Consider the following 72089-nt stretch of genomic DNA (forward strand, 5'->3'; position numbering starts at 1 on the left):
ACTAGACCTCCTCCCTGCGAGATTTCTGATTGCGGTCAGTCGCAGGAAGTCGTTTGCATTGAGAAATCTGCCATTCGCACAGCATAGAGGAAACTGCTGCATGAATAGAATGTAGAAAGTAGAAAGCGCTTAGAGACCCCTGAGTGATAACGCGCATCATAAATCTAGTCAAGTCAAGTCAAGTCAAAACCACTTTATTCGATTAATTAAAATCATAAAAGTATACTAAAACAATGTTAGGTACATAATTAAAAACAGAATAAAATCAAATGAATACAATTAAATTCATGAAAAAAGTTTTAAAAAACGATTTTCTCTCCATTTTCCTCCTCCTAAGAGGACAACTACAGCAGTGTTCCCATTCCTCACTGAGAATCACCAACATTAATCCATATACAAAGTACAGATTAAAAAGGATATTTTTACAGTATTAAAAATCCAATCTTTTTTTCCTGATTCTTACGGCAACTGTTAAAAAACTAGCTATACAATACATAATGAAAGGGGTTTCCAACATTAATAAAAATAACAGTGCAGGTTTATATTGGGTAAAACTCATCTCTTTCAGCAAAGACTTAACATAGCGCTTTCTAGGTTCGCTATACCATGGGCAAAAGAATAAGAAATGCGCAGTGTCCTGAACAGACTTATCATCGCATTTGCACGGGGTAGAATCCTCTATCTTGCACCAATTTTTCATGTCCCATAAGGCCGTATGAATTTGGTTGAAGCGGAACTTTGACAGTAGCCATCTATGAAAGAAATTTGTTACCACTGACAGATAAGGCGCCATTTCTGAAGTAGTGGTTATCATTATATGACTCCTCACTGAAGGTTTACATAATTCCTCAGCCTCTCGTTCCGCATCACAGAGCTTGATGAAATTAGTTTTCACCCATACTAGATCTTCTTTACATAGGGATTCTGGGCTTCCGAAAATCTCAGGGCGTCCTAGCTTTTTAGCCACATTCTCAACATAAGACAGCCACTGAATGTCCCTCACATGATCTAGTTTCATACAGTCTTTGATAATTTTATGATTCAGAGTAAGGTGCTGATTTAGCCAAAGTTTTATCCATAGCACAATGGGTGCTAATTTTAACAAGTCAGTAATAAAACCCACCCCTAATTCCAGGTGTACGGGATAAGATGCTGTTTGCTGGGGCAAACCAAGCAGTGATTTTAAGAATTTGTTTTCTTCCACTTGGATGCGGTCAGTTTTTAAATATCCCCAGATAGCTGCCCCGTAACATGCTATTGCAACTGATTTGGCTTTATAAATGGCCAGAATAGCCTCTATTGGTTTCCCCCCTAACCTTCTTGCGAACCCCAGTACTGCAGATGCAGAGCTTCTGACTGCATTTGCCTTGGTGGTTAGCTGCGGTACCCATGTTCCCCTTTGATCAAACACTACCCCTAGATAAGTAAAAGCCTTTACTCCGGAGATAACTTCACTGCCACAAAAAAATGTTTTTTCTTTACTTTTTGGACAACCCACTGACATTGTGTGCGACTTGGCACTATTAATAACCAAATCCAAATTGGACATAAAAGATCCAAAAGAATCAAGGAGTTTTTGTAGGGCAATCGGGGTCCTGGCTATCAGGACCGCATCATCGGCATAGAGGAGGACCGGAATTGGCCTCCCCCCCATGCACGGGATGTCCTGAGTTGCTGCTGTTAGATTGGTCTCCAATGAATTCACATACAATGTGAACAGCATCATTAATCTAAATAAATAAATGTCTACTTGAGTGACAGAAAGCAGAAGCATTGCAGAGTTCTGCAGAGTAAAACTCTGCAAACTCCACTCAGGCCTACTCATGAACATCGTCCAAGGGAGCAACAGGTCCGATCCCAGTCATTGCCTTATCCAAACCATACTGGAGCCACAGAGAAACTTCTGAACCCCCGCCGGTATGCCACAATAAATATAGATCTACAAGAGACCTTATGAAGGTGCCCACTGATGTGTAGGAAGCAGCCCAAAAGTAGCCTTGAAACAAAACTTTCAGAAAAAGGTCAGAGTCAAAACATCCAACTCCATTATAGAAAACTTCATTGCACACCATGTGCTGTGACCAGCTGGGCATACATGAGTCCTCAGGACACATGACAATTACCCATGACTCCCAAAAATAGAACATGACCCCTTCCTTTCACAGCGCATCATGGATGTGTTGGTCAAAAGCTAACATCTGCATCGATAAAACTGCACACAATACATGCACATGTTAGGGAAAGTACGATATTAGATGGCGGACAATGCCTGTAAACTGAGAGGTAGGTAAAAAGAGTCATCCACACACCCACGAATATCACCCTGCTAAAATACCCACCTCTATTATAGTGAGCGGGTAGGGGCAAAGGACCAACAAAATGAAACTCAGGTGACCTTTGACCAAAACTCACTGATTCCTAAAATGAGGCTCACACTGGGGCAACCCATCCTGTATCTCCCAGAAATGCCCTAAAAGGAAAGGCACATGAATTCCTGAGACTGAAGGATGACATATGCTTTCTCTAAGCTAACCTATAAACCATGGCCCTTATTAAACAAGTCTGCAATTGAGCCCAGAGTGCACCACCTTTACAGTGGCCTACAACCTCTACGGCCACAACTCCCAAAAACTGTATTAAAACAAACTTGTTACACAGTGCCTGCAAAGACACCCCCTGATGCCAAAATGATGCCGATAACCCCTCAAGACACCATCCCAAGATGTGCAATGTTCCAAAATGTATATACTATTGCTCCTTTGTACATCATCTGCTTGGAATGGATTGGGACGCATTCATCCATAGAAATGAATCTTATGGAGCCTACCTCGACAATTCTAAAACGCTTGCACTCGGACCTCTCCCACCTCAGTTACACTTACACTAAACCAAACATTAGTATTCCCAATGCACTACACCGAGTACTCTTGCACACCCATGGTGCCATAACATGACCACCGTGGGTGCCCAGACATTGGCTAGGTCGTACTCTCTGCTCACTGATGTGACACACCATGGGCACAGTCAGACTTTACTTATCCCAAGAAATAGCCCTAGAAAAAGAAAAATGTCTCATCTACCTGAAACTATGTAGGATTAGGGCCAAGATACAACCCAGTAGAGTAGATCCCAATAGAGTAGTGGTAAACATCACCCAGTATGAAACCAATCCCAGAGCAGTATATCTTTTATCTAAGCCTAGTGACATTCAAAGTGAGCTAGACAGGATATATAGGAAATGCACTATAGGGGAGGACACTGTCTGGCCCTGAGATTTTCCTGAGAAGAGGTTCTTGGAGGTAGCAAGGTGACCGCACCAGTGTAAAACATGTCCGCTCCCGCCTCTGTCTATGGTCCCAGGGTAATCCTTAGCGTATCTGGGGCAGTATTCTTTATATACAAATGGGCCCAGTCATGGAGTTCAATCAATCAATCAGACATTTGTAGAGTGTGCTTCTCATCCAATGAGGGTCTCAAGGTGCTGGGGGGAGGGGTTGGCAGCTACTGATTGAACAGCCAGGTCTTGAGGAGTCTTCTGAAGGTCAGCAGGTCCTTGGGTCTATCAAAGGTGGATGGGGAGGGTGTTCGATGTCTTGGTGGTGAGTTTGGAAAAGGATATGCCACCAGAGGTAGTTCAGTGGATGTGTGGGGCGGTGGTGAGGGTGAGGTCAGTGGAGCAGAACTGGTTGTTTGGGGTATAGAAGTTGAGTCACCTGTTGAGGTATGCTGGTCAGACGTTGTGGAGTGCTTTGTGAGCGTGTGTGAGGAGCTTGAAGGTGATCCTTTTCTTGACTGGGAGCCAGTGCAGGTTTTTCAGGTGGGCGGTGATGTGGCTGTAGATGTCAATTATGAGGTGTGCAGAGGTGTTTTGTGTGCGTTGGAGTCCCTTCTGGAGTTTGGCCGTGGTTCCCGCATAGAGGGCATAGCCATAGTTCAGCCTGACTTGGCTTGGGTAACCGTCCTTCTGGTTTTGGTGGGGATCCACCTGTAGATCTTGCGAAGCATACAGAGGGTGTTGAAGCAAGAGGAGGAGATGGTGTTGACTAGTTGGGTCATTGAGAGAGAGGAGTCCAGAATGAATCCCTGTTTGCGTGCATGGTCGGTGGGTGTCTGCACCATTCACAGCGAGGATGGCCACCATGAGTCGTCCTAGGCAGGGGGGATGGAGCCAAGGATGAGGACCTCAGTCTTGTCCGAGTTCAGTTTCAGGCAATTGCTCTTCAGCCACTCAGCGACGGCCTTCATCCCTGCGTGGAAGTTGGTTTTGGTGGTGGCGGGGTCTTTGGTAAGGGAGAGGATCAGCTGTGTGTTTTTGGCGTAGGAGACTATGTTGAGGTCGTGCAAGTGGACGATGAGGGATGATCCTTGGGGTATGCCTCAGTTGATCTTGGTGGCTTCGGATCGGAATGGAGGGAGGCGGACTCTCTGGGTTCTGTCAGTGAGGAAGGAGGTGATCCAGTCCAGGGCTTTGTCACAGATCCCTGCGTGGTAGAGGCGTGTGTTTAGGGTGCAGTGGCAGATGGTGTTGAAGGCGGCCGAGAGGTCCAGGAGGATGAGGGCCACGGTTTTGCTATTGTCCAGCAGGGCCATGATGTCGTCGGTGGTGGTGATGAAGGTGGTTTCAGTGCTGTAGTTGCTGCAGAATCCGGATTGGAACGAGTCCAGGGTTTGGTTCTCTTCGAGGAATTGGGTCAGTTGTCTGTTGACGATCTTCTCAATGACTTTTGCTGGGAACGGGAGTAGGGAGATATGCCAGACGTTCTTGAGGACTTTTGGGTCAGCCTTGGGTTTCTTGAGCTGTGCATTGATCTCTGCATGGTTCCAGCTTTCCCAGAAGGTGGCGGTCTCAAATGAGAATGTAGATCTTACGAATTTATGGTGCGATGATGGAGCTGGCTTTGTTGAAGATGTCATGGGGGTAGGGGTCTGATTGTGAGCCAGAGTGGATGGTGTTCATGGTCTTAATGGTGTCTTCATCGTTGACGTGGTTCCAGGAAATCAAGCAACCAGTGTGACTGGGGGTGGTGAGTCTGCGGTATCGGCGGCTGTCAGAGGTGTCTGGGTGAAGCTGTTGTGGATGTCTGTGATCTTGCAGTGGAAGAAGGTTGCTAGAGAGTCGAAGAGGTCTTGTGATGGTGGGATGTCGTTGGAACTGGAGCTGGGGCTGGGGAATTCCTTCACAATGTTGAAGAGCTGTTTGCTAATGGTTGCGCTGTTGTCAATGCGTTCCTTGAAGGAGGTCCTTTTGGCTGTTCGAATGAGTTGGTGGTGTCTGCAGCTAGCGTTCTTGAGGGCTGCATGGTTGTCTGTAGTTCGCTTGCGGCGCCATATCTTCTCTAGTATCCAGCAGGCCTGCTTGGATGTCTGAAGGTCGGTGGTGAACCAGATGGCTCTTCGGTGTTTGTGTCTGTTTGTGGGGTTCTTGATCAGGGCGAGAGTGTTGATGCAGTCATCAGTCCATTTCTTGAAGTTGAGGGTGGCTGTGTCGGTGTTGTTGTGGTGGATCGGTGGGTTTCGGGCGAGGGTGGTGATTAGCTGGTCTTCGGTGACCTGTTCCAGCTGTGGTTGGGGATTCTTGGTTTTCTTGAAGGAGAAGTGGATGCAGCGGTTGACGGTCCAGTAGAGTTCGGTGGTGTGGCTGATGGAGATGTGGCTACTGGCGTAGAAGATGGGGTCGAGCGTGTGTCCGGTGGAGTCGGTGGGTGTCATAAAGAGCTGTTTGAGGCTGAGGTTGGCAAGGTTGTCCAGTAGAGTGGTGGAGTTGCTGTTTTTGGTGTTCTCGAGGTGGAAGTTCAGATGTAGTCTGTGGAGGCCAGGGCGTGTGCGCTGATTGTGTCTGTGATGGAGTCGATGAATTGTGGCAGGGGTTCTGGAGGTCTTTACACAAGGGGTTCTCTGAGGGTGGTGTTGGGATTGATGTGGATCTGGAAGTGCAGGTGTTCTGCGGTGCTGAGGGTGTCATTGGTATTGGTCGAGATTCAGAGGGTATTTATGTCAATGATGGCTATTCCTTCTTCCGGTCTGTTGGTGCGGTCCCTGTGGGTGATCTTGTAGCCATCCGGGATGGCTATGGCAACATCAGGTGCCGATGAGGAGTTCATTCAGGTCTCCGTCAAGACGGCGACGTCTGGGGAGTTTGAGTGAAGTAGGTCCCAGAGTTCAACAGCGTGCCTGTGGACGTAGCGTGTGATGAGAATTATGCATTTGAGGTGGTTGTGGTCCTGTTTGGTGGGGGTTACAGGACGTGCCAGGGGGTGCTGGTAGGTGTAGCTGCAGTTACGACAGGTGAAGGGTCTGTGGCTTTGGGGTGGCCTGAAAGCAGGTGGAGATCTGCCAGCATTGAGTGCACAGAGGGTGTTGGAGTCATACCGGTATCTGGTGCCTTGGATTTCACGGGGTCTGGCACTGGGTACGGTCCAGGCACAGACGGTCACAGGCGGGCTTGTCTTAGGTGCACTTTTGGCGTGCCAGCGGCGCGACCACGCACCGGTTAGCATATAGCATATGTAGGGGTGAGGCGGGAGCAGCGGAAGGGAGGCAGGAGCGGGCTCGGTCAGGGGTGGGGCTGTGAGGCAGCTCAAGCGGGAAAAGGAGAGAGTAGGTAGAAGCAATCAGGGGGCACGGGGTATAAGCGGCACAACACAAATAACACTGGGGAATAAAATAGGCAACACAAAAGTGCAGGCAGGGCCATTCATCTCGATGATACAAGGGGAAATTAGTCTAGAAGGAAAGGGTTGAATTCCAGCATAGATACCCCATTTCAGGAAATCTGGGACATGGAGATATTTAGGTAAATACGCCTGGAAGGGAAGGGACAACCCTTAATTGTATAGACACTTACAATGTATTCTGCCTGGAACAAATGAGAATTGAAAAGCAATATTGCACATACCAGATATGCATTGGAGTACCTCTATGCTGCTGGTTACCTACTGGCAATGTGAGACGTTTGCCTACACCCAGCTCGTCACGGGAATGGCAGGACCTCTGCACCCTTATAACTCAACATACCTTGACACCGATCATCCCTGGAGAAGAACTGTCCAAGTTATTCTTGACATTAAGAGTATGGAGACGCGCGCGCAGCACCTAAATGAATTACTTCTGCATATTTGAGATATTGCTGGGTCGCATTTGTGATTTAAACACATGTTGTACTCGCCGATTTTTAAAAACAAAACCCTGTGAGATTGCTGTGTCGCATTTGTTATTTTAATACTTATGTTGCACTCGCCGTATTTGTAAACCAAACTCACCCTCTCACCGTCACTTCCCTGGTCCACCGCTGACTCGGTCAGTTTGTTGTAGAGGGAAGCTGTACACAGGAGCACACCGGAAGTGATTAGACTTCCGCTGTGCATCCTGCTCCAGTTAGACGGTCCTTGGGTCATTTAAACCCGATGTCCACCCAGACGTGCAGCGGACGCGCGCAGCGGGCGCATGAAGGGAGCACCGAAGACGCGCCAAAGACAAGCCCGTCTGCGCCTGTCCGCGCCAGTACGTCGCCTCTCTCCAGGGATCCTGGTAGTTTAATGGGGAATGTGCTCACGTACTCTAGGGAACATCTTCTATACCTTAGTAGCTCGAACACCTCATGCGCCAGGACTGCACCTCAACAGCTGCGAGGTAAATTAAAATGCACGTTTGGATATATCCTTCCGAAACCCACTATTCTCCCGTCCCTCGTGTCGGCTCACCCCCAACAACATATTCTGGTAGCAGAGCTGAATGTAAGATCTTTAGCTAGGCACCATACAGAAATACATGACCTGATCACAGATTACTCTCTCGACATCCTGTTCCTCACAGAGACGTGGATGCAAGAGGATATGAATTCTATAGCCAACCTGGCTACCCCTGCTGGCTACTCTATCCACCTATTAAACAGACATACCAGGGGAGGAGGCATTGCGGTAATGACCAAATCTCATTATGCTTGCCTGTTTACTAAACTAAACATTGAGGGAAGAGAATGTGCTTGTTACACTATTAAGATAAACCCCCATTTCTCGCTATCTGTACTTCTGATCTATAGACCCCCAGGGCCGAACAGTAGCTTTGTTATAGCGCTCTTGGTGACAGTTTGCTCCTTGGTAGTAGGGACCGCCAATTTTAACATCATCGGGGATCTCAATATTCACTTTGACCTGATTACAGACAATAAGATCAGCGGCCTGCTCGCCGACCTAGCCGCTTTCCAACTCTGCCAGCTAGTACAAGGCCCGACACATAAAGGGGGACACCTTCTAGACCCCATCTTTATCAACTTAGAGGAAGCAACGGAAAAAGTGCCAATACCGATGACCTGGACTGACCATATGCTGGTGATCATGTCCCTACCCACCAGGAAACACTTAACCCGAGTCTAGGACAAAGGGTGCGTAAACGTCCCTGGAGGAAACTACGACTCGAAGATTTCTACACCCTACTCAAAACCAACCCCCCCACGGACAGTGAAAACACCAACCAGGGCTATGAAAACTTCTGCAACTGGCTAAACCAAGCTCTGGACACGCTTATCCCAGTGGACTGGATTAGAGCTCGCTCCCAGGAGTCCAGCCCGTGGTTTATTGAGGAGCTCTCTGCTCTTAAAAAAGAATGTAAAATCGCCGAGCGCAACTGGAGGAAAGACTATGCCCCAGAGTTGAAAACCCAATATGTCCACATCCAAAAAAACTACCATAGACAGATTTGCAGAACTCGAGCGGCATATTACGCCAGCGAGATTAACAATAGTCAGAATCCCGCTATGGTCATTTTTAAAATTCTCAAGGAGTTGAGTGCAAAAAAAGTGGCGGTGAACACAACTACCTCCTACACTCTTTGCGAGAATCTGGCCTCCTTTTTTTTAGACAAAGTTAGTAAGATCTATAACTCATTCCCAGCCTTACCCACTCTCACCCCTTCCAACAATAAGATTACTCATAAACTTATGTTCATACCCAAACTGGACCATGAGGAATTTCTCAGACTCTGCCGAAAAATTAAATCTGGCTCCCCAGCAGACCCCCTAAAACCTGCACAATTCAGAGAAGCAGACACTTTGGTTCTTAACCCACTAAGAAATATCATCAACTCTTCATTTGCCACATCCATAATACCCACTAGATGGAAGCAGACGTGGGTGCCCCCATCATCAAAAAGCCTACTCTGGGTCCCACCAAGCCGGAGAGCTTAAGAACAATTTCCCTTCTACCCTGGCCAGCGAAGGTGGCAGAGTCTCACGTCAATATAATTCTGAATAAGTATCTCTGCTCTAGCAATATCCTGGATGCCTCCCAGCACGGATTTCATGCTGGCCACAGCACTGAAACCGCACTCCTTAGTGTGACTGAACATCTCCGGGCCATCCTGGACTCCTGCCAGACGGCAGCACTGATTCTGTTAGACCTCAGTGCTGCCTTCGATAAGGTATCACATGAGGTCTTGCTACACCGACTGGAGATGGCAGGGGTTGTAGGGCAAGCCCTGGCATGGTTTAAAGCATTTCTGACCGGCAGATCCTTCCGGGTCTCCACCCCTCCGTTCCTGTCCAAAGAGCGAGTCATAGAGCAGGGTGTGCACCAGGGCTCCGCGCTCAGCCCTACTCTTTTCAATCTGTACGTTCTACCACTAGCTGAGGTCGGCAAACAATGGGACCTATCTATAGTCTCATACGCGGACGAGACTCAGCTAGTGGTGTTGCTGACTGACGATAGAGGGGCAAATGCGCACAACTTCAAACAGGGCCTCACTGCAGTAACTACATGGATGACAGCTAATTTCCTTCAGCTTAATACTGATAAGACGGAGGTGCTGTTAGTAGGCAAGGAAACCTCAGCCTGGGGGGACGAATGGTGGCTGGATACTCTCGGCAATCCCCCAGAGCCCAAAAAGCAAAGTTAAAAACCTTGGAGTCTGGTTTGACTCTTCGCTGAGCTTTGTCACGCATATGAAGAAAGTTGCCGCTACGTGCTTCGGAATTTAGCGGAATCTTAAGCCAGTACTGAAATTCTTTGACCCCCCTACGCGCCAACTCGTGGTGCAGTCCGCCATTCTTTCGCACTAGACTACGCAAACTCTCTGTTCCTGGGGGCCAACCGGACGGAGAAGGGGCGTCTGCAACGTGTTCAAAATGCAGCTGCGCCGGCACTGACCGGGCTTCCCTGGTTTAAATCAGTGACCAGCACCCTCATAAAGCTCCATTGGCTCCCTGTGGAGAAGAGAATTAATTTCAAGAGTTTGTGTTTTGCTTTTAAGATTTTGGAAAATACCTCACCGCCCATGCTATGCCCCCTAATGACTTTGTACACTCCCCGGAGATCCCTTAGATCAGAAGGTCAGAATGTAGCTACGGTTCCTCGAATAAAGCGCGCCTGGATGGGAGGACGCTCCTTCCGGTATTTGGCCGCAAAACTCTGGAATGCCTTACCATCGAAGATACTCGGCTTAAATGACCTCCTGGCCTTCAGAAAGGCAATCAAGACTCATTTCTTCTGTTAGGGCGGATCGTGGTACTCACTCTTGTTCATCGGCCACGCCTGCCTCTTTTCTTCTCTTGATTAGCGCCTGGACGCCCCTTTGCTGGGGCAGCCGTGCGCTATATAAAAAGCTATAACATAACATAACATATTCCAAGATCAGCTACACAAAAATACAACTCTATTGCATCAGGCTTGAGAAACAAAGAGCTGCTGATTATTTTGCCTGGGCTCAGTTCAAATGTAAATGTAAATGTGTCTGTATTTATATGGCGCACTTCTACCCTGAGGTCTCGTAGCACTGTATTCATACCGCTCTGGAACCCTTCCTGGCTTTCCTGTGAAATGTCCACTCATGGGCACCCTCAAGGTGAAGCCAGGCATCCAAGCGCTGCTGGGGCCATTGTAGAGATTAAGCAAGCTATTGCCCAGAGTCACAGAGTGGGACCCATGATTAGACTAGGCACGGAGGGGAGAATTATTAGGTCTTGGGAGATTGAGTCCAAGAGCCGCCGAGGCAGGAATTGAACCCTGGTCCCGGGCTAGACCTCTGCATCAGGGTCTGCCACTCTAACCATTGAGCCACGCTTCACCAGTTCAAGGACATTTCAGAAGAATTCAGACTGTTTTCTGACACTCTTGTAAATGGGGAGGATCCATACCTTTCTTCACATTGTAAACAAAGATGAACCTCCACTGCTTACAAATAACCCGATGGGAAATGCTGAAGATGATCAACGATATTGAACTCGGCCTAAACGCTATAAAGGAAGAACTCATCCTTCTTATGGTGATGAAACATAGTTATGTGTTGGACTTGATTACCACGATGAAGGGTGGTGTGTGTGCCAAAATCAGTGCACCCTACTGTACTTTCATCCCTGGAAACAAGCAGACTTTAGTCTGGCTGGGGCCCTGCTATCCATGACCCCAGCCTAGCTGCTTCCTCTCTAACTTGATTGCATGCTACTGCAGCCTCGGTAAGGTTTTGCATTCACCTCTTACTAAGAATTAGGCACATAGAAACCTGGCAGTCACCCCTATGGCAGGCCTTATCAATCCTGAAGGCGTTGTGCTTGGTTTCATGTGAGATGGTTGCCCATGCATGAGCAGGACCCCTCTTCAACTTTCGGAATCTATTCTCTGAGGCTGTTCTATGATGCAGCCAGACCATATACTCTTAAGTGTATTATAACCTCGCAGTAAATGCTAGCTTTGGAATGGCTGCATGGAAACATGTTGTGTTTGGAGTCAAACACTTTGGAATCGTACCCCCACCTGTTCTGGTGGCGGGGGTAGAATGCCATGCTTCTAGAGGGAGATACATGTAAACACTGGTCTACCCGGTAATAGTTTAAATGAGCCCTGGCATCACAAAATGGATGCTACAGCCACAGACATAAGTCTGGCCTCCTACTGCTGGATTAAACGTTGGCAGGGGAGGGCTGGACAGTAGGTTTCCTGTCACAGGAAGGTATAACCACCTCCCAGACAGGTTTTAGTGTATTGGGGCTGGTGGGTGCACTCTGATAATGCCAGAAAGTCTGCACTCGGGGTACATTTGGTGTCCCTGTGCATAGCCCAGTTCAAACCAGTTGCAGGGGCAAAACTGGACAAAGGAAATGAGTGTAGCCACCCCTCCTTCCAGACCCTCCTATAGGTGGGTCCCAAGAGTATGTCCAACCCCTTTCTTTAGTATAAGTAAGGAACCCCTGGCAACAGAACTTTAGATTACACGTGGAGGAGACTCTGAAATGGAATCCTGGAACTTCTGCGCTCTACTAAAGACTAGAGGACTGCTTTTAGGGAGGCCATGGCCAGCATGGGAATTGGGTTGCGGTATTCTTGTCCGTCATACCCCGGAAGGGAATAGTGTGGTAGAAAGAAAAAACCGTGACATAAAGCAATCTATAACAGCGAAGGTATTAGGTTCAGGCGCTGGGTGTGTCAAACATTTAATAAGTGTCCAGACTAGTCTTAACAACATGCCAAGAAATTCTCTAAAAGGTTTCAGCCCATACGAACTATTGTTCGGAATTAGAATGCGAGTTCAGGACCTCGATAGTCAGATGTCAGTGGTACAAGAAGAAACCACGCACTTTGATGTGAAAGATCGTTTGGCTGTTTTATAGGAACTGAATGAAACAAGAAAATCATTAAGCAACACAAAGTTAAAGCAACAGCCAAGTACCACTGACGAGGCACCACCCGCAACAGCCCCAGCAAGGCCTGTCTGGATTCCAAAGATTGGGGATCTAGTCAGAGAAAAGATCGCGGTTAAGAAGGAATTTGGGCCTTCTTACAGAAAAGGAGAACAGAGTTGTGTCTATCGATCTGGTAAAACCACAAGCATGTGGCCTATAATCAACAGTAGGCCCAGTGGACTCCCAAGAAACAACAGAATACCCAAACTTGCAACAATCGAAGAGGTTCAAACTGAAAGACTAATCACATTCGATCAGCCTGCAGTGCACAATGAAGGACTATGCAATAATGCCATGGAACTCGTGCCTCTTGAAACACAGATTGAAACAGTTCGTCAAGAAACAACACCAGTCTACAATGATGTGGCATCAGAAAGTGCTACCGATAGACAGATTGAAAGAACAATCCCATCAATTGACAGAACTGCCTCTGGTTATTTCATCAACTTCGACGACTTCTCTGAAGATCAAAACGATCCCGAAGTGATGCCAGAAACTAAAAAGTATTCTAAAGAAAATACAACAGGACTCCTTCAACAAATCAAAGAACTATATATGGATTCACCGTTGTTGAGCATTGGATTATCTCAGGGGTATTCATACTCCTACTATGCCTAATTTTAGTTTTAATTTTAGGGAAGTTTATTACAATTGAATGGACACAGCAAGTCAGAACATCAACCTAGTCCTGAAACCACACAGATCATCCCACGTGAAGAAAAGAGAACTGTCAACAGTAAATGTCACAGCAATTCCAATACCTGGTGGGGTAGTATGGGAGAAAACAGACTATGAGATCTATGGTCCGGTCGAAATCCTGAAGTATCCTCATCAACTAAAGGTTTCCTTAAGTGACTTTGTGACACCTAGTACATTCTCTGATGATTGGGACTTTAACAGTATTAATGACATGATGTCTGATTTAGTATTGTCAGCTAGATTCACAGATCATGATTATTTACAAGGTTCATCTAGTTATGAGCAGTTATTCTGTTACACCCACTATGGGGATCATTACTTGCATAAATCTGCACAGCCTAGAAATGTTTTTATGTATAATCAATGGGAACATTGTTCTACACCACCAAAAAGCAGTTCTAAAGCATTTTTTGAGAAATTCAAATACTTTACAGGGTTTAACACCAGTGATGCAGAAACGTTTTATTACAAACTGTTAGATAAAACAGGAATGAAAACAATGCTGACAAATTCTAAACTGATATATTTAGAAGCATTTTATGACAAAATGATGACATTTGGTTTTGATTATTGGAAAAATAATATTGAAACGAAAACAATTTGGGGTACAAAAGATTGGCAGGTGCAAGGCATTGAAGCACTATTTAGAACCTGCATGATACCAGAACAAATGTTATTTTTAAATGACACAATACACCAAACATCTTGTCTTGGCCTAGCTAAGATCAAAGACCTTAAAACACCGTCTATACCGAAGCCAATACCTGAGAATGCAACCACAGATATTGAGTTAGACGTGTCACAAATTTTACATTTCAACAGAACAAATCCTGATTGGAAAAAGTGGTTAATCTGGCCTACAGACACAAATAGCTGTCAAGATAGATTCCTGAATAAAACACAGGGGTTAAAAATGACCAGATTAGACCCTAGATACTCCCAGAGACAACATCCAGGGATTATAACAACATACAGTGTAGGGAAACTCTGCCTTGAATGGCTAAAAACATCCACACTGGCTGAAATTAAGCAACACTTGTCTTTACTAAAAGATGGTGCTGATTTGCGCGATTTCATTCTTGGACCACACAAACAGCGTCAAAAGCGTTTCATAGCGACCAGTATCTATGCTGCTTACAACGAGGCTTGGAAAGTAAAGCAAATTGAAACTGCTGAAAAAATACGAGAAATTGATCGTATTAATTTGGAGAAATCACTTTCTGTAGTAGACAATGGGTTAACGACTCTGTCTTCCAGAATATATTCGTTGGACAATATTGTATCCTCTGCCTTTGATGTGATAGACAGAGATTTGCTAATGTTACAACATGGCCAGTCTCAATTACGCTCTATTATAGAATTAGGCTGGACGCTGCAAAATCTTCGTTCAGGCTATGTGCCTTGGCGTTTAATCAACACAACGTCATTATTTTCCAGTTTTAACCTTACTGATAAACAGATCAGTTTGGCACAGAAAGGAGCAGACTATACAATCCTGAGCATCGAAAAACTCGAGAGATTATCATTGACAATGTCAGAGAGTCCTGTCATTGAATGGATAATACACGGAATTATCACTATTCCGATAACAACTTTCCGATTTAAAAAGTGCCTTGAGTACATACCTGCTGGCCAGTATGAACAATTGGGTAAAGGATATGTAAAATCCGAATGGAAATTACCATACACTCATTCTTGCTATAGTGACAGTGACAAAAATGTATTTCTTAGTGGTGAAAATTGTAAACATTCACTAAGCGGTATACTTTTGTGTCAGGGTATCAATTTACACGGAGCATGTGATGGAAATTCAAACAACCTTTCATGCCACCAGCTAGTCACACCTGCAACTCAGATAGAGCCCTTCTTTATGCAACTTTCGAACGGGAGTTACATTCTTAGAACGGATCACAGATGTTGTGGCCTCGTGCCAGGGAAAAGTTATCTAGTAGAAGTAACATCCATGGTCAAATGCTGTATGCAAGCATTGTTTCCGAGTGGCCCTCCAGACATAGTGACTCCCATCTGGCCTCGTCTGAATCTCTATTCTATACGAATTGATACATTAAGCAAAATGAAATCTGTACTTTTACAGACAACAGTGCCTATAACGTCATCTAAAGAGACGTATGATCTTCTAGTTGCAAGGACAGCTACTGAAGTTCATGACCTTTTATCGACAAATTGCCCCGTGCATTTCGTAGAAATGTTCAGCCAACTCCTTAACATGTCTAGTGCAACAAGCATCCCAGGCATATTTAAGACAGTCTTTACGGGACTGCTAACACCCTTCCAGGCAATTTTGGGAATCTTTCCTAATTTTGTGCACTCCATTTTTGGCGGCATACCATTATTTTTGGGACTCGTCGCAGGGATTCTATTTTTGACCCTCCTGCTTCGTTATGGCAAGCCTCGGCTCAGACATAGCTCCCATGGGAATGGAAGAGACAATCCTAGCAATGCGCTACCGGGACAGGATAACTAACGTCCTTGGATTGGCCAGGCTGAGAGATCTAAACATGACTTGGTTCCTTTCATTCAGACCGATATGGCAAAATTGCATTTTACCTGTGCTACGGTGTATGCTTTGCGGCGATGAATGCGTGTTGGACATCTGTCTTTCACTTCCATCAGCAGTACCAATGGACGTCGATACTTTGCTCAGTCCAATAACGGCTCACGCATTGTGTTGTCCCCAGCGGCTACCAATCCTGATGACGGCATTCGTGGAGACTCCTGTGCTACAACCAAGTGGTAACAGTGGAGCGAGTAACAAAAGCAACATCATCCAGGTACAACGTTCTGTGAGCATTGCTGGTCCTGCCTTCGTTGACAGCAATCATTCTCACACCTGCCAAGTTACAACGCTATCTAATTTGGTTGAACTATCACCTGAATTTGTAGACCAATTCTTTGAGAGCCTGTCTGATACGATGTTCTCACCCGTACAGAAACAATAACTTTTGAGAAGCTTTCCGACACACAGCGTTCCCATGAACTCTGAATTCGGCCTTCAGTTTTGATCAACAAAAACTGCCAAGAGCTTTGGAAATCTATTTTCTTTGAATTGGACAATTTTTTTCAAATATTGACCCATTTTTTGGCACGAACAATTCTTTGCTTAACGTAAAAACTATTCTTAGAGAACAGAAGCTTCACACTTTTATTCCTAAACACATCTAGAGACATAACAACATTACACCAGCCTCTAGCTCACATGTTATTACAATGCATTTTTATGTGATGATTTATCTCGCCTTTCTTCTGTCAGAGATACTTCATGTGTAATTCCTTTTGCATAATCGTTCATTGATTTCATATGCAATAATTTTTGAATGATTACTATGCTTTAAAAAACGTACAGTACCTAACTTCATGTATTACAAGTACGCCTATTTCGAATGCATTTATGTATTTTGGGGTGGGCAATGTTACACATGCATCTAATTGCTTTAGTTTTAGTAATTTTGATGGACATTAACCCGTGGAGTGGGTGTTGCGTGTTTATCTAGGTTCCTGATCGATACTGTGACCTTATGCCCCTATTCGGCTATAAATCCATTTATTCCCTATATTGGCATAACCGTTCAAGTGCGATTTTCTGAAAAGTCATCTCTGGCCTCACACGAACAGAGCCACATTCCAGCACAGTTCCCTCTGCCACTTCCTTTGCGACCAATTAGTGCAATGACAGAGCAGTAGTCACTATCTGATATTCCTAGATAACACTCCGAGTTCTTCAACAAGATAAAAACTCAGCAAACCTGGAAATCCCCGCTTGCTATGTTTTGATTAGTAATAGAACTCTAATGAGCAACTGATAACTATCACTTCCTAGTGACATCTTTAATTGACATCTTATGTCCAGCAAACTTGCGTCAAACCCGGCACCTGTCAGGTATAAATATTACCAACGTTGCCTTAAGCAATGCCTGTTGTACGAGCTACTGAAGCCAGCTGCCTGCACGACCCCGTGTTGGTAAATCTAGCACTCTGTCGCTGCAGCCTGCTATCCTGTGGTGGTGAAGCTGCTGATACCATTATCGCCGCTAAAGCGCGAACCATGGTGCAGTACGCTTAAGGAGCTGAACAGCCGTCCTCTGCGAAGACATCCAGCAGATTCCAGCTGCCCGCAGACGCTGTCCCCCCTTCTTCCTCGACGCGCTGAAGAGACCCGCTGCCGTTCTCGTGCAGAGAAATCCAGCCACGGCGTTTCCGGTTTACCCTCGCGGGTGACTGGGATATCGAGAGAGACCCCTGAAGGAGATACCAATCCTTTATCATTCTATTCAGAGGTATGGTGTTGACTAAACCCTTAGACGAGAATTCTTGAAACAAACCTTGGCAAAACCAACTTAACTTAAAGCTACTTACTTACTCCCCTTTTCACGTGTTAGGCTTAGGTCAGGCACACTGGGGTAGGCTTAGTTAGAAGCACCAGTTGAGTATGTTAGCCTAATGTATATATGACTGTATATATGTTTTATTACTTTTAAACCATTGTATGGCTAAGAAACCATATCAATGCTTTTACAGTTCTATTTCGCAATCCTTATCTTACTGTACGGACTTTTTATAATAACAATTATTGCAATTGTGGCAATACATTTCTCTTGTACGAGAAGAAAGACTGTTCAATAAATGTTAACCCTTTATTGACAAACGCCCGTCTCTCTATTCTCTACATCTCATGAAAGTAAACTGCACTAGACTGACTGAGTGAAATACATGTCTATTGTTTCACACGACCCTAGAGATTGACTCTTGATCTGAGGAGCAAAGTTGTCATGTTGCACGGTTGTTGGAAAGCTGAATCCCTTCTTGTCTGTGCCAAGGAAGCTGATCACTTCCTATGCAGAGAAGAAAGTTTCCAGTGACCTCTGAGCTAGTTGGTAACACAACCCAATTAAGTTTAGCATAGTCAGTGGAGGCCTGGAATATCCGCAGTTCCACATCGATACTACTGTTTATGTTATTCCAATGCGCAGGGCCTAGTGGGAAACTAGGAACTACACTACAATAATCCGGCCAAACCGGTTCTGGGGCACACCGGTTCTGGGGCACACCAGCCCCAGTCCCAGCGTGGCCTGGATCAAAGGAAAGGGGTGTATCCACCCCCTTCCTGGGTCCCACCCATAGGAGGGGACCTAGCAGGATGTCCAGCCCACCAGATTCGAATAAGAGTGGGAGCAGTGCCAATGCAACTCAGATTATCCTGAAGAAACATAAGAAACAAAACTCTGGACCCTTTGACATCCTACTCAACGTAGAAGACTGAAGAATCTCCCTTGTGGTCAAGGAGTGACCACCCTGTGCAAACAGGTACAATCCAGCACCTCGACCCTTGCTTTGTTGCAATTCCCGCTGGAACTCGAGCAACAGAGATCGACGAGATCAAGCTTGCCTGCCTTCCTCCAGCCCGATCCACAGTCCCTGCAGAGCTGAGACCCGTGGAGGTGACCGGAAGCGTGGGGCACGCCATCTTGAAAAAGCCACGAGACGCTGACCGTGCAGCCCACTAGTGACCCTCGAAGCTGTACACCAGGGTTTGAGAAGCCCCAACCATGAGCTACACTTGCACCAAAGCTACCCCCTCCACACTCGACGAGTGCTGCGTGGGGCCCTTCTGCTTGTGTTGGCTCAACGCGTTGGCCCGGTCACTTGCCAGCTGGCTTGTGGCCCCTGTGCCAACGAAACCCCCAAACCGACTTGCTTTTCTGGTTCCTCCAGATCTGCACCAGCTCCTGTGAAAAGGAGCCCCCATTCTGACCCTCCTTGTCTGAGTGAGAAGCAATCTCCCGGTTCGGCGTGGATTGCTTTTGCCAAGTGCTGTTTGCTGCAATATTGAAGCCGACGGTGCTGACGGCGAGAGCCTGCATGGGACAGATCGTGACCTGCTCCTGGACGTCGCAGATCCCCCAGAGCCCATGTGACAGCGGAGAGAAGCCTCTCGACAACCATCTGATTGCGCCCGACATTGCCTGGTTCCGTCCTGGTTCAACCCTGGTCACTTCTGAGTGACCCAGACTCTGTCCCCTCTGCTTTCAGATTCATCTCGACTTTGATCCACCCTTGGATCACACCAGACACTTCTGCTTCCCATCGCCTGCAGCTTCTTCATCTCCAAGAACCAAGAGTCTGCGTGTCAAAACCCGACGCCACTTCGACCCTGTGCACCCACTTCCTGTGGGTGAGGTAACATTGCAACGCCAGTGTGCTCACGTTGGTACACACCTCTAGGGTCTGTGTCTTAAGTTTTGTTCCTCTAGGTTCAGCAGAAGTATCTTTAAACTAACGTTGTGTAACTTTTACGCACCATTGACATTGCATTGATGCAAGCTGCACTTTACGTGCTGCACCCGAGTCCTGCGGGCTTCTCCTGACTTCAGCATTGCTAGTCCTGACTGCTCCCAGCAATTCTCTAGGCCCTAGGCCTAACCACTGTTCGATTGGTATCTCTTATACCACTTTTTTGATATATGGTTTGAGTGGCCACCCGCCCTCATCCATAATTGTGCAACTTTATATGTTATACTGTGCTTTTGATTTAACGCTTGTGCCCCTTTGCTCATAAAGAGTACTGGGGATTAATTTAGAAATAAACACATATATTTTTATAATATATACTTGTGTGGTGTCCTTTCATTTGGTATTACAGGATTGTATGTGGTAAAGCAGCTCGCTTAACACAACCTCTTAAGTTAAGCCTTTAAGGCTGCTTAGTCCATGCTACCCCTAGGATAGCTTGTCTAACAAGGTTGACTTACAACCAGACATCATAAGGGATTGTTTGGACTGATACAAGGTGGTTCCAGAATTGGAAACACCACATATCAGGCCAACTTCTCACATTGGTGCGCAGCGGTGCGGATTTGAGCTTGCTGTTGTTTTACCATTGCAATCTTTATATCAAATTGAAAGATCACATCAAGTACCTTAGGTACATATAAATCAAAAGCTTAGCATATTAAGTTCTACTGAACTTAGTAGTTGTAGATTAAAGGGATTAGCACACCCTGACTATAACTCAGTAGCAAGGTACAGTAGGAAAACACTTAGTGTAGGTAAGTGCACCACTTACACCTCACTAGCAGTCATGTCTGACACAGGTGGAGCCTCAGGCTCTGCTCCTGTAGCAGTTGACCCTACCAAGGCAACTTTCAGATATGACAACCTTAGCCACAAAGACTTGGGTGCCTTGTGCAAAGCAAGGGGGCTAAAGAAGGGCAAAGGCCCTACCATTCCTTCCCTGATAGCTAGCCTGGAAAAGGATGACTTAGATAAGGTGAGTCAGGCTCCCTTAGATTCAGGAGAGGGGGTGAACTCCCCTGAGAATGAGAATCTTCCAGAAGAAGAAGAGGAGGAGGAAGAGGAAGAAGAAGGCTCAGAGATAGAGGAGCCTGAGAATCAGGATCAGAGGGTGACCCAGGTACAGATTGGCAGGCTTAACCAGGCCAATCTAGACCTACATGGGAGTGGAGAGGGCCAGCACCCCCCAGATCCCATAACTTAATTCTCCCAGGCAACAGGAGGGTGAGATATCCATCAGGGGACTCTCATGTTTCTAGTGTCTCAAGAGAATCTCAAAGGGGAATGACTTCCCCCCAGAGGAAAGAGCATAGGGCCAGGATGAGGGCTGTCCAACTCCAAATAGAGAGGGAAGAGATAGCCTTGGCTCAAGCTAAACTTGCTTTAGCAAGAGAAAGAAAATTGTGTGGCTTAGATGCCACTGGTGGCAGCAAAATTCCTAAAGATAAAGACAGGAGCTATGATAATAGAAACCTGACAAAAATTGTGCCCCCCTACAAGGAAGGGGATGACATCCACAAATGGATGACTGCTCTTGAGAGAGCCTGCATGGTACAGCAGGTTCCGGAGGATCAGTGGGCAGCAATTTTATGGTACTCCTTTTCAGAGAAAGGGAGGGATAGGCTCCTCACAGTTAGACCTGAGGATGCCAAAAAAAATACTCTGTCCTGAAGAGTGCTCTTATTGAAGGGTTTGGCCTAACCACTGAGCAATACAGGTTGTTGTTCAGAGACACCCAAAAAGCACAGACTCGGGGCTGGACTGATTTTGTTGATTGTGCCACTAAGGCTCTGGAGGGTTGGTTGCTGGGAAGTAAAGTTACAGACTATACAGGATTGTACAATCTTATAATGAGAGAGCAGATCCTTAATAACTGTCAGAACCAGCTGTTGCATCAATACCTTATTGACTCTGATCTGACCTCTCCCCAAGAATTGGGAAAGAAGGCGGACAAATGGGTCAGAACAAGGATTAAGCAGAAACCCCAGAACCATGGTGACCAGAAGAAAACAGACCAGATGGGTGGGAATCAGAAAGATAAAGAAAAGGACCAGAAGGCTTCAGGCCCCCAAACTAGTAATAAGGAGGGTGGATCCCAAAATGACAAAAAGAAAAAGAAGAATGATGGCCCAAAGAAACCTTGGTGTAATACCTGCAAATCAGTTTCACACTGGGGCAGTGAATGCACTAAGAACAATCCAGTTCCTACCACTGCAGCTCCTAAAGCACCTGCCCCCCCTAGTACAGTCAGCAGTAGTAATGCACAACCTAAGGGGTTAGTAGGGTTAACCTTGGGTACTGAGGTGGAATCTGGCCTAGTCAGAATCCCCACACAGGCAGTTCTCCTATATGATGTGGACTTATCTTTGACCACTGCAGTGAGCCCCAGTAACCTTGGCAAATATAGGCAGACTCCCTTAATCAATGAGAAACTGGCTCAGGCCTACAGGGACATTTGTGCCAGTGTCACTATGGTGACACCAGACTTTGTGGACCCTGGTCAGATTGTACTAGGTGAAAGTTACCTAGTGACCAATGCAAGCATCTCCACTACTTCACATAGTGTGGCTGTTGTGAACTTCTCCTGGGGAGGGGTAAATGGCCTAAAGAAAGTTGTTGTGAGTGCAGACCTCCCAGTAGACTGTCTGTTAGGCAATGATCTTGAAAGCTCAGTTTGGTCAGAAGTGGAGTACAGGACTCATGCAGAAATGCTAGGGATTTCAGCTCATGTCCTTGCAGTGACAAGGTCTCAGGCTAAGAAGTGCCTTCCTGAACCAGTGGTGGATCTTGAAACATTAGACCAACCACTGCCCAAGAGAAGGAGCAAGAGGGTTAAGGCTGTGCCTTCCCACTTGCCCCAGGTGGAGGATCAAGTTTCACAGGAAACTGATTCTGCAGTCCAAGAGGAGACTGTCTCTGAGGAGCTTGAACCTGATGAGGTTGAGTTTCTGGGGACAGGGGGGCCCTCAAGGGCAGACCTGGGGCAGGCCCAATTATATTGCCCATCACTTGAACCCCTCAGACAGCAAGCTGCTGCTGAGGCTGCAGGGAATGCTCAAGGTGCCCATAAAGTTTATTGGGATGATGGACTTCTTTACTCAGAGGCTAGAGACCCCAAGCCTGGTGCCACCAGGAGGTTGGTTATACCTTTGAAGTTTAGGGGTTTCCTTCTCACCTTGGCTCATGATATTCCCCTTGCAGGACACTTAGGCCAGAATAAGACTTGGGACAGGCTTGTTCCACACTTTCACTGGCCTCACATGTCAGAAAATGTCAAGGAGTTTTGTCGCACCTGTGTCACTTGCCAAGCTAGTGGTAAGTCAGGTGGCACAACAAAGGCCCCCCTGATACCACTACCTGTGGTGGGGGTACCCTTTGAAAGAGTTGGAATATATATTGTGGGTCCCATGGATCCTCAAACAGCACCTGGGCACAGATTTATACTGGTGGTAGTGGATCATGCCACCAGGTACCCAGAGACAATTCCCCTGAGGACCACCACAGCACCTGTGGTGGCAAAAGCCCTCATTGCTGTTTTCTCAAGAGTGGACTTACCAAAGGAGGTTCTTTCAGACAGAGGTACCAACTTTATGTCTGGATACTTAAAAGCAATGTGGAAAGAGTGTGGAGTAAACTATAAGTTTACCACACCCTACCATCCACAGTGCAATGGGCTTGTTGAAAGGTTCAACAAGACCCTAAAGGGAATGATAAAAGGTCTACCAGAGAAGCTTAGGCAGAAATGGGACATCCTTTTACCCTGCTTGCTCTTTGCTTACAGAGAGGTCCCACAGAAGGGGGTTGGCTACAGCCCTTTTGAACTTTTGTTTGGCCACCCTGTGAGGGGTCTACTGTGTTTGGTGAAGGAAGGATGGGAGTTACCTCTTAAAAAGCCTTAGCTAGATATTGTGGACTATGTACTTGGTCTCCGCTCCAGGATGGCTGAATACATGGAGAGAGCATCCAAAAACCTGGAGGCCAGCCAAGAATTACAGAAAGCTTGGCATGACCAAAAGGCTGTACTGGTTGAGTTCCATCCAGGGCAGAAGGTGTGGGTGTTGGACCCAGTGGGCCCAGCAGCACTCCAGGACAAATGGACTGGACCCTACCCTATCATTGAGAAAAAGGGAGAAGTCACCTATGTGGTTGACTTTGGCACCCCTAGGAGCCCCCACAGGGTGCTCCATGTAAACTGTTTGAAAACATTTGTTGACAGTGAGGACATGAGTCTCCTCATGGCCACAGATGGGTATCAGGAGGAAGAAAGTGACCCTCTCCCAGACTTGCTTTCCCAGAACCCTGATGATGGTTCAGTTGATGGAGTAGCCTTGGCAGGCAGCCTCACTGAGCAGCAACAGGTGGACTACAGACAGGTGTTGCAGGCCCACAGACATATGTTTTCACTCACACCCAGTCAAACTAACTGGTGCACCCATGAGGTGGACACTGATGACAGTCTGCCTGTGAAGAATAAGATCTACAGGCAACCTGAACATGTCAGGGATTGTATAAAGGCTGAGGTGCAAAAGATGTTGGAGCTTGGAGTGATTGAGCCATCAGAGAGCCCATGGGCCAGCCCAGTGGTCCTTGTGCCAAAACCTCATACCAAAGATGGAAAGAGAGAAATGAGGTTTTGTGTGGACTACAGAGGTCTAAATGCTGTCACTAGGACAGATGCACATCCCATTCCAAGAGCAGATGAGCTCATTGATAAATTGGCTTCTGCCAAGTTTCTGAGCACATTTGATTTGACAGCTGGCTACTGGCAAATCAGACTAGCTGAAGAGTCAAAAGCCAAAACAGCATTCTCTACCCTTAGTGGACATTATCAGTTTGTGGTAATGCCCTTTTGGTTTGAAGAATGCACCTGCCACCTTCCAAAGGTTGGTGAATCAAGTCCTTGCTGGGTTGGATGCCTTTTGCACAGCATATCTAGATGATATTGCTGTCTTTAGCTCCACCTGGGAGGATCACCTGATCCACCTAAAGATGGTTCTGGAGGCCCTGCAAAAGGCAGGCCTGACTATCAAGGCTACCAAGTGCCAGATAGGGCAGAGCAAGGTAGTAGGTGGGGGTCAGGTTTAACCATTGGAGAGCAAGATCCAAACCATACAGGACTGGGCTCCTCCAACTACCCAGACACAAGTCAGAGCCTTCCTGGGCCTGACTGGGTATTACAGAAAATGTGTAAAGAACTATGGGTCCATTGTGACACCATTGAATGACTTAACATCCAAGAAGATGCCCAAAAAGGTTCAGTGGACAGTTAGCTGTCAAAAGGCATTTGATGACCTGAAGAAGGCCATGTGCTCTGCACCTATCCTGAAGAGTCCTGACTACTCCAAACAGTTCATTGTACAGACAGATGCTTCTGAGTTGGGGGTGGGAGCTGTGCTTTCACAACTTAATCAAGATAGTCAAGACCAGCCCATTGCTTTTATTAGCAGAAGGCTGACCCCCAGGGAGAAACGTTGGTCAGCTATTGAGAGGGAGGCCTTTGCTGTGGTTTGGGCCCTGAAGAAGTTGAGGCTATACTTGTTTGGTACTCACTTCCTAATTCAGACAGACCATAAGCCCCTCTTGTGGCTAAATCAGATGAAGGGTGAAAATCCCAAACTGCTAAGGTGATCCATTTCCCTACAGGGGATGGACTTTACAGTGGAGCACCGCCCAGGGCCTGACCATGGTAATGCCGATGGTCTCTCCAGGTACTTCCACTTAGAACATGAAGACTTATCTGGTCAAGGTTGAGTTTAATGTCCCTGCGTTTGGGGTGGGGGGTTGTGTAGGAGAGTAGGGTCTGCTATCCTATGGTCACCCCAATTTTTGCTTTTTGCTTCACTGGTTTTCGACTTACTGAGGCTGTGGGCCTGCTAATCAGACCCCCAGCCTGCTGTTCTCTCTCTAAATTTGTAATACATGTGCTATAGGTACATACCACAATTGGAAATGGACTCCTTGTCATCCCCTGTACCATGCACTATAGGTGCTCAGAGCATAGGTGCCACCAAGGCCTACCAGGGGCTGAAGCATAGCTTGTGCCACCCCTGGCTGGTTCCTAAATTGACACAACTGGCTGATCACTCAGCTGGGGCAAGTGGGTGTAATCACCCCTTGCTTAGATATAGTATACACTCTGCGGGGTATAGGACGCTCAATTGTGAGTTGTACCCTTCCCCCAATACACCCACTAGCGGGCCCCTTTCACTGTGCGTGTGGAAGGTGGTCTTTGGATCCCCCTACCCTGAGCTCACACGAAAATCCGGCGGTTTCCCTTAGTAGAAACCTCGCCGAGCACTCCCTTCGCATCTTCAGCCTGAACGCCAGGTCTCTGGTGCTGCATTATCAGGCCGTGTTTGACCTGATACAGGAAGAGGCCCCGGACATCGTAGCCATCACCGAGACGTGGTTGAAGGATGACGATGCGGCCATTATCAACTTGGCTTTTCCCTCTGATTTTTTGGTTTTTACCCTTAATCGATCTACCAGGGGAGGGGGTATTGCGTTGGCCTTGCGACCTGGCCTTACTGGTAGTTGGTCTGGTCTGACCATTGCGGGATGTGAAAGTGCGGTGTTTAAAATCTCGGTCACCCCACAGTTCACACTCTCGGGGATGGTGGTTTATCGCCCCCCTGGGAGTGATGTGGCGTTTAGAGCGGCCCTCCCCGACATGGTTAGCTCCTTGGCAGTAGGCTGCCCCAATTTTTCGATCTTGGGAGACCTCAACTTACACTTTGAGAACCTCACCTCCCCCTCGGTTAGCGGTATTCTCGCTGACCTGGAGGCCCTTCAACTGGTGCAATTGGTCCGACAGCCTACTCATACAGGCGGCCATACCTTAGATCCTTTTTTCACTAATTTGGCAGACGCTGCTGTCTCCGCCGTCACACCTCTTGGCTGGACGGACCACTCTTTGGTTTCCATCTGTACCCCTTTGCCGGGAATGATTGTCGTTCCCCCGGCTAAGCTGGTTATTAGGCGGCAATGGAGTAAACTACGGCTGGAGGACTTACACCGTGCCCTCGCCGAGGAGCCTTTAGATCTTCCACTGCTGGTGGACTCAGGTTACGAGAAGTTCTGCTCCTGGATTTCCAAGGCGCTTGACGCCCTTATTCCACTTACCGCTTGTAAAGTCAGCTCCAGGGACTCCAGCCCGTGGTACGATGGCGCCCTACGTTCACTCAAGGGTAGTTGTAGGCAAGCAGAGAGGGCTTGGCGGAAGGCGTACGATACCGGGAAAAAGGCTATCTATCTCGCCTCCGTCAAAGTTTACCATCGGGCTGTTTGCCAAGCTCGGGCAGCTTACTATGCTACTGAATTCGGCAACAGCTCTAACCCCTCTAAAACCATCTTTAAAGTGATGAAGGATCTCCTGGCAAAGCGCGCCTGTACTACTACGACTGGCTCCACCACTCACTGTGAGGCTCTTGCTTGTTTCTTTTTGGAAAAGGTCCAAAACATCTATCGGACGTTCCCTTGTACAGAGCCTCCAGTTGAGACCCCGATCAACATCTTTGGTGATTCCACCCTGCACGTGCTGCCCCCGCTGACACCTGAGGGGTTTGACCTTCTGGCTCTGCAGGTCAAATCAGGGTCCCCCGCTGATCCACTTACTGCGACTCTCTTTAGGGAGCCGTCGTTTGTGGGACGGGCCGTGGTTCATTCCCTGATTAACATCTCTTTGGAATCAGGCACGGTACCTGCTAGCTGGAAGCGGGCAGTGGTTTCTCCCATTTTGAAGAAGCCGTCTCTGGATCCAGATAAGCCTGAAAACTATCGGCCCATCTCCTTACTCCCGTGGCCGACTAAAGTGTTGGAGGCCCATGTCAACAAAGCTCTTTCGGCTCACCTTATCCATGCTAACATCTTGGATCCCACCCAGAATGGGTTCCGTGCTGGACACAGCACGGAGACCGCCCTCCTCTCCATGGCTGAACACCTTCGCACGGTGATGGATGCGGGCCAGACAGCAGCGCTCGTCTTATTGGACTTGAGCGCTGCGTTTGATACTGTCTCGCATCCTATCCTGTTGCATCGCCTGGAGGAGATTGGGCTGGGTGGACCTGCCCTCCAGTGGTTCCGGTCTTTTCTAGACGATCGTTTCTTTAGCGTTGCTGTCCCACCGTTCCAGTCCCAATTCCATCCTTTGAAACAGGGGGTGCCGCAAGGATCCTCGCTGAGTCCCACGTTGTTTAATATCTACATGAGACCGCTGGCTGAGGTCGTCAAGCAATGGGGCATGACTATGGTCTCATATGCTGACGATACTCAGCTAGCGGTTACGATCAGCGGGGATGCGGACCGGGATGCCCCCAGGTTTCAGAGTGGACTTAGGGCGGTGGCGAGCTGGATGAAGAACAACTGTCTCCAGCTCAACGCTAAGAAAACAGAGATCATGATCGTAGGCAAGAGATCGGAGCTTTGGGGGGACAGATGGTGGTCCACGGAGCTGGGGCCGGCCCCCCTCCCGGTCACGGAATTAAAGAACTTAGGAGTATGGATGGATCCTTCCCTCAGCTACGTTGGCCATACGAAGAAAATTGCGGCCTGTTGCTTTGGTATCATACGGTCGCTTCGCCCGGTTTTGAAGTTCTTTGACCATCGCACCAGGCAGCTGATAGTCCAGGCTACTGTGTTATCCCGCCTGGACTATGCCAGCTCTCTTCTGGTAGGGTCCAACGTGGCTGAGGTTACCCGCCTCCAACGCGTTCAGAACGCTGGGGCGAGAGCCATTGTTGGCCTTCCCCGTACTTGCTCTGCCTCCAGCACTTTGAGATCACTGCACTGGTTGCCTATCAAGGCCAGAATTCAGTTTAAAGTGCTGTGTATGGCGTTCAAGATTTTGAAGGGAGCAGGTCCCCCCATTCTTGCGGACCTTCTGTCATGGTATGTGCCTACTCGGCCCCTGAGATCCTTGGGTCATGCACTTACTGTGGTTCCCCGATACAGGCTGTGTCGGGTTGGCGGCCGTTCCTTCCGGGTCAGAGCAGCCGAGCTCTGGAACTCCCTTCCTGTAGAGTTGCGACTGTTAGATGATCTGCTAGTCTTTCGTAAAGCCTTGAAAACCGTTTTGTTTTAATAAATTCACTTTTCTCCCTTCTGTTCTGTTTCCTGTGGTGTTGCATTTTTACCTGCCATGCGCCTGGACGCCCCTTAGCTGGGGCAGCAGTGCGCATTACAAATGTATGTAACATAACATAACATAACATAACATAAACCTATATCTGGACACATATAAACCTGTGAGTCACTCCTATGGAAGGCCTTATCAATCCTGGAGGCAGAGTGCGTGGTTTAATGTGGAGCTCTGGCATGAGCTGAGCCTGTCTGCAGCTGTCGGGAACAACTCCCTAAGCTGATCCGGGATAATGCCATACCATATACTATTAAGTGCCTTATAATCCTCGCGGTTATATAGCAACTTTGGTTTGGCTTTATCAATACATGTCGTGTAAGGTGTCATAAGAATTGGAATACTACCCCCTCGCCAGTTCTGGTGACGGGGGTAGCATTCCACCCTTCTAGAGGGAGAAGACATGTTACTTTACTGAAACGCGGTTGATTTTAAAAGAGCCTCAGATCCACAAAATGGATGCCTTTGCCACAGACACGGGTCTGGCCTCCTGCTGCTGACCGAAACTCAGCAAATGGTGGCCTGGACAAAGGGTTTCCTGTCGCAGGGCGGTGTTACACCACCCCAGACAGGAGATAGTGGATTGTAGCAGGGAGGTTTCAAAGAAACCAGACACTGCCTGGGGAGCACAAGGCTGCCCCTTGCATAATCCGGCCAAACCGGTTCTGGGGCACACCAGCCCCAGTCCCAGCGCGGCCTTGATCAAAGGAAAGGGGTGTATCCACCCCCTTCCTGGGTCCCACCCATAGGAGGGGACCTAGCAGGATGTCCAGCCCACCAGATTCGAATAAGAGTGGGAGCAGTGCCAATGCAACTCAGATTATCCTGAAGAAAAATAAGAAACAAAACTCTGGACCCTTCGACATCCTACTCAACGTAGAAGACTGAAGAATCTCCCTTGTGGTCAAGGAGTGACCACCCTGTGCAAACAGGTACCATCCAGCACCTAGACCCTTGCTTTGTTGCAGTTCCCGCCGGAACTCAAGCGACAGAGATCGACGAGATCAAGCTTGCCTGCCTTCCTCCAGCTCGATCCACAGTCCTTGCAGAGCTGAGACCCATGGACGCGACCGGAAGTGTGGGCCACGCCATCTTGAAAAGGCCACGAAACGCTGACCGTGCAGCCCACGAGTGACCCTCGAAGCTGTACACTGGGGTTTGAGAAGCCCCAACCTTGCGCTACACTTGCACCAAAGCTACCCCCTCCACACTCGACGAGTGCTGCGTGGGGCCCTTCTGCTTGTGTTGGCTCAACGCATTGGCCCGGTCACTTGCCAGCTGGCTTGTGGCCCCTGTGCCAACAAAAACCCAAAACCGACTTGCTTTTCTGGTTGCTCCAGATCTGCACCAGCTCCTGTAAAAAGGAGCCCCCACTCTGACCCTCCTGGTCTGAGTGAGAAGCAATCTCCTGGTTCCGCGTGGATTGCTTTTGCCAAGTGCTGTTTGCTGCAATCTTGAAGCCGACAGTGCTGACGGCGAGAGCCTCCATGGGACAGATTATGACCTGCTCCTGGACTTCGCAGATGCCCCAGAGCCCACGTGACAGCGGAGAGAAGCCTCTCAACAACCATCTGATTGCGCCCAACATTGCCTGGTTCCGTCCTGGTTCCACCCTGGTCACTGCTGAGTGACCCAGACTCTGTCCCCTCTGTTATCAGATTCATCTCGACTTCGATCCACCCTTGGATCACACCGGACACTTCTGCTTCCCATCGCCTGCAGCTTCTTCAGCTCCAAGCACCAAGAGCCTGCGTGTCAAAACCCGACGCCACTTCGACCCTGTGCACCCACTTCCTGTGGGTGAGGTAACATTGCAACGCCGGTGTGCCCACGTTGGTACACACCTCTAGGGTCTGTGTCTTAAGTTTTGTTCCTCTAGGTTCAGCGGAAGTATCTTTAAACTAACTTTGTGTAACTTTTATGCACCATTGACATTGCATTGGTGCAAGCGGCACTTTAGGTGCTGCACCCGAGTCCTGCGGGCTTCTCCCGACTTCAGTATTGCTAGTCCTGACTGCTCCCAGCGATTCTATAGGCCCTAGGTCTAACCACAGTTCGATTGGTATCTCTTATACCACTTTTTTTAATATATGGTTTGAGTGGCCACCCGCCCTCATCCATAATTGTGCAACTTTATATGTTATACTGTGCTTTTGATTTAACGCTTGTGCCCCTTTGCTCATAAAGAGTACTGGGGATTAATTTAGAAATAAACACATATATTTTTATAATATATACTTGTGTGGTGTCCTTTCATTTGGTATTACAGGATTGTATGTGGTAAAGCAGCTCGCTTAACACAACCTCTTAAGTTAAGCCTTTAAGGCTGCTTAGTCCATGCTACCCCTAGGATAGCTTGTCTAACAAGGTTGACTTACAACCAGACATCATAAGGGATTGTTTGGACTGATACAAGGTGGTTCCAGAATTGGAAACACCACATATCAGGCCAACTTCTCACATTGGTGCGCAGCGGTGCGGATTTGAGCTTGCTGTTGTTTTACCATTGCAATCTTTATATCAAATTGAAAGATCACATCAAGTACCTTAGGTACATATAAATCAAAAGCTTAGCATATTAAGTTCTACTGAACTTAGTAGTTGTAGTTTAAAGGGATTAGCACACCCTGACTACAACTCACTAGCAAGGTACAGTAGGAAAACACTTAGTGTAGGTAAGTGCACCACTTACACCTCACTAGCAGTCATGTCTGACACAGGTGGAGCCTCAGGCTCTGCTCCTGTAGCAGTTGACCCTACCAAGGCAACTTCCAGATATGACAACCTTAGCCACAAAGACTTGGGTGCCTTGTGCAAAGCAAGGGGGCTAAAGAAGGGCAAAGGCCCTACCATTCCTTCCCTGATAGCTATCCTGGAAAAGGATGACTTAGATAAGGTGAGTCAGGCTCCCTTAGATTCAGGAGAGGGGGTGAACTCCCCTGAGAATGAGAATCTCCCAGAAGAAGAGGAAGAGGAGGAAGAGGAGGAAGAAGGCTCAGAGATAGAGGAGCCTGAGAATCAGGATCAGAGGGTGACCCAGGTACAGATTGGCAGGCTTAACCAGACCAATCTAGACCTACATGGGAGTGGAGAGGGCCAGCACCCCCCAGATCCCATAACTTTATTCTCCCAGGCAACAGGAGGGTGAGATCTCCATCAGGGGACTCTCATGTTTCTAGTGTCTCAAGAGAATCTCAAAGGGGAATGACTTCCCCCCAGAGGAAAGAGCATAGGGCCAGGATGAGGGCTGTCCAACTCCAGATAGAGAGGGAAGAGATAGCCTTGGCTCAAGCTAAACTTGCTTTAGCAAGAGAAAGAAAATTGTGTGGCTTAGATGCCTCTGGTGGCAGCAAAATTCCTAAAGATAAAGACAGGAGCTATGATAATAGAAACCTGACAAAAATTGTGCCCCCCTACAAGGAAGGGGATGACATCCACAAATGGATGACTGCTCTTGAGAGAGCCTGCATGGTACAGCAGGTTCCTGAGGATCAGTGGGCAGCAATTTTATGGTACTCCTTTTCTGAGAAAGGGAGGGATAGGCTCCTCACAGTTAGACCTGAGGATGCCACAAACTACTCTGTCCTGAAGAGTGCTCTTATTGAAGGGTTTGGCCTAACCACTGATCAATACAGGTTGTTGTTCAGAGACACCCAAAAAGCACAGACTCAGGGCTGGACTGATTTTGTTGATTGTGCCACTAAGGCTCTGGAGGGTTGGTTGCTGGGAAGTAAAGTTACAGACTATACAGGATTGTACAATCTTATAATGAGAGAGCAGATCCTTAATAACTGTCAGAACCAGCTGTTGCATCAATACCTTATTGACTCTGATCTGACCTCTCCCCAAGAATTGGGAAAGAAGGCGGACAAATGGGTCAGAACTATGATTAAGCAGAAACCCCAGAACCATGGTGACCAGAAGAAAACAGACCATATGGGTGGGAATCAGAAAGATAAAGAAAAGGACCAGAAGGCTTCAGGCCCCCAAACTAGTAATAAGGAGGGTGGTTCCCAAAATGACAAAAAGAAAAAGAAGAATGATGGCCCAAAGAAACCTTGGTGTAATACCTGCAAATCAGTTTCACAATGGGGCAGTGAATGCACTAAGAACAATCCAGTTCCTACCACTGCAGCTCCTAAAGCACCTGCCCCCCCTAGTGCAGTCAGCAGTAGTAGTGCACAACCTAAGGGGTTAGTAGGGTTAACCTTGGGTACTGAGGTGGAATCTGGCCTAGTCAGAATCCCCACACAGGCAGTTCTCCTATATGATGTGGACTTATCTTTGACCACTGCAGTGAGCCCCAGTAACCTTGGCAAATATAGGCAGACTCCCTTAATCAATGAGAAACTGGCTCAGGCCTACAGGGACATTTGTGCCAGTGTCACTATGGTGATACCAGACTTTGTGGGCCCTGGTCAGATTGTACTAGGTGAAAGTTACCTAGTGACCAATGCAAGCATCTCCACTACTTCACATAGTGTGGCTGTTGTGAACTTCTCCTGGGGAGGGGTAAATGGCCTAAAGAAAGTTGTTGTGAGTGCAGACCTCCCAGTAGACTGTCTGTTAGGCAATGATCTTGAAAGCTCAGTTTGGTCAGAAGTGGAGTACAGGACTCATGCAGAAATGCTAGGGATTTCAGCTCATGTCCTTGCAGTGACAAGGTCTCAGGCTAAGAAGTGCCTTCCTGAACCAGTGGTGGATCTTGAAACATTAGACCAACCACAACCCAAGAGAAGGAGCAAGAGGGTTAAGGCTGTGCCTTCCCACTTGCCCCAGGTTGAGGATCAAGTTTCACAGGAAACTGATTCTGCAGTCCAAGAGGAGACTGTCTCTGAGGAGCTTGAACCTGATGAGGTTGAGTTTCTGGGGACAGGGGGGCCCTCAAGGGCAGACCTGGGGCAGGCCCAATGAGATTGCCCTTCACTTGAACCCCTCAGACAGCAAGCTGCTGCTGAGGCTGCAGGGAATGCTCAAGGTGCCCATAAAGTTTATTGGGATGATGGACTTCTTTACTCAGAGGCTAGAGACCCCAAGCCTGGTGCCATCAGGAGGTTGGTTATACCTTTGAAGTTTAGGGGTTTCCTTCTCACCTTGGCCCATGATATTCCCCTTGCAGGACACTTAGGCCAGAATAAGACTTGGGACAGGCTTGTTCCACACTTTCACTGGCCTCACATGTCAGAAAATGTCAAGGAGTTTTGTCGCACCTGTGTCACTTGCCAAGCCAGTGGTAAGTCAGGTGGCACAACAAAGGCCCCCCTGATACCACTACCTGTGGTGGGGGTACCCTTTGAAAGAGTTGGAATAGATATTGTGGGTCCCATGGATCCTCAAACAGCACCTGGGCACAGATTTACACTGGTGGTAGTGGATCATGCCACCAGGTACCCAGAGGCAATTCCACTGAGGACCACCACAGCACCTGTGGTTGCAAAAGCCCTCATTGCTGTTTTTTCAAGAGTGGACTTCCCAAAGGAGGTTCTTTCAGACAGAGGTACCAACTTTATGTCTGGATACTTAAAAGCAATGTGGAAAGAGTGTGGAGTAAACTATAAGTTTACCACACCCTACCATCCACAGTGCAATGGGCTTGTTGAAAGGTTCAACAAGACCCTAAAGGGAATGATAAAAGGTCTACCAGAGAAGCTTAGGCAGAAATGGGACAGCCTTTTACCCTGCTTGCTCTTTGCTTACAGAGAGGTCCCACAGAAGGAGGTTGGCTACAGCCCTTTTGAACTTTTGTTTGGCCACCCTGTGAGGGGTCTACTGTGTTTGGTGAAGGAAGGATGGGAGTTACCTCTCAAAAAGCCTTAGCTAGATATTGTGGACTATGTACTTGGTCTCCGCTCCAGGATGGCTGAATACATGGAGAGAGCATCCAAAAACCTGGAGGCCAGCCAAGAATTACAGAAAGCTTGGCATGACCAAAAGGCTGTTCTGGTTGAGTTCCATCCAGGGCAGAAGGTGTGGGTGTTGGACCCAGTGGGCCCAGCAGCACTCCAGGACAAATGGACTGGACCCTACCCTATCATTGAGAAAAAGGGAGAAGTCACCTATGTGGTTGACTTTGGCACCCCTAGGAGCCCCCACAGGGTGCTCCATGTAAACCGTTTGAAAACATTTGTTGACAGTGAGGACATGAGTCTCCTCATGGCCACAGATGGGTATCAGGAGGAAGAAAGTGACCCTCTCCCAGACCTGCTTTCCCAGAACCCTGATGATGGTTCAGTTGATGGAGTAGCCTTGGCAGGCAGCCTCACTGAGCAGCAACAGGTGGACTACAGACAGGTGTTGCAGGCCCACAGACATATGTTTTCACTCACACCCAGTCAAACTAACTGGTGCACCCATGAGGTGGACACTGGTGACAGTCTGCCTGTGAAGAATAAGATCTACAGGCAACCTGACCATGTCAGGGATTGTATAAAGGCTGAGGTGCAAAAGATGTTGGAGCTTGGAGTGATTGAGCCATCAGAGAGCCCATGGGCCAGCCCAGTGGTCCTTGTGCCAAAACCTCATACCAAAGATGGAAAGAGAGAAATGAGGTTTTGTGTGGACTACAGAGGTCTAAATGCTGTCACTAGGACAGATGCACATCCCATTCCAAGAGCAGATGAGCTCATTGATAAATTGGCTTCTGCCAAGTTTCTGAGCACATTTGATTTGACAGCTGGCTACTGGCAAATCAGACTAGCTGAAGAGTCAAAAGCCAAAACAGCATTCTCTACCCTTAGTGGACATTATCAGTTTGTGGTAATGCCCTTTTGGTTTGAAGAATGCACTGCCAACTTCCAAAGGTTGGTGAATCAAGTCCTTGCTGGGTTGGATGACTTTTGCACAGCATATCTAGATGATATTGCTGTCTTTAGCTCCACCTGGGAGTATCACCTGATCCACCTGAAGAAGGTTCTGGAGGCCCTGCAAAAGGCAGGCCTGACTATCAAGGCTACCAAGTGCCAGATAGGGCAGAGCAAGGTTGTGTACCTGGGCCACTTAGTAGGTGGGGGTCAGGCTTAACCATTGGAGAGCAAGATCCAGACCATACAGGACTGGGCTCCTCCAACTACCCAGACACAAGTCAGAGCCTTCCTGGGCCTGACTGGGTATTACAGAAAATGTGTAAAGAACTATGGGTCCATTGTGACACCATTGAATGACTTGACATCAAAGAAGATGCCCAAAAAGGTTCAGTGGACAGTTAGCTGTCAAAAGGCATTTGATGACCTGAAGAAGGCCGTGTGCTCTGCACCTATCCTGAAGAGTCCTGACTACTCCAAACAGTTCATTGTACAGACAGATGCTTCTGAGTTGGGGGTGGGAGCTGTGCTTTCACAACTTAATCAAGATAGTCAAGACCAGCCCATTGCTTTTATTAGCAGAAGGCTGACCCCCAGGGAGAAACGTTGGTCAGCTATTGAGAGGGAAGCCTTTGCTGTGGTTTGGGCCCTGAAGAAGTTGAGGCTATACTTGTTTGGTACTCACTTCCTAATTCAGACAGACTATAAGCCCCTCTTGTGGCTAAACCAGATGAAGGGTGAACATCCCAAACTGCTAAGGTGATCCATTTCCCTACAGGGGGTGGACTTTACAGTGGAGCACCGCCCAGGGACTGACCATGGTAATGCAGATGGTCTCTCCAGGTACTTCCACTTAGAACATGAAGACTTATCTGGTCAAGGTTGAGTTTAATGTCCCTGCGTTTGGGGGGGGGGTTGTGTAGGAGAGTAGGGTCTGCTATCCTATGGTCACCCCGATTTTTGCTTTTTGCTTCACTGGTTTTCGACTTACTGAGGCTGTGGGCCTGCTAATCAGACCCCCAGCCTGCTGTTCTCTCTCTAAATTTGTAATACATGTGCTATAGGTACATACCACAATTGGAAATGGACTCCTTGTCATCCCCTGTACCATGCACTATAGGTGCTCAGGGCATAGGTGCCACCAAGGCCTATCAGGGGCTGAAGCATAGCTTGTGCCACCCCTGACTGGTTCTTAAATTGACACAACTGGCTGATCACTCAGCTGGGGCAAGTGGGTGTAATCACCCCTTGCTTAGATATAGTATACCTATATCTAAACCTATATCTTGACACATATAAACCTGTGAGTCACTCCTATGGAAGGCCTTATCAATCCTGGAGGCAGAGTGCGTGGTTTAATGTGGAGCTCTGGCATGAGCTGAGCCTGTCTGCAGCTGTCGGGAACAACTCCCTAAGCTGATCCGGGATAATGCCATACCATATACTATTAAGTGCCTTATAATCCTCGCGGTTATATAGCAACTTTGGTTTGGCTTTATCAATACATGTCGTGTAAGGTGTCATACGAATTGGAATACTACCCCCTCGCCAGTTCTGGTGACGGGGGTAGCATTCCACCCTTCTAGAGGGAGAAGACATGTTACTTTACTGAAACGCGGTTGATTTTAAAAGAGCCTCAGATCCACAAAATGGATGCCTCTGCCACAGACACGGGTCTGGCCTCCTGCTGCTGACCGAAACTCAGCAAATTGTGGCCTGGATAAAGGGTTTCCTGTCGCAGGGCGGTGTTACACCACCCCAGACAGGAGATAGTGGAGTGTAGCAGGGAGGTTTCAAAGAAACCAGACACTGCCTGGGGAGCACAAGGCTGCCCCTTGCATAATCCGGCCAAACCGGTTCTGGGGCACACCAGCCCCAGTCCCAGCGCGGCCTTGATCAAAGGAAAGGGCTGTATCCACCCCCTTCCTGGGTCCCACCCATAGGAGGGGACCTAGCAGGATGTCCAGCCCACCAGATTCGAATAAGAGTGGGAGCAGTGCCAATGCAACTCAGATTATCCTGAAGAAACATAAGAAACGAAACTCTGGACCCTTCGACATCCTACTCAACGTAGAAGACTGAAGAATCTTCCTTGTGGTCGAAGAGTGACCACCCTGTGCAAACAGGTACCATCCATCACCTAGATCCTTGCTTTGTTGCAGTTCCCGCCGGAACTCAAGCGACAGAGATCGACGAGATCAAGCTTGCCTGCCTTCCTCCAGCTCGATCCACAGTCCCTGCAGAGCTGAGGCCCATGGACGCGACCGGAAGCGTGGGCCACGCCATCTTGAAAAGGCCACGAGACGCTGACCGTGCAGCCCACGAGTGACCCTCGAAGCTGTACACTGGGGTTTGAGAAGCCCCAACCCTGAGCTATACTTGCACCAAAGCTACCCCCTCCACACTTGACGAGTGCTGCGTGGCGCCCTTCTGCTTGTGTTGGCTCAACGCATTGGCCCGGTCACTTGCCAGCTGGCTTGTGGCCCCTGTGCCAACAAAAACCCAAAACCGACTTGCTTTTCTGGTTGCTCCAGATCTGCACCAGCTCCTGTGAAAAGGAGCTCCCACTCTGACCCTCCTGGTCTGAGTGAGAAGCAATCTCCTGGTTCCGCGTGGATTGCTTTTGCCAAGTGCTGTTTGCTGCAATCTTGAAGCTGACAGTGCTGACGGCGAGAGCCTCCATGGGACAGATTATGACCTGCTCCTGGACTTCGCAGATGCCCCAGAGCCCACATGACAGCAGAGAGAAGCCTCTCAACAACCATCTGATTGCGCCCAACATTGCCTGGTTCCGTCCTGGTTCCACCCTGGTCACTGCTGAGTGACCCAGACTCTGTCCCCTCTGTTATCAGATTCATCTCGACTTTGATCCACCCTTGGATCACACCGGACACTTCTGCTTCCCATCGCCTGCAGCTTCTTCAGCTCCAAGCACCAAGAGCCTGCGTGTCAAAACCCGACGCCACTTCGACCCTGTGCACCCACTTCCTGTGGGTGAGGTAACATTGCAACGCCGGTGTGCCCACGTTGGTACACACCTCTAGGGTCTGTTTCTTAAGTTTTGTTCCTCTAGGTTCAGCGGAAGTATCTTTAAACTTACTTTGTGTAACTTTTATGCACCATTGACATTGCATTGGTGCAAGCGGCACTTTAGGTGCTGCACCCGAGTCCTGCGGGCTTCTCCCGACTTCAGCATTGCTAGTCCTGACTGCTCCCAGCGATTCTCTAGGCCCTAGGTCTAACCACAGTTCGATTGGTATCTCTTATACCACTTTTTTAATATATGGTTTGAGTGGCCACCCGCCCTCATCCATAATTGTGTAACTTTATATGTTATACTGTGCTTTTGATTTAACGCTTGTGCCCCTTTGCTCATAAAGAGTACTGGGGATTAATTTAGAAATAAACACATATATTTTTATAATATATACTTGTGTGGTGTCCTTTCATTTGGTATTACAGGATTGTATGTGGTAAAGCAGCTCGCTTAACACAACCTCTTAAGTTAAGCCTTTAAGGCTGCTTAGTCCATGCTACCCCTATGATAGCTTGTCTAACAAGGTTGACTTACAACCAGACACCATAAGGGATTGTTTGGACTGATACAAGGTGGTTCCAGAATTGGAAACACCACATATCAGGCCAACTTCTCACACTTACCCTACAAGCGGACCCTTTTTTCTGGTCCATTCTGCTTTTCAGCTTGGAGGTCTACGGCACTCCGGTGAGATCTCTGGGCGCACCCTTCCACTTTGTGACCCCTTATACGTTTATCTTTTTAAATCTGGCCCATTTGACCTTTCAGGAACTTTTTTTCTTGAATACACACTACCAAGAGATTTTATCCAATGATCCTATCCCCACCAGACCAACCAGGTTGGAATTATCACTGGCGGAGTGGTGAGGTTTTACTTTTTTCTACTTTCTTCGTTCTTTCTCATTCTTCTTTCTTATGATTTATCCTCCTTTGACTCCTCTTTTACGGTCATTTTTACCCATTAGATCTCTCCTGATATCAATGCTTTTCTGGCAGGTAGCTGAGATATATATCATCTTTGACTGTTTGTTTTGTTTCCTGTTATTTTAAAGCACGCAACTTTATACTTAACGCGCACTATAATTGTGTATATCCTTAGTCTTGAAGCAAAGATGTTGATGGATTTTGTGAGCTTCATTTTCAATGTTTCTCTTCAGCCTTATTTTAGTATGATTCGCTTGGAATTTAACTACTTTATATGGATAACAATTTTCAAGGAAATTTTGCGTAATGACATTTAAGGGCAATTTGACCACTGCTTTAATTTCATGTTCAAACCTCAAATATAACAAGAATCCTTTTGAACACCTTCCAATAATGAGATAATAAGCATGTGCCATTAGCACTTAAACCTCTGTGTATAAGCATACTCAGCATAATCGCTTGTCAAAATATTACGGAGTAATCTTAATTCTTTGTTTCATTTAAACCCGTTTACTCAGCTAAAATGCACTTCTACAGTACTATATAGACTCAGCTCACAACACACCACCTAAGCATTTTCATGGAGCAAATTGCATATGTGTAATTAATAATCTATCCAACAGCATGAACATATAGCATGCCACTTAGCCACCTTTTTATCATCGGATCTGTGTGTTTTTTTCGTGTGATGTCACCATTTCTATGTCTTAACACTTCCTTATAGTGTTTCCACAACTTAATGGTGTTCTCTTACCTCCACTTTCCTTGGGGGCCTCCCCCAGTGGAGCTTTGCTTTTTGCATATAAAATATGTTTATATTACCCTTTTGTATCCTTCCCAGCCCTGAAGAAGTCACAGAATACTTCCCAGTGAGACTAAACACGTGTTGGCTGGTTGTGTTCATAAAGATTAAATAATTTGAAGAACAATTGTGTCCATCATATCTGCTAAACACTGTTGAATGCAGGAGAATTTGGCTAACAGAGCATTTACTGAGTTAACGTACCCAGGACATTGTTTTTCTGCAAATTGTGTGGGTCCTAAACCGCACATAATTTAGGGTCTTTTTTGGTCTACGTTTAAGGCCAAACATCTAAGTTTACCTCCGTGAATCAGGCCCTTCATATATAAAATGCGGATAATAGATATCCTGTCTGCCGTAAGTAGATGGTGGGAAAAATAATGCACAGCAGTGTAGTGAAAGGGAATAGGATATATAGATTTTATTTACATGTGCCACTTTGGTCTCAGAGTATTCCTTCCGCAAAACATGACATCACAGACACTTAATCCCACTTTACTTTGTGACCTCACCCTAAAACAAAAAATATTTAAATTAAATACATTAATTTGGCAGTAATGGAAGGAAACTTGATTTAGGGACTGATTTAGACTAGAGTTTGGCAGAAGGGTTACTCCATTACAAATGTTACAGATATTCCATCTGCTGTATTTACATTTGTGGACAGGCTATACGTTACATTTGTGATGGAGTAGCTTCCTCTGCCAAACTATAGAAATCTGGCCCTTAGTCTGCTGGAGCAGGGTAAGATGCAGGGAAAAGGCCAGGTAGGTACAGTGGAGGTTTATCTATAGAATAGTGGGGAGTTGGGTATTCACTGATGCAGCTTAAGATTAGTCAATCATTGTAGTTGAAACTGAAATTTAATGAATGTCAAATTTGAGCAGGCATAAATCTATTGTGGAAGCAATATGCACCACTTGTCCCATAACATATGGCCATGCCATCAATTTTTCCCCAATGTTTTGGTAGGCTGAGACAGAAGAACTTAGAAACAAATAGAGGAGTATTGCACTAGGAGATGAGGGCAAGATGGTTACAGAAAGAGGCAATGGAAGTGTAGAAACAGGCAAGAGAACTAAGGAAAGAGGCAAGAGAGATGCAGAAAAGGGAGAAAGGGGAGAAAGGGGTACAGAAAGAAGTATAATTGGTACAGAAAGTAGCAAGAGAGGTACAGAAAGAAGCAAGAGAAGTGCAGAAAGAAGCAACAGAGGTGGAGAAATAAGCAAAAGGAAGACAAAAAAAGACATGCAGAAAGAAGTAACAGAGATGCAGCAAGAGAAGTGCATAAAGAGAACAATAGAGGTGCAGAAAGAGGCAAGGGAAGTGCAGAAAGAAGCAAGAGGGATTCATAAAGAGGAACAGAGGTTCTGCAAGAGGCAAGAGATGCACAGACAGAAGTAAGAGAAGTGCAGAAAGAAGCAACAGAATTGTAGAAAGAAGCAAGAGAAGTGCAGAAAGAGGCAATAGAGGTGCATAAAGAGGCAGGAAAGGTATAGATAGAAGGAAGAGGGATACAGAAAGAAGCAAGAGAGGTGCAGAAAGAAGCAACATAGGTGCAGAAAGAGGCAAGAAGGGTACAGAAAGTGGCAGGCAATGGTGCAGAAAGAAGCAAAAGAGGTGCATTAAGAGGAAAGAGTACTGCAGATAGAGGCAAGAGAGGTGCAGAAAGAGGCAACAGAAATGCGTAAGGAAGCAAGAGAGGTGCAGAAAGAGGCAAGGGAGGTTCATAAAAAGGGAAGAGGGGTGCATAAAGAGGCAAGAGCGGTGCAGAAACAAAAAATAGAGGTGCAGAAAGAAGCAACAGAGGTACAGAGAGAGGCAACAGAAGTGCAGAAGGACGCAAGAGAACTGCAGAAAGTGACAAGAGAGGTACAGCAAGAGGGAAGAGGGGTGCAGAAATAAGCAGGAGAGGTGCAGAAGAAAGCAAGAGAAGTACAGACAGTACGAACAGAGATGCATAAAGAGGTAAGAGGAGTGCAGAAAGAGGCAAGAGAAGTGCAGAAAGAAGCAAGAGAGGTGAAGAACAAGGGAAAAGAGGTGCAGAAAGATTAATGAGAGGTGGTCTCAGGCCATGCCCGCTTTTTCCACCTCTTTGCCAATGCACCTACTAGTATACTCTTGGCTGGGGGTGAAGGCCCCGTGCCTCTTGGGGGTCCCTAGGTGCCAACTAGCCCTCCTATTTCCTCTAGTAAGCCCCACACAGCTAGATTGCTGAGAGGTGGTCAGAGGCCATGGTTCCTTTCTACACCACCCTGCAATCATGGGGTTGGTACCTCCAGTGAGTTGCCATTTCTTTTTAGGAAAGTGGGCTGTGTGCCCCCCTTTCCTCATCTCTGGGGCTATGCCTATTGTTTATAGCATTGATTTAAAGGGGAGGGTGGGCTGTGCATGTGTGACCTCCCCCCTCCCAGGCCGATTTCAGCCCTAGGGACCCCATTGCCCAGGACCCAGCCTTTTTTTCTTTTTTTAAAACTGTTTTAAAAGAAGGTGGGCTGTGTGGGCCCCTTTCCCTGGTCTAGTTTATGGCCCAGGGACTCCATCCCCCGGGCAGCGAATGCCCTCTATTTTTACTTTTTAAAACATTTTGGAGGGGTGTGCAAGCGGCCCCCCTCCTGAGGCTGATATAGCCCCAGGGACCCATTCCCAGGGGCATGGTCAATCTTTTTATTATTTTTAAATGGGTAGGGGCCTGCACAGGCCTGTAGCGGGAATTCAATTCTCCTACAGAACTGTGCATAGAGACCTGGAACCTCGGTGAATTAGAATGGCCCAAAACTCACCTCAGTACCCAAAATCCCCTTACCGAGCTAGCTACAGTGTCTCATTGGTCATAACAAACTCCCAATGCTTAGACAGACCAGAACATGAACTTAGGTTACCTCAGGTATTGTGGAACACATGAACACTCTTTCGTTATATAATCATTACAAACCAGAACGTGGAGTAAAAGAGAACACGTGCATGTTTGAAATATTTATTTACTAATGCATGGTTCTCCAACGCAGTATCTTGTACAATACTAGCAAACATATTATAAGCAACAAAGTTATCAGCATAGTTACTAGTCCATAAAAGGCGAATGGTGACAGCATACTAAGATGCTGAAATGAATAGGAATTAACAACCCCTAATTCACACCCTCCCCATTTAGCATAGTATTTTATATCTATGAAGGTCTCATTTGGGTTTTAGCAGGGCGGGCCCATACCTCAAAATCTCAGTGGCATAGGATCACATCTTCTTCCACCAGCTCTCTGCATGCGAAGCACCATCAAGTGTGTTATGTGTTTGTTCAGCACAACAATATAAAACCCGCTAGAGCCAGATTTTGGCAGCAACATGTGTGTTATGTCTATGGAGGTGCGAAGATCAGACCTCACAACAACACTGTGTCGAGTTATCCTTGGAACCTTCAGCACTCACTGTGCAGACAGTGTACCGAGCAAAACTGATATCAGAGCAATAACATATTATTTCTCAAATAAATCACGAAGCTCTTCTGGGTTGAAAGCTAAAACAACAATTATGTGTCGTGTGCATAATGAGGCAGAAAGACAAAATGGCGTTTAAACATTTAATAAGCTCATGCTAACTTAACACAGTATATAGAAAAGAAGTAGCTATATGATATATGACAAGCCCCCTTACCCGGGAAACTTTGGGCCCCGGGGACCCCATCCCTTGGGGTTTGGCCTCACATTAAGGACCGCAGGGGGAGCCCCAGTCCCCCCACTGTCCCTTCTGGTTCCCTGCCACAAGCAGGAGGCAGAATTACTTTTGGGCAAAGGGAGCTGTTGTCATGTAGCTCCCTTTGCCCAAAAGCAATTCTGCTTCACATCATAGAAGGTAGAGCATTTTTACTGCTCCTGCTTCCATGGAGTGAAGCAGAGTTTGCTATGGCATGGTAGGAGCACTGCTTCCACCATGCCACTGCACACTGCAATGTCTTGGGGTGGGCATCCCAGGGAGGTGGCAGTCCCGGGTGCTCTCGGGGGCTGCATGACACCCCAGATTATAAGGCATTGAGCCCCAGGGAGGTGGAGGTCCTCAGGGCAGTGTGGAGAGGCAGCTTCCCCCTCACACTTCATTTAATAAATGAAAGCCTCTTGGAGGTGTTTGTCCCTGGGCTTGGGGGCTGTGAGGCCCCTGCTTATAAATATTTAAAGCCCCGGGAGGTGGCAGGAGCACCCAATATATTTTTTTTCAATAAAAAACTCCAGGAAGGTGGCAGTCCCTGGGGCAGCAGGGATCTGCCTCTCTCCTGCCCCCTCCTCCCACTAACTTTGACTACCATGACGTGCTCTGTATTTCCACTGTTGCCATCTGCGTTTTCTCAGAATGGTGGCTGTTGCTGGCTGTAGTTAGTCGACTTCAGTGTCATCCACTCCTTGTCTCCTCTTGTCTGGATCATGATTTTCGTCACAAGTGACTGATTTGGCTCGAACCTGTGCCTGCCCTGGCCACAATAACTGCATAGGTGTGGTCTCACTCCACTCACTGAGAGGAGAGAAGAGACAGGCAGGCCAATCAGCTTAACCCAGCCCAGCACCAGCAGAAATGGACAATCTCTGCATGGCCTTACAATAATCCATGACTGTGATTGATAATTGCTCTGTTGGGCAGACCCTCCCACCCTGTGGTGCCAAGTGGAAACTCTGCCCCAAGGCCTACACTAGATCTGGCAACCGCACCCTGGCTTGCAGCCAATCCAAGGGCTTCTCTCTTGCTGAGAGCAGTACCAGGATTCGCCTGAGCAGGCAAACACACTGCTCATTAAGTGACGGGGGGCCTGCTGTTATGAGTAACCCCCACTCACTCAATGTGCAATACATAATACATAGAAGCCTGTAGTGCGCAGGTCGGGCAGCTGACTGATTCGACATGCGCACTATGCTGACTAGGTGCAGTGCACTCGTCATCAGTCTCATGTCAAGTGACGGTGTCCATTCAGGCCTACCCCAACCCCTTGACACTGCGACTGAAGGTGACTTACAGAGTCAAGGATCATTTTTAAATAAGTAAATAATTTCTTGTTTATTATCCATACACGTTATACTACGGAGTTCAGGGGGGAAATGCTCTGCCTCCCTAAGGCAGAAACCGCCCCTACCAGCCAGTACCTAGAGTCATGAATACACTTCAATATTTTTTGCATTATCGTATTGTATACAAGAATCAAAAAGTAAGTAGCACAACATTAATTAGAGCATCAGTGCAGACATGCATTAGATAGGTGAATGTGATCAATATTCCCAATACATAACCTAACTAAAATCCCCCATGATGCACTGGTGGGATGGAGGGATCTGCCCATGTTCCCCCCATACCTTTCCCTGTACACCTTCTCTAGGCTTAACAAAGCCTGTTAGTTTGAACCGGGTCCAGGTCCCAGGGTATTGCTTGTTTGTCCTTCGGAATGCTTCTGACACAGTGACTCACACCTCCCATGTGATTTCATGAAGCCTTTTTCTTACTTGTAGCAACAGGGATCTGGGATTCAGAATCTGCCAGAAATGATGGCGAAGTTGGGCATCCTAAGGGTTGGTTAAGGTTGATATCAACAGCAATGACAATCCACGGACCTTACCGAACCCAAAGTCACCTCTGCTGAGCAAGGAAAGTATGATTTACCAAGATTAACATGCATTTTGTGTGAAGGCATCGAATCTACACCAAGCGGGGAGTAAGAATGTGCCATGCAAAGTGTGCTGCCAATATCATCTGTCATGCTTGGCTTCGCGTAGAGCGCCCCCTACTTGTGCCCCAGCAAACATGATGTAGCAGGGCATCCTGGGACACAGGCAAGCACACTGCATCTTTTATGCAAGGTTTCTACTCGCATCTCAGTCCACTACAAACCCCTATGAACTTTCCAAGTCAAACTAATTTACAAGACTTTCGTTATTCTCCGGTGTGGGGTCAAATGGGGGGGGGGGGGGGGATTGAGGTGGGAGCACACTGGGGATGAAGGTGGTGGGTGGATGCAGCACCGGGTGCAGGGCTGGGAGCATCATGGTGGATATGGATGCACTTAAATTTAGATGAGGTGAATCTCACAGTGCATCCAGGGGAAACAATAGCACTATAGCGCTATCTATGTCGTGAACATTTACTGTTGTGGAGCGCTCTGACTCTGATGCTCTGTGAAGACTTGTTATCGACTCTGCAAATAATATGTAAAGTGCTCCGATACCTTCGGGTCTAGGTAGCGCTGTATTAACTCTAAAATAAATTAATACAGGAATCCTGTGGATGTTTCTGCTGGGACTGCCCACAGTTTGTAGGGATTTCATGGTAACTCAAACAACACGAAGCTGTGTCAGTGGCGCTGAATGCACATAAACCTGTGGAGCTAAAATCCTGTGAAAGTTGGTTGATGCTGTCGTATTGGCTACTTAGCTTCTTACAGTACCTTTTTGCAGCCCCCACATGTTTGTGATAATGAAAGTTTCATAAATGAGAGATTCAATGTTATTCCTGATCCCCAGTCTCTGCAATCACTCCCAATGGATCTTTTTCCTAATATATCAGTGGTTTTTTTTCAACTGCATACCGTGTTTATGCAAACTTAACTCATTACAAATGTCATTAAAAATAAACGTGTCTGAGTGTTCAGAGGGTTGTGCCCCGCCGAGCCTCACGGGGGTCCAGCTCTTTTGTGTATCCATTGTGCAGCCAAGCGGACAGCGGTATCTTTTCACATCATATTCACGTTAAATCAGCCATCCCAGTGCAGCTGCGAGCTGGTGCTGTTCTCACTCGTTTGCACTGCAGTGTGACAATGGCGCTCTGGTTCGCTATTTTACAAAAACACCCGTTTAATTTCATAACCTGAAAGTCTCTGGTAATGAAGTAGTAAATATAGATAATCACCTGAAAGAATAATGAAAGGAAAGGATTTAAGCTTCCGCTTGTAAGTGCTGGTCTGGCACAGGAGACGTGGAGTGTTATTTCATAGTTTGCCAGCCCTCTGACCCCTGAGCCCTGGCCTCACTCACCCCTGTTTGATGTCTCCATTTATAGCCTGACACATGGCTTCCATTGCATGCCAGATGGATGGAATGTTGCTGCTTGGATTGGGAAGGAATAACACACTGGTTTGCTAAAAGCAGAACAATTTACATCATTGATTTATCAGGACATGAACAGCTGCTTCCATTCTTTACATGCAATCAATGTAATGCGAACCCCGATGAACCCCTTCAATGCCCCTCCACTGATTTCAGGCTGTGTCATGAAAACAAAATAGAAACTTGTTAACCACTCGCTTTCTAGCCCCTTGTTATTTATCCGGGCTTTGGATATATTAACCACATACTACCTCGTCTTACAATATCTGACGAGTGTATGGACCGGCAGGGCATGGCCCAGAGTAACATCTGTTCTTAATTATTCTCTTAACCCGAATTAGAGTGCACCCAGGGAGGAAATCACCCCCCTCCACCCTTCAGAAAGCAGGGGTCTAACATGTTCTGTTGAATGACACATCGAATATTTCCAAATTGAGATTAAAGAAGACAACACGACAAGTAACCGGGTTCTAGAACAAGTTCAAAGCGCTGCAATGACATGGGGGCCTATTATCAAGAACGGCGATAAAATTATCGCCGCTTTAGCGATAATGGGCTTGAAAATATGTCCTTGTGAATTCCTATAGAAGCCCAGGTTCTTGTGGGAATTCTCAAGGGCATATTATCAAGCCCATTATCGCCGCTTTAGCGGCAGTTTCCTGCCGCTAAAGCGGCGATAATTTTATCAACATTCTTAATAATATGCCCCATGGTTCCCTACTAAGCTGGCACAGGATGGAAGCAAAAACGTTTTGAAATCAGTGGGCAGTGGCATCGGTTTTACATTGGTAGCAGGGAGTGGTGCAACCATCTACCTCACAATCTCTTTTTTGGGGTCATGCTTTGAACACTCGAGTGTGGGTATTTTTATGATACTACCCTGCCCCATCAGGGGTCTGACATAGGCCGCTCACCACGGGTAGCTCTGCTCATCTCACTGTGTCTGGTCAGACAAATCACAATAGCTTGTATTTATTTATTTATTTATTTATTTATGTATTTAACTTTTAAGGCACACAGCTACCCACACAGGGTTTCCCTGCAGGAAAAGCCATGTCTTCAGGTCTTTGCAAGAGTTGAGGTAGATGGTTTCATTTTTCAATGAAGTGGGCAGGGAATTCCGAATCTTAGGGCCTAAGTGGGAGAACGAGCGACCGCCCATTCTCACCAACTTAAATCTGGGAATCACTAAATCACCTTTATAGGAGAACCTAAGAGAGTGTATGGGGTGATACGTATGGATGAGTTCCTGTACATATAAACGAGCAGTACCCTGCTTGATCCTAAATATATACAACAGAGAGCCTTAAACTTGATTCTGCTTGCATTACTGAGCCAATGAAGGTCCATGAGCGACTGAGAGATGGGGGCTCTACGTGGGATATGACATAGAAGTCGTGCAGCCACATTCTGCACAACCTGAAGCTTTCTAAGAGCTTCCTGGCCCTGTAGTGTAGTTCCTATATTCCCAATAGGCCCTGCGCATTGGAATAACATAAACAGCAGTGTAGACGTAGGACTGAGGTCATCTAGGTCTCTACTGACTATGTTAGCCTAATTAGTTTTTTGCCAGCTAGCTCAGAGGTCACTAGAAACTTTCTCGAATGTTCAGGAAAGGGTTAACCGTCCTCATTTAGACAAGAAGGGATTAGTTTCTGACAACCGCATAAACATGACAACTTTGCTCCCTCAGAATAAAGAGTATATCTCTAAAGTCGTGTGAAAACAATAGACGGCTATTTCACTCAGTCAATCGTGCATACTTAGTTCCACCAGATTGTAGAGAAATAGAGAGGGGCGTTTTCAATAAAAAGGTGTTATTTATTGAGCAGACTTCTTTCTCATGCAAGAGAAATGAATTGCCACAATTGCAATGCTTAATATAAAGTAAAGTGCGTACAGTAAAAGGAGTATTATGAAATAATACTGTAAAAGCATTGATATGGTTTCTTAGCCATATGATACTTTAAAATGGATAACATATATACATACATAAAAACATTGACTAACGAACTCAACTGGTGCTTCTAAGATACACCTACCCCGATGTACCTGACCTAAGCCTAATACGTGGGAAGGAGTAAGTAAGTTGCAGTTATAAGTTAAGGTAGGTTTTTGCCAAGAATCGGAATCAAGAATTCACCACAGGTGTCTCCCAGGCCTCATAGCAGAGGACATGGGTGGGATCCCTTCTAGGGACCACCAAAATCCCTTTCTGAGAGTTTTTCTGGAAACTCCAGTTACTATTAAGTATTGTGTGGTGTTGTAAAATCCACAATAGTAGACTGATCTGGTGGAGAATTTCCACTAGTGGAGCAGGCAGCCAAAGTGGACAAGGCTCGTTTACATGGGGATATTCACCTTGCAAATGAGTTTCACTCATGCCTCTGTTGCTGCTGTGATCTGTTTTCAGGTAATATTACATTGACAGTGCATGGTCTGATTGCAGGTTCCACCAGCTATTGTGTATTGTGCAGTATTGTATATTGAGAATTACTGCTTGTTGTAGAAAAGCATTTACTAGATAATGATGGTGGGCATGTGTGTAGAGTTTATTCAATGGAGAACATTATTTCAGGCTAGCTTTCAAAGTTTACTACACGAACGTTAGTTATTAAGCATGTGGTATTCTCAATATTTCTGCCAAGTATTATTTTCCATGGATATGCCATATTCTTATAGTGAATCACTAACATTTGCAGTGGAACACCATTCCTTCATCAAACCGCTTTCCTAAATATTTGCAATCGTTGACTCCTGAGCTATTTCTGGAAACTGCCGGTGACAATTTCCAAACCAGCAGGGTTGAGTACATTTGTATATTCCTTTCAAGTTACTCAAATTGGGAGGTAGGATGTGTAATCTCCTACACCCTCACTTTCTAATGATGCAAAATTTCCACATGACAGATCTTCGATGGTTCTAGAATGAGGTGTGTAACAACAAATCGGTTCAGTAAATTACAGTGAAGTCGCTAAGGTTTTAATCAGCTCCTTACCTTGGTTATAGAATGAAGGAGGTATTATATCTCGCTTCTCAGGATTCGATCTCTCGGCAACCCGCGAGGGTGACTTTGGAACAGCGGAGCTGGATTTTCTCGGCTGGAGAAAAAGACAGCGTCTCTCTCAGTGCGTCAAAGGGAGGGGCGTTTTCCTTTAGCTTTAGCAACAGCTGGGCTCCCGGGCAAGTAGAACGTCACTATGCTCCCACCACCGTGTGTCTGCTTAAGGCAACGTTGGTAAATGTATACCTGAAAGGTGGCGGGAGTTCTTGTGCAAATCAAAACAAAAGCAGGGGGAATTCCCGGGCTGCTGGAGGCTTGGTTTGTTTAAAAAACAGTTGTGCTTTCTAGGAGTCTATGGGAGTAGCCGTGCTGTGCTTTGGACTGCATGGGCTATTACTAAATATGGATATGATTCTGATGCCTTTATAAGGATATTATTTGTTATAACCACATAAGGGCATGAATAAGGAATATTGAATTAGGGTCCTAGATAGAAATACAACAACCCACCCCTAGATAAAGAATGTTGCCGTAATCTAGGCACGAGATAACTAAGGCCTGGACAACCGTCCTTTGTGTTGAGACAGGGAGCATCCAAATACTTTTATGAAGCCATCTCAAGATGGTAAAACATGTGGAGGCAACCTTCACCACTTGCTGCTGCAGAGAGAGGTTCTCATCAATAAGAATACCAAGGTAGCGAATATGGGCAACAGGTTGGGGAAGAGGACCCATTTCTTGAGGCCAATGTTGGGGGCCCCATAAGTCCTTACATTTGCCCAAGATGACAACCTCAGTCTTATCTCCATTCAGTTTCAAAAAATGATTGTGCATCCATTCTGAGACTTTATACAGTCCCTGTTTAAGGACTCAGATGTTACCGTCTTCCACAGCGGAACGAGAAAAGATGATTTGTGTGTCATCAGCGTATGAAAATAGAGAGAGACCAGCCTCCTCCACGATGGTGGTCAGGGGTCTAATGTCGATATTGCAACGTAAAGGGCTCAACATAGATCCCTGGGGCACTCTGTACGCTGAAGATCGGATTTTAGAAGAAGCTTTCAAGGAGAAGACCTGAAAAGTGCGGCCATTAAGGAAGGAGGCAAGCCAGGCCAAAGCGGGACCCTCCACTCCCAAAGACCGAAGAGAGGCAAGGAGAATGGAATGCGACACAGTATCAAAAGCCGCACTCAGTAATGTGAGTGCAGATGACTCTCCCCGATCCATACAATGATGCAGCCTTTCAGTGACTCCAAGAAGAGTCGTTTCTGTGGAGTTGTTCGTCCTGAAGCCGGATTGGGACGGATGCAGAAAATCCAGACTCTCCACATAATGAGTTAACTGATTGTTTATATGTCTTTCCAAGATCTTGGAAAGTACGGGAAATAGAGAGATAGGCCTGTAATTAGACAATATCGAAGGGTCAGCTCCAGCCTTTTTTAAGAGTGGAATCATCATTGCGTGTTTCCATTCAGGTGGAACAAAGGCATCTCTCAATGAAGAATTAAGCTCTTTTAAAACATTAAGGGAGTCCGGGGGAATTGACGCAATATTTTATTTGGCAAAGGGTCGCGTGGAGAACCCGATTTAATACTTGCTAAACAGTCATAAAAAGTTTTTTCATCCAAAAGTAACCATCTGCAGAGTTCGGCTGCAGCGTCAGGCTCATTTACGTGAGTGGGGCCAAAAGTCAACACAGATTCAACAGGAAGGGGAGAGGAGCCCAAGATACCATAAATAAGCTCAACCTTTTTGATGAAGAAATCAGCAATTTTGTCACATTGGGCCTCATCGAGGGTCGGTGGGGGAGGAGTAGTGTCAGAGCCTGTCAACTTTTTTACAACCAAAAAAAGAGTACATGAGCAATTTTGGCCTGTATGACAGTGTTAGCAGTGTAGGTGGCTCTGGCCAATTTACATTATTTCTGATACTCTTTAAGGGTTTGCAAGCATGAGAGTAAAATCGGCTCCATTTCCTCTCAAGGACTTTATATTTAGAATTCATGGCCTTAAGGTTGTCCGTAAACCACGGAGCAGGAGGACGATGGGGCATGGTGTGTGTGGACACAAGAGGCTAAGATGTATTTACAGCTGCAGTAAGCCAATTTGATACGGCTAGATCAAGTAAGGGAAGTGGTAAATTAGTGTCCGGCAAGTTCTTAGATAATAGAGTGTTAAAAACCTCAACATTCAATGTGCCACAACGTCTAAAACTCTCATGAGAATCTGGGGAGACCCTGTTCTCAACCCCAGAAATCAACAGATGGAATTGAACCGCAAAATGGTTTGACCATTCCAAAGGGAGAGCAGGAAAACTACAGTTAAAAGAGAGATTAGAATGAATATGATCAAGCAAATGACCTGCCGCGTGAGTGGGTTCTGAATTACGTAAAGTGATATTAAGGGCCTCCAAGTCAGACAGAAAAACATTGCTGACATTACATTGAGGATTTTCTAAATATAGATTAAGATCCCCTCGAATGGTAAAATTAGCAGGGTTCAGCAAAAGGGGAGCAATTACATCAGAAAAGGAAGCTGCCCATGAACCTGGATTTCCCAGAGGACGATATATCAGGAGGCCAGATAGGGTCAGCTGCGGATTCACTGCAAGTTTAAGCTGGGCAGCTTCACAGCCCTGAAGAGGCAGGGTTTCAAGTTTGTAGCTACATATTGCTTTGAAAATTACCGCAATGCCTCCTCCTTTTCCTGTGTCTCTGTCCTTCCTGACAATAACATAGTCAGGAGGAAGAGCAACAGCAACGTCGGGTCCTGAACTGACATGCTGCCAAGTTTTAGTAAGAAACAGAGCGTCAGGTTTCTCCGTGTTAATGTTAAGAAAATCAAAGATATTGTCTTTATGTTTGGGGAGGGACCTACAATTAATGCTCCAAAAACGGAAGCAATGATGAGCAGGAGTCAGTAGTTTACGACTCATTACAGCCTGGGGACCTGCTTCTAATATTGTCTTGCTTTTAAGCATCCTGCCTAGTGAAAATCCGCAATAAGAGCATTTTGAAACCATGCCTGGGAAGGACACATATATTACACTTAGAAGAAGGTCTGTGTCTAAGTAACTTTAAATCATTAACAGTGTAGCTTCTCAATTTGATGTTACTTACAGGGTTTTGGGCAGACCCTCTGGCCGCTGGACACGGCAGGGCAGGGACGGGCACAGACGGGCTTGCCCATCGGCCTGCCTGCTGCGCACGCGTGCTGTGCGCTAGCATCTGTCTGCTTAAATAGCAGGACAGAAACTAGCGTGGGAACAAAGATGGCGCTCGCCCGTAGCCCCCAAAAAGGAGCAAAGTACTCCGATAATTCTTCTTAAGGTGCGAGTATGCGGGTACAGGAATAAAAACAACCTGGGCACAACACAATCAGCAAAATAACCATTGGTAAACTCTATGAGGCTGCGAGCTAGCATCTGCCTGCTTAAATAGCAGGACAGAACAACTAGCGCGAAAACAAAGATGGCGCTCGCCCGGAGGCCCAAAAAGTGAAGAGGGGCTACCGGTGAGACGTGGGCCACCCGAAAACACCTAGAGGCAGAGTGTAAGTAAGTAAATATCAGCAATGAGGTTTAAAAGCACAATTAAAACAATAAAAGAGGTATAAACAAAAGTATCTGGGCAATGTGCAAAAAAGAGCAAAGTACTCCGATAATTCTTTTTAAGGTGCGAGTATGCGGGTACAGAAATAAAAACGACTTGGGCACAATAAAATCTGCCAAAAAACCATTTGTAAACTCTATTTTATCAGTATTTTTCATTTCTAATGGTATACCACTAAATAAAGAAATCTGTGAGGTGTTTAGCATTGTTATCTCGAAACCTGTTATGAAGGTCTGTGGTTATACTGGATAAGCAGTTGCCTACGTAATTATCATATGAAATCTATCTATTGATATTTAGTGATGTCATAGCTACACTTTCACAATTTGTTTGTTAACCTGCTTGCTTTCTCAAATCTCCATAAAAATGCACCATTTACCTGCTCTTATTAAAAACCAATTCTCGAGGGAAGAACCCCCCCACCCGTAATTCCCCTTATCTCAGTGAGGATAGCGCACTACGAGTGCACGCCACATTGCGTTCATGACGCAGGGATTACGCCTCACCACTTTAAAATGTCACCAGCCATCACTGCTGGCTGGGCACCACTCCACATAACATAACCCTGATAGTATCTACTGTAGGCATGTAAGTCTCCAGGTTGTACCCCCTCCATAATGGAGCCCACGGGGTGAGGACTAATGGGACCAAACGCTCGTTACCTAGTCTTTATCACCCAAAGGGTCACAGACAACCAAAGGAGGGACGGTTCTTTGGCTCACAAAAGTGTCACATTCTGAACAAGATCAATTTGACACTTTCAGTACATACATTGAAGTCAGTAACCAACTTCCTTCTTTACTTTAGATTCCCGTGACTGCTGGCCATGTCCAGAAGACCACTGGCCAAATGAAGAGAAAACCCGATGTGATCGCACAACTCTCCAGTTCCTGTCCTTTGAGGAACCTTTGGGAATCACACTGTCGTGCCTCACCATCTTCCTCTTTCTAGTCAATATTCTTGTTCTCTGCATCTTCAAGAAGTACCAGGACACGCCAATTGTCAAAGCAAACAATCGAGAACTCAGCTACGTGCTTCTCATCGCCCTCATGCTCTGCTTCCTCTCTCCCTTCACCTTCATTGGCCATCCCATGAGGGCGACCTGCATGATCCGCCAAAACTCATTTGGAATCATCTTTTCCATCAGCATTTCCACCATTCTGGCCAAGACCATCACTGTGATTATAGCGTTCAATGCTCACGATCCCTCCAGCCGTTCTTCAAGGTGGCTTAGGGCCAGAATGCCCAGTGCAGTTGTCCTTCTCTGTTCTTTTGCTCCAGTCCTGATTTGCACAGTCTGGCTGCTCCTTGATCCTCCGTTCCCAGTGAAGATACAGATGGGGGACACCACCATCATCCAGTGTGACGAGGGCTCCGTTCTCTTCTTCTATCTGATGTTGGGATATCTGGGATTGTTAGCCTCTGTCAGCTTTGTGGTTGCATTTTATGCCCGTAATTTGCCTCAGAGTTTCAACGAGGCCAAGTTCCTCACCTTCAGCATGCTTGTGTTTCTAGCAGTCTGGGTCTCTTTTATCCCAGCGTATCTCAGCACCAATGGAAAGTATCTGGTGGCCGTGGAGATCTTCGCCATCTTGTCTTCAAGTGCAGGACTATTGGGTTGTATCTTCATTCCTAAATGTTACATCATCATTTGGCGTCCGGATATGAATACAAAACAATACTTAATGAAAAAGCCTATTTCAAAATGAAACAATAAATTATCTACAATTGATGTATAAAATCTTTCGTTAGTACAACGTCATGTTTATAGATTTGAATGCTGGCTTTAATCAGGGCTTTCATCATTCTAAGGTTCTTTAGATAAGTTGGCTGACAATAATTACATGATAGTCAGCGCCAAGATTCCCCTAAGGGCGTGGTGACATTTACAAATGTGCATGCTATGTAGCATGCTGTATAGGCCATATTTTATTTCAGAGCCAACTGAAAAAATATGAGACTAATTTCCACAAAAGAATAGACTTTGTATAAAAACAAAAAGAGAACATTTAAATGTGTTCCTAATATATATAAGAGATGTTCAGGGTCCCCAAAACATAAAGAGTTTTGTAGATTATTAAAGATTGGTTAAACACCTAAGAAAGTAGAGGAAATTGAACACATTTGTGAATAACCATATTATGTGTTTTTAGGGCCTACCCTCTGTGTAAATGATATGCTAATCAATTATTAAAAAGTGAATATGATTACACTGAGTGAATATTATTTTCATATTGTTTTGTTCAGGTATTATGATAATCAAGCTGGTGTGGAAATATTATTGGTATTTAATCATTAGAACTGACCATTTTACTTTCAAATCATTATTATGAATATGACAGTTTCTAGATGGTTGATAGTTGTTTTATTTAGTTGTCCTTTCAATAGAACACTCCCTTATTCAATGCAAACAGATGACAGAGCATTCATTTATCTCTGTTGATTGTTTATTCAGAAATTTTTTAACAAAGCTTTTGAATTATCTGGCCAAAACTGTGCACGAAGAGATAACATTTAGAGTTGACTGTCACACCCAAATGAGACAGACACAATCACAGTATCCATTGTAACTGAAGGCTGCTGGGAGACAACTAGCTGTCGGTTTGCCTAGCTGGCATGCTTATCACATACGGTAGCTGCTACTGTGGGCCCAAATAATAAGCATTAGTTTGAACCACCTTTGAAACTCAGAATGGGATTTTTATTTGAAAAGATGCCTAGATGTAATTTTTTAAACCCTGGGTGTAGTAGCGCTACCTGTAGCTACGCGAACTGTACTTCGCACTACGCAAGCTACGCGTAGTTCCCTGAACTGCGTAGTGCAGTAGGAAAATGCAGTTCGCACTGATTGCACAGTGCCGGATGCTTGTCCGCACTGTGCAATCATTGCAACGGGCATCTTGCACAGTGCAAGCAGTCGTTTTCTGCTGCTACGCGTTTTTGCACAGTGCTACGTGCAATTAGCATAGCGTATAGCAGTGCAAACTATGCCAGCTCCACGAGCATAGTGTAGTCCTACGCCCAAGGTTAACTTTATGCTTTTTTACACATTATATCGCACTTTAAGATCTCAGTTATTGTGCCCTATTTTAAGTCACATGAATTTTACTACACATCAAGACGGATTATATTTTTTACAATGTCTATCCTCTCCTGTCATTTCTTTTTCTGAAATAAATGAAGGTCTTAGAGCTATGAAATACATAGCAATATTTTAGAATACTAGTTGCTGTTCACACTATTCATAAACGTTGTGCCTGCTGTAATGTTTATACCAAAGGGGATGATAGACAGAGTGTTTGAGCAAATCAAACACTCACCCCAGTCAACTGATCTGGGTTTAATCCATCATCATTCTTTAGCTCACTCCACCACCCCAGTTCATACATGGCCATATGCAAATCAGTCTGTCCCTGTACCTCATGGGAACAGTCAAGCCCAAACTCCCAAGCCATGTCTTCTCTGGACTGGAAACAAGCAAAGATCATTCAAAACCTTTGTTAAAAATTTTCAAAATAAACAATCAACAGAGATCAATAAATGCTCTGTCATCTGTTTGCATTGTTTTCATAATCCTCATCAGCCATGGTATATTCAATCCAGTGGTAGAGTGAGCAAGGGACCCACGTCTGGGCATAACCTGCCACCTCAGGGTGAACACAGCGATATCAAAGGGTATCGCTTTGTTCACCCTAAGTTGGCAGGGTATGCCCTGATGTGGGTCCTAAATCGGGGTGGTGGACTGAGGTAAAAAATGGTGATGGATTTAACCCAGATCATTTGAATGGAGTGAGTGTTTGATTGGCTCAAATGCTCCGTCCATCATCGCCTTTGGTATCGCTTTCTTAGCCTTCTGAAATGTATGCACAACAAGATTAAGATATCCTGATTGTAGTAACTAATAGGGCAATGTGTTTGGAAATGGCTTCATGACAAAAACACAGGGCCTTAAATTCACATCTTTCCTGACAGGAAGCCATTGAAGTTGCCTGAGGTGCATAGAAACGTTATTCACTTTATCAAGATTAAAAAATCTATTTAGCAGCTGCATTCTGAATTAATTGCAGTTTTTGAATCTGATACTCTGGAAGACCAACATATAAAGCGCTACAATTGTCCAGATTGCTCAGGATAAGGGCTTGTATCAGAGGTCACCTCGCCTACTGCTGAATAAAAGGAAAACATTTATTTAGATTCTTCATAATTAAAAAGAAGGTAGTGGGGAGCAATGTTCCCTCTAATTTTTTCCTCTGTGTGCGCAGTGGAGGATCTCTGTGTGCTGCAACCATGGCTATGCGCGTGTCTGCGGCACCAAATGGCACTCAAAACGTTCACTTTAAAGAGTGAAAAGATGGTGCATTTTCACACATACAGCGCCACAATAAGTGTCTTAAGGGCAGTTTGCAAATTTATAGTATTGCCTGTATTTTCATTGTTGTGTCTGTGACTGCTGTTTTCTGTCTTCCCAACTGCCTGTACGTGGTCCGTGCCCCTTTTTCTTCCCTCTGTTCCCCTCGCTGTCCCTGTGCTCTCTCTGCCCAGTCTTTCCTTCTGTACTCCTCGCTGCCCGTGTCTCTGCCCAGTTTTCCCTTCTGATCCCCTCGCTGCCCCCGTGCCTCTCTGCCTGTTCTGCCTTCTGTTCTTAGCTGCAACTATATTTCTGCATTCTGTATTTTGCCTCTGTGCAATTCGTTTTTTTGTGCCTGTCTGCCATCTGTGCAACTCGTTTTTGTTCCCCTTTTGCCTTCTGTTCCACTCGTTCTACCCTAGTTTTTTTTGCCTTTCTGCCCTCTGGTCCACTCGTTTTTTGTGCCTTTCTGCCCTCTGTTCCACTTGTTTTTCCCTCGTTTTTGTGCCTTTCTGCCCTCTGTTCCTCTCGTTTTTTGTGCCTTTCTGCCTTCTGTCCCACTCGATTTTGTGCCCTTCTACCCTCTGTCGCACTAGCTTTTGTGCCTTTCGGCCCTCAGTTCCACTCGTTTTTATGCCCTTCTGCCCTCAGTTCCACTCGTTTTTGGGCCTTTCTGCCCTCTGTCCCACTCGTTTTTGTGCCCTTCTGCCCTCAGTTCCACTGGTTTTTGTGTCCTTCTGCCCTCAGTTCCACTCATTTTTGTGCTCTCTGCCCTCTGTCCCACTCGTTTTTGTGCCCTTCTGCCCTCTGTCCCACTCCTTTTTGTGCCTTTCTGCCCTCAGTTCCACTCATTTTTGTGCCTTTCTGCCCCCTGTCCCACTCGTTTTTGTGCCTTTATTCCCTCTGTCCCACTCGTTTTTGTGCCCTTCTGCCCTCAGTTCAACTCGTTGTTGTGCCCTTCTGCCCTCAGTCCCACTCGTTTTTGAGCTCTCTGCCCTCTGTCCCTCTCGTTTTTGTGCCCTTCTATCCTCTGTCACACTCCTTTTCATGCCTTTCTGCCCTCAGTTCCACTAGTTTTTGTGCCTCTCTGCCCTCAGTTCCACTCGTTTTTGTGCCTTTCTGCCCTCTGTCCCACTCGTTTTTTTGCCCTTCTGCCTTCAGTTCAACTCGTTTTTGTTCCCTTCTGCCCTCAGGTCCACTCGTTTTTGTGCCCTTCTGCCCTCTGTCCCACTTGTTTTTGTGCCCTTCTGCCCTCAGTTCCACTCAATTTTGTGCTCTCTGCCCTCTGTTCCTCTCGTTTTTTGTGCCTTTCTGCCTTCTGTCCCACTCGATTTTGTGCCCTTCTACCCTCTGTCGCACTAGCTTTTGTGCCTTTCGGCCCTCAGTTCCACTCGTTTTTATGCCCTTCTGCCCTAAGTCCCACTCGTTTTTGGGCCTTTCTGCCCTCTGTCCAATTCGTTTTTGTGCCCATCTGCTATCAGTTCCACTGGTTTTTGTGTCCTTCTGCCCTCAGTTCCACTCATTTTTGTGCTCTCTGCCCTCTGTCCCACTCGTTTTTGTGCCCTTCTGCCCTCTGTCCCACTCCTTTTTGTGCCTTTCTGCCCTCAGTTCCACTCATTTTTGTGCCTTTCTGCCCCCTGTCCCACTCGGTTTTGTGCCTTTATTCCCTCTGACCCACTCGTTTTTGTGCCCTTCTGCCCTCAGTTCAACTCGTTGTTGTGCCCTTCTGCCCTCAGTCCCACTCGTTTTTGTGCTCTCTGCCCTCTGTCCCTCTCGTTTTTGTGCCCTTCTATCCTCTGTCACACTCCTTTTCATGCCTTTCTGCCCTCAGTTCCACTAGTTTCTGTGCCTCTCTGCCCTCAGTTCCACTCGTTTTTGTGCCTTTCTGCCCTCTGTCCCACTCGTTTTTTTGCCCTTCTGCCTTCAGGGGTTAGAGGCGGCAGACCCGGAAGCTGAGATCGGCCCTGGACCAGGGTTCAAATCCCCGCCTCGGCGGGTCTTGGGCTCAAAAATTCCATGGACTCGATAATTCTCGCTCCGGTGCCTTCTCGACTCACGGGTTCACACTCTGCGACTCTGGGCAATAGCTTGCTTAATCTCCACAACGGCCCCTCGCGGCGGGATGCCTGGCTTTCACCTTGTGGATACCCTGCTGGGGTTATCTCACAGGGGAATACCAGGATGGGTTCCCTAAGCAAGCGCCGGGAAACCCTTTGTGGGTAGCTGTGCGCTATATAAGCTCAAATACATTTACATTCAGTTCAACTCGTTTTTGTTCCCTTCTGCCCTCAGGTCCACTCAGGACCCTCAGGTCCACTCGTTTTTGTGCCCTTCTGCCCTCAGTTCAACTCGTTGTTGTGCCCTTCTGCCCTCAGTCCCACTCGTTTTTGTGCTCTCTGCCCTCTGTCCCTCTCGTTTTTGTGCCCTTCTATCCTCTGTCACACTCCTTTTCATGCCTTTCTGCCCTCAGTTCCACTAGTTTCTGTGCCTCTCTGCCCTCAGTTCCACTCGTTTTTGTGCCTTTCTGCCCTCTGTCCCACTCGTTTTTTTGCCCTTCTGCCTTCAGTTCAACTCGTTTTTGTTCCCTTCTGCCCTCAGGTCCACTCGTTTTTGTGCCCTTCTGCCCTCTGTCCCACTTGTTTTTGTGCCCTTCTGCCCTCAGTTCCACTCAATTTTGTGCTCTCTGCCCTCTGTTCCACTCGTTTTTGTGCCCTTCTGCCCTCTGTCCCACTCGATTTTGTGCCTTTCTTCCCTCAGTTCGACTCGTTTTTGTACCCTTCTGCCCTCTGTACCACTTGTTTGTGTGCCCTTCTGCCCTCTGTCCCACTCGTTTTTGTGCCCTTCTGCCCTCTGTCCCACTCGTTTTTGTGCCCTTCTGCCCTCAGTTCCACCCGTTTTTGTGCCTTTCTGGCCTCTGTCCCACTCATTTTTGTGCCCTTCTGCCCTAAGTCCCACTCGTTTTTGTGCCCTTCTGCCCTCAGTTTCACTAGTTTTTGTGCCCTTCTGCCCTAAGTTCCACTCGTTTTTGTGCTCTCTGCCTTCTGTCCCACTAGTTTTTGTGCTCTCTGCCCTCTGTCCTACTCGTTTTTGTGCCCTTCTGCCCTCTGTCCCACTCCTTTTTGTGCCTTTCAGCTCTCAGTTCCACTCGTTTTTGTGCCTTTCTGCCCTCTGTTCCACTTGTTTTTGTGCCCTTCGCCCTCTGTCCCACTCCTTTTTGTGCCTTTTCTGCCCTCAGTTCCACTTGTTTTTGTGCCTTTCTGCCCTCTGTCCCACTGGCTTTTGTGCCTTTCTGCCCTCAGTTCCACTCGTTTTTGTGCCCTTCTGCCCTCTGTCCCACTCTTTTTTGTGCCCTTCTGCGCTCAGTTCCACTCGTTTTGTGCCCTTCTGCCCTCTGTCCCACTCGTTGTTGTTCCCTTTTGCCCTCTGTCCCACTCGTTTTTGTGCCTTTCTGCCCTCTGTCCCACTCGTTTTTGTTCCTTTCTGCCCTCTGTCCCACTTGTTTTTTCCCTTGTTTTTTGTTACCCTTCTGTCTTCTGTTCTGCTCGTTTACCCAGCTGCTGTTCCCCCTGCGTCCCCGCCCCCCTGACTGCCCACTGTGGCCTTTTGTTTAAATATTGCTGTTAATCAGAGCCCCTTCATGGGCTCTGATTAACAGCAATACTTAAACAAAATGCCACAGTCTGTCCCGCGCTTCACTAACAAAAGCGTAGAGACAGTTTCCAAACACAGAGTGTGCTAAAGTACGTGCAGTGTTTGGAAACTGACTACGCTTTTGTTAGTAAAGCGCGGGCAGACTGTGGCCTTTTGGGCTCTGATTAACAGCAATACTTAAACAAAAGGTCACAGTCTGCCCGCGCTCCCACAAGCCCCCCGCCTCCCTACCTGCACTGCTCACTTGCCTAATGTTCGCGCGGCTCGCTTCTTTCAAGCGGTCAGCGGTGTGACTCTCTAGCGTGATGTCCTTCTGTGCACGCTCGACGTGCGGCGTTGCGCGGTGGCGTGAAGGGAAGTGCGCTCGCGCCGTAGAGGTAATGGTGGTGGGGATTAGTTTCTTTTGAGATTCAAAAGACAGTTTGGAGTCAAATACAATCCTTAGGTTTCAGGCAGCAGCCATCTGCTACAGAACAATTCTAGTGATTGAAGCCCCCAATCTGACTGATGACACAAATCCGGAAACCACGAGCAAGCATCATCAAACAGCTCTTTTTTATCCATATTCTGTCAGAGACAATTGTCAATTAATACAGGTAGCTACTTGTATGAGACTATTATTATTTGGGTATAGTGCACATTCCCATTAAACTGAAAACTAAAAGAGGCTATCAGATTAGCTAGAGGAGCTACATAGATATTAAAAAGAGTGGGGCTGAGTGCAGATCCTTGCGCAACCGTGCAATTAAGATTTTTAATATTGGAACAAAAGGACACCAGATGCACAGCCTGTGTTCAATACTGCAAAAAGCATTCAAGCAACTTTAAAATATAACAGTGGCATTGATATTTTTAAACAGACTATCATATGCGACCTTGTCAAATGCAGCAGACAAATCTAGAAGAATGAGAGCTTCTGAATCCCCCTCATCCACAATCATGAAAATATCATTTGAGATCACTGTAAGCACACTCTCAGTGCTAACCCTGGGTGTCATTTGCATAGTAGCACTACGCATAGCTACGCGAACTGCGTATTGTGGTAGAGAAAATGCTGTTTGCACTGATTGCACAGTGCCGGATGCTTGGCCGCACTGTGCAATCATTACAAACAGCATCTTGCACAATGAAAGCGGTCGTTTTCTGTCACTCGAGTAAATTTGTACTGGAGCGGCAGCTTTCTCAACGCAGACTGGTAGTTTCTCATCGTAAGCGGTCACGAGCATACGGGACCACTCGCAGTGATAAACCTCACCACGCTGATAATCTCGCCAGGAGGTTTATTTTCCATGATCATGATCGGCAACTTGATGTTGCTGATCGCAAACGAGGAAAAAGTCTCGCCGGGATGTTGATTTTGCTATCTTGCGGTCGCCAACTTGACGTTGACGACCGCGAGCAAGCAAAAAATGCCCACTATGTTACGCGTTTTTGCATTGTGCAACGTGCAATTCGCGTAGTGTGTAGTACTGCAAACTACGCATGTTCTGCGAGTGTTGCGGAGTCCTACACCCAGGGCTACTCTGTGCTAAGAGTGGGTCTAAAACCAGATTGATGATGATTAAGTATTTTGTTTTTCACAATAAAACATGATAAGTGAACATTTACATAACTTCACAAAATATTGTTAATAAATGGTAATAGTGAGATGGGAAGATAATAAGCATGAGTGTCAGGGTCAAGCCCGTCTTTATTTAAGAGTTGGGTGACAAATGCATTTTTACAAAATGTAGGAACCTCCCCGTTGGCTAATAATTTATTGCAAATCCTGGTTATTACTGAAGTAAACGTGGGTGGCAGTGCTTTAAAAATCTTAGGTGGACAAGGGTCACAAGGTGATCCAGACTTAATTGTTGTCAATTTAGCAAGCACAAATTCCTCGATTAAAGGAATAAAGTTGAACCAGGACTTAAGTAGGAGAGATACATTTTTATAAGGTTTTTTCTATTAAAGCCACTCAAGCAAATGATGATACAATTACTGATGGTATTGCTAGAAAAAATCAGAGAGCTCTGAGCAAAATAGGGGATGTTTTTAACATACTAAGATTTATTATTAATCAGGGAGATATAGACTTTAAAGAGTTATTTTGAAGAATTTCTAGACAGTATAATTTTAGCTTAGTATTTATTGCACCTGGTGTTGTGTTTCAACAATTTTTAAGTTTTAAGCTCAAGCTTATAGTTTTTTTTCAGGTTACGTGAGCTTCAAACATCTTTTTTTTACATTTCCTTCCGGCCAGAATCAAGTCATTTGAATACCTGAGAGTTGAAGGTAGTTTCTGATACGTAGCACCTATTTTGGAGGGTAAAACCTCATCTAAGGAATTTGATATCAAATGTTTTAAGACCTTTATCACAATATCCATTTGGATGGGAGATATTGTGGCCTCCAACTGAGATTTCCAATTTCTCATTGTTAAGTTTCAACCAGGTGCGGTAGTGTGCTTTTCCTATCGTTACTTTAGAAATCTGTAATTTTCCCACATGCACCTGAGTCAATACAACTTGTGATCAGACCAGGGGATTTCTATAATTGAATGTATATCTATCTGATTATGCTTGGCACCAATATGGTCTTGTATATGCCTGCTCTGATGGATGCAATACTTCACATGCTGATGAAAGTCAAATGCTAAGCAAATGTTTATTTGGTCTAGAATTAATATAATAGGAGTATAGTATCTATAATGTTATCAAACTGTATATTTAACTGACCCAAAACAAGTAGAACATCAGATTACAGATATCCTGAGGAGATACCTTCCTGAAATTGTAGTGATTTCCCTTTTGGGCCCACTTTGGTTCTCCCTTTGTTTTGCTTTTAAGACATTTTAAGCTGCCTCTGCTCTCTCTACAGAGCCACATATAAAACATGTGTTATTGTGACATTAGTTTGAGAATACGCAGCATGTGTTATTTGTTAATAAGGGACTTTTCATGGGATTTAGTCTACACATTTTGAAACAAATTGCTGAGAATACATAACAACTTAGGGGCAGATTATGGCGCCATAGGAAACATCTCTGACTCTTGGTTGGAGCGGTTACTAGGGCAACGTAATCTCCTATTTGGTTTAATTTCCGACCAACCCATCTAGAACGCCTCCTGTAATCCCACGGGCGGCTTTTCCGCCCAAGGGATTACTACGTTGGATTCCTACAGCCTTGCTGTGCTGACCTTTCTGACACAGAATGGCTATGGGAAGTCAACTTTGAGGGCCCCCAGTGGGCCCCCATGGGTGGAAGGCCTCCAGATGATGACCGAGGGGGCACCTAGGGTGCCCCCCTGTTGATCCCTGCACCCAGTGGCAGTCACCTTGAGGTGCCTGATAAGGGGTGCAGGGATGAACTGCACCTCAGCTCTTTACAATGAGAGCATGTATTCCGTTCATAGTGCATGCTCCCATTGTAAAGAATAGGAGTGTGACCGAACAGTGTTTGGTTGCATGCTTATTGCTGGGTTAGTACTACCAACAGGTCAGTCCGTCCCAGTTCCAGATGGATGTCGGACGGACTCAGGTCCACGGACATCGAAATTGGCCCCTTACTGTGTTGTGTTTTATGTGCTCAATCAGCAGCAGCTCCTAACATCTAAACATAAAACCATCACACAGCAGCATCTCCAGTACAATAGTCTTATCATATAAACTGTGTCCTGTACCCTTGGGGCCAGAGAGGAGAATTTCCAGCAGAGATGACTGTTCAGGAATGACATACATCAACAACAAAAGAGTGTTCCTGTTCTGTTTGAGGTGGAAAAAGGCACAGAGCACAAGGAACCAACAAAGCCCATTTAGTTTGTTAGGAAAGCCCTCACTCACCGACCTGGTCGGTGACTTGCTTCATCATCGGGCCCCACCGGGTGTGACCGAATGCCACCCCGGTGTGCTGCGACGCCAGAATTACTGCGGAGCTGGTCTTGTGAAGGTGGGAGGGCTATGTGAAAAATTAAGTGGATAGTGTGAAGTGGTGACTTAAAATTGCCTTGTATGTATCAAAAAATTAATTTTAATCAAAGATCATCAAGGACAAGATTAAAAAATGTGTTGGTGAGTAGAACCAACTAATTGAATGGTCTACTCCCACTAGCATTAAGTGACAATGTGAATGGTCAACATGAACATGTTTCAGCCGATGTGGTATAATTAACCTGGCATTCGTCAGGACCTAGAGTGTAAACCTCGGCGGTATGGGCACTCTAAGGCCCACCCAACCAGAGGACTTGAAAGTTAAAAAGTCTGTGAAGTGCAAAAACAAAGGGGGGCGGGCTTCACCACCCGAAGGTAGGACGCACACACCTCCAGCCTCTAAAATTTAGAGACAAAAAATAAAAGCACCTGCGGGGATTTAAAAACAGACAAACAAAACAAGACAAACAAACAATTAGAATATTTTGTCGATAGATTTAGCCGATTTTAGCTAATTACTCGTGCTCAAGGTGCCAGGGTGCACAACTCATACATAATAGCAGAGGTGCGTGGCTCTGCCAGTGGCTGAGACTAAGCGATAGGTAGTATTGTTTATACAGTGACACTCTCATGGTAGATTGCCAAGTTGCAGAATCTAGCGGTGTGAGTGTACAGGGGGGGTTTTTGATAAGTGAAAAAGGAGGCGAATGGCAGTGAGAACATTCAAGCAACACTGAATCACTCAGCGATCAATGGGCCAAATGGCCAGTGACCAGTCAACAAAGAAGCAGCAAAAGAGGTGAGAAAAGGTAGATTCTCACTTCACCAGGGATGAAAGTCCACCCCATAGACCGCGGGAGGGAGGGGACGGCGCATTTGGCACATCCTAAAAGGGAAGCATAAAATGGGAAGGAAAAAGGGATAAAAACCAGTCAGCACGCAGTAATAGTACTTAGCTTAAATGGTCCTTTTCACCCAGAGTCGTACTCACGCCCACGGCGCCCGTCTCCTGCAGGTACGCCTAAACACCCTCGGGACCGGGTCTCGTCGATCCGGATTAGGAGAGTGTAAGCAGTTTTATAAGGCACCGGTAAGAAAACGCGCGTTCGCGCTTCCGGGAATGGTAGCGCGTGGTATGCGCATGCGTGAAGACTGCAACAGAGGACTAGACCGAGGACACCATCCGGTAGAGGATACTCACTTCCGGAAAGGCGGCGCAGTTGGACGCGCATGCGTGCCTACTCGGCTCTGCTGGTAGAGGCAATTGGACTTGGTTACAAGAATTGTAATGCGCATGCGCCGACGTTGTGTGTCAAACGCGGGGGAAAGTAAACAAAGCGCAATTGGTTGCAGCGCGCATGGGGAGTACCCATAGAGTTAAAGTCAGGCAGAAATGGCCCATGGGTTTAGAATTACAGTGACAAGAGGGATTCGTAAGATAGCCTTTAGGAAATGAGATAGATATTCATTTCAAAGGTCTAGCAACTTATCGTTCTTGTGAAATTGCCGGGTCTGCAAAGAGATTTGCATCGGCCATAATCGCATCTATTTCTGCTTCGGAGTAGGTCAGTCCCAAATTCGCCATTATGCAAATAGTGGGTGGCACTATTTAGGAGGGTAAGGGTAAGCCGAGAGAGCGTCTCCTGGCTTAGGAAAGGGGAGAGAAAGAAGAACTCTCACAGCTGTGCGCTGCTTAATACTCATAAACAACAAGAGAGATAGGGAGAGTCATGAACACTCTTAGTCCCCAAACTATATTATACATCAACAACAAAAGAGTGTTCCTGTTCTGTTTGAGGTGGAAAAAGGCACAGAGCACAAGGAACCAACAAAGCCCATTTAGTTTGTTAGGAAAGCCCTCACTCACCGACCTGGTCGGTGACTTGCTTCATCATCGGGCCCCACCGGGTGTGACCGAATGCCACCCTGGTGTACTGCGACGCCAGAATTACTGCGGAGCTGGTCTTGTGAAGGTGGGAGGGCTATGTGAAAAATTGAGTGGATAGTGTGAAGTGGTGACTTAAAATTGCCTTGTATGTATCAAAAAATTAATTTTAATCAAAGATCATCAAGGACAAGATTAAAAAATGTGTTGGTGAGTAGAACCAACTAATTGAATGGTCTACTCCCACTAGCATTAAGTGACAATGTGAATGGTCAACATGAACATGTTTCAGCCGATGTGGTATAATTAACCTGGCATTCGTCAGGACCTAGAGTGTAAACCTCGGCGGTATGGGCACTCTAAGGCCCACCCAACCAGAGGACTTGAAAGTTAAAAAGTCTGTGAAGTGCAAAAACAAAGGGGGGCGGGCTTCACCACCCGAAGGTAGGACGCACACACCTCCAGCCTCTAAAATTTAGAGACAAAAAATAAAAGCACCTGCGGGGATTTAAAAACAGACAAACAAAACAAGACAAACAAACAATTAGAATATTTTGTCGATAGATTTAGCCGATTTTAGCTAATTACTCGTGCTCAAGGTGCCAGGGTGCACAACTCATACATAATAGCAGAGGTGCGTGGCTCTGCCAGTGGCTGAGACTAAGCGATAGGTAGTATTGCTTATACAGTGACACTCTCATGGTAGATTGCCAAGTTGCAGAATCTAGCGGTGTGAGTGTACAGGGGGGGGTTTTGATAAGTGAAAAAGGAGGCGAATGGCAGTGAGAACATTCAAGCAACACTGAATCACTCAGCGATCAATGGGCCAAATGGCCAGTGACCAGTCAACAAAGAAGCAGCAAAAGAGGTGAGAAAAGGTAGATTCTCACTTCACCAGGGATGAAAGTCCACCCCATAGACCGCGGGAGGGAGGGGACGGCGCATTTGGCACATCCTAAAAGGGAAGCATAAAATGGGAAGGAAAAAGGGACAAAAACCAGTCAGCACGCAGTAATAGTACTTAGCTTAAATGGTCCTTTTCACCCAGAGTTGTACTCACGCCCACGGCGCCCGTCTCCTGCAGGTACGCCTAAACACCCTCGGGACCGGGTCTCGTCGATCCGGATTAGGAGAGTGTAAGCAGTTTTATAAGGCACCGGTAAGAAAACGCGCGTTCGCGCTTCCGGGAATGGTAGCGCGTGGTATGCGCATGCGTGAAGACTGCAACAGAGGACTAGACCGAGGACACCATCCGGTAGAGGATACTCACTTCCGGAAAGGCGGCGCAGTTGGACGCGCATGCGTGCCTACTCGGCTCTGCTGGTAGAGGCAATTGGACTTGGTTACAAGAATTGTAATGCGCATGCGCCGACGTTGTGTGTCAAACGCGGGGGAAAGTAAACAAAGCGCAATTGGTTGCAGCGCGCATGGGGAGTACCCATAGAGTTAAAGTCAGGCAGAAATGGCCCATGGGTTTAGAATTACAGAGACAAGAGGGATTCGTAAGATAGCCTTTAGGAAATGAGATAGATATTCATTTCAAAGGTCTAGCAACTTATCGTTCTTGTGAAATTGCCGGGTCTGCAAAGAGATTTGCATCGGCCATAATCGCATCTATTTCTGCTTCGGAGTAGGTCAGTCCCAAATTCGCCATTATGCAAATAGTGGGTGGCACTATTTAGGAGGGTAAGGGTAAGCCGAGAGAGCGTCTCCTGGCTTAGGAAAGGGGAGAGAAAGAAGAACTCTCACAGCTGTGCGCTGCTTAATACTCATAAACATCAAGAGAGATAGGGAGAGTCATGAACACTCTTAGTCCCCAAACTATATTATACATCAACAACAAAAGAGTGTTCCTGTTCTGTTTGAGGTGGTAAAAGGCACAGAGCACAAGGAACCAACAAAGCCCATTTAGTTTGTTAGGAAAGCCCTCACTCACCGACCTGGTCGGTGACTTGCTTCATCATCGGGCCCCACCGGGTGTGACCGAATGCCACCCCGGTGTGCTGCGACGCCAGAATTACTGCGGAGCTGGTCTTGTGAAGGTGGGAGGGCTATGTGAAAAATTAAGTGGATAGTGTGAAGTGGTGACTTAAAATTGCCTTGTATGTATCAAAAAATTAATTTTAATCAAAGATCATCAAGGACAAGATTAAAAAATGTGTTGGTGAGTAGAACCAACTAATTGAATGGTCTACTCCCACTAGCATTAAGTGACAATGTGAATGGTCAACATGAACATGTTTCAGCCGATGTGGTATAATTAACCTGGCATTCGTCAGGACCTAGAGTGTAAACCTCGGCGGTATGGGCACTCTAAGGCCCACCCAACCAGAGGACTTGAAAGTTAAAAAGTCTGCGAAGTGCAAAAACAAAGGGGGGCGGGCTTCACCACCCGAAGGTAGGACGCACACACCTCCAGCCTCTAAAATTTAGAGACAAAAAATAAAAGCACCTGCGGGGATTTAAAAACAGACAAACAAAACAAGACAAACAAACAATTAGAATGTTTTGTCGATAGATTTATCCGATTTTAGCTAATTACTCGTGCTCAAGGTGCCAGGGTGCACAACTCATACATAATAGCAGAGGTGCGTGGCTCTGCCAGTGGCTGAGACTAAGCGATAGGTAGTATTGTTTATACAGTGACACTCTCATGGTAGATTGCCAAGTTGCAGAATCTAGCGGTGTGAGTGTACAGGGGGGGTTTTTGATAAGTGAAAAAGGAGGCGAATGGCAGTGAGAACATTCAAGCAACACTGAATCACTCAGCGATCAATGGGCCAAATGGCCAGTGACCAGTCAACAAAGAAGCAGCAAAAGAGGTGAGAAAAGGTAGATTCTCACTTCACCAGGGATGAAAGTCCACCCCATAGACCGCGGGAGGGAGGGGACGGCGCATTTGGCACATCCTAAAAGGGAAGCATAAAATGGGAAGGAAAAAGGGACAAAAACCAGTCAGCACGCAGTAATAGTACTTAGCTTAAATGGTCCTTTTCACCCAGAGTCGTACTCACGCCCACGGCGCCCGTCTCCTGCAGGTACGCCTAAACACCCTCGGGACCGGGTCTCGTCGATCCGGATTAGGAGAGTGTAAGCAGTTTTATAAGGCACCGGTAAGAAAACGCGCGTTCGCGCTTCCGGGAATGGTAGCGCGTGGAATGCGCATGCGTGAAGACTGCAACAGAGGACTAGACCGAGGACACCATCCGGTAGAGGATACTCACTTCCGGAAAGGCGGCGCAGTTGGACGCGCATGCGTGCCTACTCGGCTCTGCTGGTAGAGGCAATTGGACTTGGTTACAAGAATTGTAATGCGCATGCGCCGACGTTGTGTGTCAAACGCGGGGGAAAGTAAACAAAGCGCAATTGGTTGCAGCGCGCATGGGGAGTACCCATAGAGTTAAAGTCAGGCAGAAATGGCCCATGGGTTTAGAATTACAGTGACAAGAGGGATTCGTAAGATAGCCTTTAGGAAATGAGATAGATATTCATTTCAAAGGTCTAGCAACTTATCGTTCTTGTGAAATTGCCGGGTCTGCAAAGAGATTTGCATCGGCCATAATCGCATCTATTTCTGCTTCGGAGTAGGTCAGTCCCAAATTCGCCATTATGCAAATAGTGGGTGGCACTATTTAGGAGGGTAAGGGTAAGCCGAGAGAGCGTCTCCTGGCTTAGGAAAGGGGAGAGAAAGAAGAACTCTCACAGCTGTGCGCTGCTTAATACTCATAAACAACAAGAGAGATAGGGAGAGTCATGAACACTCTTAGTCCCCAAACTATATTATACATCAACAACAAAAGAGTGTTCCTGTTCTGTTTGAGGTGGAAAAAGGCACAGAGCACAAGGAACCAACAAAGCCCATTTAGTTTGTTAGGAAAGCCCTCACTCACCGACCTGGTCGGTGACTTGCTTCATCATCGGGCCCCACCGGGTGTGACCGAATGCCACCCCGGTGTGCTGCGACGCCAGAATTACTGCGGAGCTGGTCTTGTGAAGGTGGGAGGGCTATGTGAAAAATTAAGTGGATAGTGTGAAGTGGTGACTTAAAATTGCCTTGTATGTATCAAAAAATTAATTTTAATCAAAGATCATCAAGGACAAGATTAAAAAATGTGTTGATGAGTAGAACCAACTAATTGAATGGTCTACTCCCACTAGCATTAAGTGACAATGTGAATGGTCAACATGAACATGTTTCAGCCGATGTGGTATAATTAACCTGGCATTCGTCAGGACCT

At 46.5% G+C, this 72089-nt stretch overlaps 1 protein-coding gene across 1 annotated transcript; it reads left to right on the plus strand.

The window, feature by feature from the left end:
* Positions 1–26618: 26618 nt before the first annotated feature.
* On the plus strand, positions 26619–55767 carry LOC147660772 (vomeronasal type-2 receptor 116-like). The gene is made up of 2 exons (XM_086951477.1): positions 26619–26802; positions 54866–55767. Exons 1-2 carry the CDS (start codon positions 26619–26621, stop codon positions 55765–55767), a joined length of 1086 nt encoding a protein of 361 aa, XP_086807603.1.
* Positions 55768–72089: the final 16322 nt, after the last annotated feature.

Source organism: Lissotriton vulgaris, unplaced genomic scaffold (assembly GCF_964263255.1).
Source record: "Lissotriton vulgaris unplaced genomic scaffold, aLisVul1.2 SCAFFOLD_3893, whole genome shotgun sequence".
Classification (NCBI taxonomy): domain Eukaryota; kingdom Metazoa; phylum Chordata; class Amphibia; order Caudata; family Salamandridae; genus Lissotriton; species Lissotriton vulgaris.

What these genes read in the sequence shown, in the direction of transcription:
- LOC147660772 (XM_086951477.1), top strand. Translation starts at nt 26,619, where the DNA reads ATGATTGTCGTTCCCCCGGCTAAGCTGGTTATTAGGCGGCAATGGAGT. An exon ending in CCTTATTCCACTTACCGCTT is followed by an intron (nt 26,803 to 54,865) that starts GTAAAGTCAGCT and finishes TCTTTACTTTAG; the next exon opens with ATTCCCGTGACTGCTGGCCA.